The sequence below is a fragment of the Hoplias malabaricus genome, chromosome 11 (assembly GCF_029633855.1).
Source record: "Hoplias malabaricus isolate fHopMal1 chromosome 11, fHopMal1.hap1, whole genome shotgun sequence".
Lineage (NCBI taxonomy): Eukaryota > Metazoa > Chordata > Actinopteri > Characiformes > Erythrinidae > Hoplias > Hoplias malabaricus.
The window spans coordinates 39051186-39122656 of NC_089810.1; the positions used below are offsets into that span (position 1 = coordinate 39051186).

Here is a 71471-nt window from a genome sequence, read left to right on the forward strand (position 1 = left end):
TATGCGTGAGTGTGTGAAGGTGTATAGAGGTGGCCCTGCCCAGACAAAGGGCACACGGGAAGGTTTTCCACTTGCCAGAGGCTATCTACACTCTCACAAGCTCATGTTACATTATGTAATTAGGTCCATGCGGTCACCACATGGTGCTGTGTGGACTGGGTGGCTTCCAGCAAGGTGTTTGTGCGAGTTTATGAGTGTGTACCAGGAATATAATCACGTCGTGGGTACCAGAACCTGTTTACACGCTCATGACATGTGTACTTCCTTGTGGGGACCACAACACAATTCCCACAATCATTTCATTTTGAGATAAAGACCTGTTTTAAGGTTACAGTAAGGACTAGGGCTGGTTACGGCTAGTGTAAGCATCAATTAAATGAACGTAACATTCCCATAATTCAAGAAAACAAACATTTATGGTGTGTAACGGGGCAGTTTTAGCTGTAAATAAAAAACGTGAGAAACAATATTAATTCAAAATATGCTGAAGCATTTAAAATAGGTGACCCAACCCTGGTGTGTGTGTGTGTGTGTGTTCACGGTGTTGTTAAGGCGTATGTGGGTGAGTAGGAGTGGAGCGGGTCTCATGGCGCTCACCTGTAATCCACCGTTCCCTGAAGAGAGCCGCTGAAAGGAATTTGGACGAAGCTGAGGAGTACAAATGACACGTTTTAGCTCCTTGCCCACCCCCTCCCGTTCTTCCTCTCTATCTGTGTAGTTCTCTGACGCAGTGATAATTGGGCATTGGGGTGAGAGCTACATATGGTCCCTGCGACTCAACCTCCCCCAGTCCAGCTTGAAAGCTCATTAAAAAAGCTGGTTGTTAATGAGCTATAGGGATCATAGAGCAGCCCAGTCATTAGATGGAGGTGGGGGGGATTCAAGATGCTGCCGTGGTGGTTTTGTCCCATTACAAAGAAGACAAGCCATTATCGTAACTCTCACCAGTGCTCTCTTGAAATACACACACACACACACACACACACAGTCGTTCCCACAATTCTGCTATTCAGCTTTAGTCTCGTCATAGCCCCCAATAATAATAACTTCCTTAACCTGCATTTAAGTGTGGAATCTTTCATAGGTCAGTTCATTTAATACAAATAATTAAATTATTCAAATAATTCAGTAACTACTAAGAAACTAAGCTGTAACTAAACTGTGGAATAAAAAAAGTGTAAGCACAAATATGGGTCATTAGAGGTCAAAAGATTATAGACATCAAAAGCTTGTGGAAAAAAAAATGTCCAAAACTTTTATTTTAGTCTCATTACTGATATATTTTGTTACATATATTTTACAGTGACAATAAACGTAATTTTATATGTAAATTAATACTACTGAAATAGTGTAGAGTTACATCTAATCCTATTTTAAAACACCTGCAAACATCTTGCAGATAAAAGTGTAATTTTGCGGAATAAAGATGAGCTTTAAAGGGTTCAATCAATGAAACTAAAACATCGTATGTCACAGAAATCCAAAGGTCTCAACACATTCCCTTCTGGATAAAGTCTAATCTTGTACGAAATTGTAATCCTTTTTAGTTCCAGCTACAAAGGTCAACCAACTGACTTTATCAGACTTAAACGTTCCCTGTCCATCACTTGAAACCTTAATATAGTCGATAGAGTATATTCTCCTCACAGACAGTCACCCGGAGGAAACCCACGCAGACACAGGGAGAACACACCACACTCCTCACAGACAGTTACCCGGAGGAAACCCACACAGACACTGAGAGAACACACCACACTCCTCACAGACAGTCACCCGGAGGAAACCCACACAGTCACTGAGAGAACACACCACACTCCTCACAGACAGTCACCCGGAGGAAACCCACACAGACACTGAGAGAACACACCACACTCCTCACAGACAGTCACCCGGAGGAAACCCACACAGACACAGGGAGAACACACCACACTCCTCACAGACAGTCACCCGGAGGAAACCCACAAAGACACAGGGAGAACACACACTCCTCACAGATGGTCACCCGGAGGAAACCCACGCAGACACAGAGAGAACACACCACACTCCTCACAGACAGTCACCCGGAGGAAACCCACGCAGACACAGAGAGAACACACCACACTCCTCACAGACAGTCACCCGGAGGAAACCCACGCAGACACAGAGAGAACACACCACACTCCTCACAGACAGTCACCCGGAGGAAACCCACGCAGACACAGAGAGAACACACCACACTCCTCACAGACAGTCACCCGGAGGAAACCCACGCAGACACAGGGAGAACACACCACAGTCCTCACAGACAGTCACCCGGAGGAAACCCACGCAGACACAGAGAGAACACACCACACTCCTCACAGACAGTCACCCGGAGGAAACCCACGCAGACACAGAGAGAACACACCACACTCCTCACAGACAGTCACCTGGAGGAAACCCACGCAGACACAGGGAGAACACACCACACTCCTCACAGACGGTCACCCGGAGGAAACCCACGCAGACACAGAGAGAACACACCACACTCCTCACAGACAGTCACCCGGAGGAAACCCACGCAGACACAGAGAGAACACACCACAGTCCTCACAGACAGTCACCCGGAGGAAACCCACGCAGACACAGAGAGAACACACCACTCTCCTCACAGACAGTCACCCGGAGGAAACCCACGCAGACACAGGGAGAACACACCACACTCCTCACAGATGGTCACCCGAAGGAAACCCACGCAGACACAGAGAGAACACACCACACTCCTCACAGACAGTCACCTGGAGGAAACCCACGCTGACACAGGGAGAACACACCACACTCCTCACAGCTAAAATGAATCATAATAAAAAAATCAACAACAATATTTATTAGAAACCTGGTTATGACTTTATAAGGAGTATAATTGCAGAGTATTGTCCATCATTGTTAACACCTAAAAAGTAAACAACAGAGCTTTGCAATGGTGATGTGTTATCATTGCGACAGTCACACAGACATAGTAATGTGTGTGTGTGTGTGTGTGTGTGTGTGTGTCCGATATAGCAGTACTGCTGTGGTTTTTATTTATATATGACACTGTCACTGACACTTCAGAAATGGTCCAAAGAAACTCTGTGGTCAGAAACTGACCATTGGTGAAGGTTAAGAGATGAGTAATACACCACTCTCTGTATTTCTGTGCACATTGAAGCCACTTTCACTTTACTGCCATTTTCCTGACATCCCTTCGAGTGGATTTATGTGAAAAGAAAATAAATCGTATTCCATAGTGTCTTCTATCATTTACCTGTTATAATTAAACAGGCTGTTATTGTTAATGTACATTTTAATTCTGATTGTCTAGCCCATACAAACACAGTGCATGTTTTAACATCCTTATAATATGACCAGGACTAACCTGCTCTACACTGATAAATATAAATATAGGTTTTGTGACATCACCTGGTGAACGGGGCGGCACGGTGGCGCAGCAGGTAGTGTCGCAGTCACAGCTCCAGGGACCTGGTTGTGGGTTCGAGTCCTGCTCCGGGTGACTGTCTGTGAGGAGTGTGGTGTGTTCTCCCTGTGTCTGCGTGGGTTTCCTCCGGGTGACTGTCTGTGAGGAGTGTGATGTGTTCTCCCTGTGTCTGCGTGGGTTTCCTCCAGGTGACTGTCTGTGAGGAGTGTGGTGTGTTCTCCCTGTGTCTGTGTGGGTTTCCTCCGGGTGACTGTCTGTGAGGAGTGTGGTGTGTTCTCCCAGTGTCTGCGTTTCCTCCGGTTTTCTCCCACGCTCCAAAAACACACGTTGGTAGGTGGATTGACAACTCAAAAGTGTCTGTAGGTGTGAGTGTGTGTGTTACTCTGTGAAGGACTGGCGCCCCCTTCAGGGTGTATTCCCTTGCCCAATGATTCCAGGTAGGCTCTGGACCCACCGTGACCCTGAACTGGATAAGGGTTACAGATAATGAATGCATGAATGTTATTTAAGGAATTGGAAGTTAATGGTATGTATTGAAACTGTAGCAAAATTTACAAAAACAAAAATTCTAAAAATATTGCTTAAACATCACTTATTCACTGCTCAGTTTACTCCCACCATTTCTATTAATGCGAGTAGTGAATGGAACTCAGTCAAATCAATATTTGTGTGCAATTAAAAGCTCATAACAAGCTCAACCAGCAGGCACAGCTTTTATTGGTTCAATATGTAGACATTCAGTTACAAACTGTGCCAATCTGTGACGATCATATGACAGGTACAGACCAGTGTGTGTACACTACATCGTCAAATGTTTGTGGAAACCTACTTATCCAATTTGTTTATTCCGTTTAGTTTCTGAAACCACTTCATCCTGTTCAGTGCGGCACTGGGTCCAGAGCCTCATCACAACAGGACTGTTCTACTGCTCCATGGCCTCGAAGGGCTTTATACCCCTCTAGCTCATGTGCACCTGCTTCAACGGGTGCCATATCATTTCTTGCTTTGCTGTGGAGAACCCGCGTGCGCTCTGTTGAATACCCGCGTCTATAATAGGTGCACGTTAACGTTGAGTTAGTCCAATTCACTAATTATAACAGGCGCCTGCATATGTTTAAATATGTAGTTTATATAAACGACTGACGTTACAGTTTGTAAAAGAGTGCTTAATTTTTGACATGGTGAATTTTAAGTCAGGTAGTCATGGCGACCACAGACTGGACTTACAGGCAATGTTTTTATTTTTATAAATTTACATTCTGAATAAATACTAAAAGATTATGCTAGATGCCAGCTGCCTGTAAGGATTTAGAATTTGCACCACTAAAATTTTTAAATATTTATCGTTAAAAATACGACAGAAGATAGACACTTTGCCTTTTTGAATTTTTTTTGGGGGCTTAGTTTAGTTTCAGCAGAGATGGCACAGAGCAATGATTACACCAGAGCCCAGACCTCATCATCACTGGATGTGCTTGGTTTTACCTCCAGGTTCCAGGATAAAATGAAAACTACAATAAAAACAAATGTCAGACTCGGATTGGAAATTTGAACAAAAATTTTTAATTTTGACGGGACATTAAGTGATTAAATTAAATTCCACTGCATTGCACTGAAATATCACTATGAACTCATTTTGCCAGCTGCCTGTAAGGATTTAGAATTTGCACGACTAAAATTCTTTAAATATTCATAGTTAAAAATACGACAGAAGATAGACACTTTGCCTTTTTGAAATTTTTTTGGGGGGCTTCCCAGTAAACAAGGAACGTCCCTGGACATTCAACATAGGTCTAAAAGTAGTCTGTCCGTCAATGGACGTCCAAAATCCAACTTAGTTAAGTGGTGACCAATCGATAACGTCAGTGGACGTCCAAAATGCGTTTTATACAAGTAATTTATTTCAGGACCAATTAATAACGTCGATGGACGTCCAAAATACGTCTAATAGTCGTCTTTTCAATGTCTGTGTTTGGACGTCTTTTCATCTTTCATTTTCAACCTTAAGAGAACGTTGATTAGACGGCAGTCATTACGTTATTTCAACGTTGAATCAACGGCTAAATGTTTACAGTGTTAGCTTAGTTTCAGCAATGATTACACGAGAGCCCAGACCTCATCATCACTGGATGTGCTTGGTTTTACCTCCAGGTTCTCTAGGATAGAATTAAAACTGCAATAAAAACAAATGTCAGACTCGGATTGGAAATTCAAACAAAAATTTTAATTTTGACGCGACATTAAGTGATGACATCAAATTCCACTGAAATATCAATATGAACTCATTTTGACTGGGACAGTGGTGATCAGATGTATTCTCAGGGAATGAACATTGAGTCAGAGCATGACTCAAAAGCAGCAGGGAGAGGAGCAGCTCGCCAATGCAAACACAGATGAATTCTTGATGTGTTCTCAAACAAGTAGTGACAGGCTCCATTCCACTGCGGAGACACATACAAACACACAGAGTGCATGCGTGCGTGCGCACACACACACACACACCTGTGACTTTAAGTATTTTTTATTATTATTATTAAACACCTGAACAGGCAGAAATAACAAAATTATGGCAGGTTTACAGAACCATAGAGGCGTAGGATTACCAGGTAAACGCTAGGGAAAAAAACACATGACGGTTATAAGTGAACTCAACACAGATTAAGACAACAGCAAAGCCCATTGTGGATAGGGCCGAGGTGAAAGGGGAGGAGCTATATACAGTGTGCTGGTCCCTGAAGAAATGGACACCTTGTGCCCAACAGCTTTTTCACATTTGTCTATGATAAACAGCCTCTATTTTGAAAAAACAAATAAAATAAAACAGTAGTACAACAGTTCCCTGATAGATTACAGACATCAATAATTATAGAAAATAAAATAACAGATTTTGCATTTACATTTAACGGGACCCATTTCAAATTTGCGTACACACACGCGGTAGGTCTACACATCAACAGGACAGTGCTGTAGTTCCCCACCGGTCGCTCGTCTAAAAGGAAGCCATTTCATTTACACAACCATAGAACATGCAGTACCTTCAAGAACTCAAAAACACAGCAGAACGTTTGAGGACGCAGCGTGTGAAGAGAATCAACCTTTAAACAGCACAGACTTGTCGAGCACAAACAAAAGCAAACACCCGTTTCCTTTTAAATGACAGAGTTCTGTTGTATGCACTGGAGAGCAGCTAGAAAACAACAACAGCATGTGACCAAAAGTTACTCACAATGAACAGCGAATGTTTAAGCACTGGCTGAAAATACAAAATGTACAAAAAGACATTGCCATGCAGCTCAGTGAACACAGAAGACTGTTAACTCCACTTATTTATTTATGTTAAATATTGCCTGCATGATTAAATAGATGTAAACAAGGTCCCCAAGTGGTCCGTTGTTAAACGCTCCGTTTTACAGAACCTTAGAGAGTAAGACTTGTTCTGTGAGAGTTAAAGGAACACAAAAAAATGTTTATATATTTTTTTTAAACCCAGATTTTCTGCTACTTTCCCCACTGTCAACATAAAACAACAATTAAGCCACTGTCTGTTAAGGGTAGTAAATAAAACACTCCTGGTTCCCATCACCACCGCTGTAATCGTCCATGCTTCTTATTCGTACTAAATCAACCATTTTACGTAAAAAATGTTACAACGCAGAGATATAGAAAAATAGCAGAGCTCTCCTTTAAACGTCCGCAGCCACACACCCACACTGTATATCGTTTATAAACATATCAAATAAGCGCAAGAAATGCAGGTCCTGTTTTCAGGACGCCAGTTAAGCCTATTGCTAGGTTTAGAGGTGGAAAAAAAAAATAAATAATAAGAATCCAGCTGAGAGGATATCATTGATCTCAAAAGTCACGTGACCCTGTCAGAGAGAGAGAGTGAGCACTACTTTTTTGGCTGAGTTTATTACGTGATCCAAAGAGAACTCCACAGATTATGACCCTCAAAGGGTATGAAGCAGTCCAGTGTCGGTGATCGTGTTCGTCCCTTGTCGATGATGTTCAGGGCGGTTGCCTGGCATCCACATTCGTCTCTAAGAGCCGTCTCCTCAGGCACATAAGCCGTCAGTGCCTCGGCAGAACGGTGTGATGAGATCAGTTTTCAGAGAGAACTCTCGCAGTAGTTTGTGCAGGCACTTGTTTATTTTCAGCACGTCACGGCCATTGATGCTGTCTGTCTTTTTCCCCAGAAATTGATTGAGTGGTTTCACCCTTACAGTGATTGTCTTAGGCAGTGGTTGGAGCTATGCTCAACTTTGCCTTGCTCACAGAGTCCTCAGGAGTGGGTGATGCAGCGCTATCGACCCTCATTTCGGACTCTTCCTCTTTCAGAGTTTCAAACATGTCCGTGTTAGCCTCTGTGGGGGTTTGCACCAAAGCAGATTGATCGTCTTCCAGTTTGACTGTAAGGTTACTGTAGTCGACTGAGGAGCTGTAAACTCCAGCAGAGGCCTGTGCGACGCCGTGTGCTTTTTTCAAGTGCTTCTCCAGGGTAGCGTACACAGTGAAGGGCACGGAGCACAGCTGACACTGGAACGGTGCTCTGGAGCCTCGAGCGCCGTGTGTTTTCATGTGGCGGGTGAGCTTGCTGCTCTGGGCGCAGGCGTAGCTGCATAAGCCACAGCGGTAAGGCCTTTCTCCAGTGTGGCTCCTTCTGTGCACTGTCAGGTTGCTACTGTTGCGAAACCTCTTTCCACAAAACTCGCAGGCTTCTTCTCTTTTCTTCCTCCCTGCTCCGTTGCTGACCGGCCTTCTTTCGTGGTCTTGCTGCCACTCCTGGACCTCTGCTTCCACCTCTGCTTCTCTTTCGTTCTCTCGTTCTGGGCGTTTTGGTGTGCAGTTCCCGCTGGCGATGCCGCTCTCTCCACTGCCACCAGTTTCTCCGCTCTCCACAGAACCCTCTGAAGGGCTGGAATAAGGTGAAGTTTGTTGGGGCTCACTCTGCGGTTCATCGTCGTGTCCAGCTTCCGTCTGGGGCTGAAAGAACCTCAGCAGACCACGGCCTGCGGTTCCGGACTGAGAGGACAGCAGCATTAGACCCGTACCTGCTACAGTGTGCTTGCTGAGATCGAGTTCTGCTCCATGGCTCCCCAAACTGACCGCAGAACCGTCTACAGCAACCTGCTGAGACAAGGTCTGTAAGCTTTTGACCTGGTCTGCGGAGGAGGCTTGCCGGTGGCTCCTCATGTGCCGCGCCAGCTCGCCGCTGTGAGAAAAGGTGAGCTGGCACATGCCGCAGTGGTAAGGCCTCTCGCAGGCATGTGTGCGACGGTGCGCGGACAGACTGCGGCTCGACTGGAAACTTTGACTGCAGACCTCGCAGGAGTAGGCCCCTGAGAGAGAGAGAGAGGGCGTGGAGTGAGGGAAAGGCGAAGCCGCAGGAGGAGACGGCGACGGGGAGGGGACGACCCCTCCGTTACCACAGCTGACCTCGGCTAGCCTCTGCAGACACATGGAGAAGTTCAGAGCCTGAAGGTCCTGCCCCACTGGAGGGGGAGCGGAGGGGTGGTGGGGGCGAGGTAAACGTTTAGAGGTGGTGTTGAAGGCGGAGGCCAGAGTGGCTCCCAAGTGACGAGGGTCCATTGTGGCTGCTGGTTTTGAAGTCTCGAGGGCATGAGGGCCGTCCACTTGATAGAGGCTCATGGAGTGTGTGTGCTGGGCGTGCTGGAGGAGAGCCCATGCGGTAGGTAACACACACTCACACACCCGGCAGGTAAAATTGGATGGCTCATCTGCAGGAGAGAGAGAGAGAGAGAGAGAGAGAGAAAGAGAGAGGAGATAGAAGAGAGAGAGAAAGAGAGAGAGAAAGAGAGAGGAGAGAGAAGAGAGAGAGAAAGAGAGAGAGAGAGAGAGAGAGAGAGAGAGAGAGAGAGAGAGAAAGAGAGAGACCAGATTACAATCGAAGATAAATGCATGGTAGGGTTGGGATCTGGACTAAGGTTAGGAACAATTGAAAGGTTTGGAGAAGGAGCTGCTCCAAACACGTGATCAGGGTTAGTGTTAAAAACAACACAACAGCAGCAGTGGGTAAGAGGGGGGCCCTTGTGTTTGAATACAATCAAATCCTCATTTTCACACACACACACACACTGACAACCACACACACAGGTAACATAGAAGAAAAATGACAAAGCGAAATGCAAAGCAGAGGCCACCCGAACAGGCATGGCTGGTCCAGTAAGGAAATATCATCCCTCAGTGCCTAAGGTCATTTGTGAGAACTCACAGAGATAACCAGCGAGAGACAGTTCTCAGGATCGTAGCAGCGTGAAAATGAAAGGCCCATAATTCACAGAACGTCTCATCAGGACGAAAACAGGTTCGACGGCAAACGCTAAACTAGGCCACTCTGCAAAAGCTTGTGGATCTGCGCAGTGCAGAGTAGTGTGTGTTTAACAGAAAATCAGCTGCACACACTTTATCAATCACACGCTGAAAGAGCAGCATGGGCTTCCTGCCTGAGTCAACTCACCGAGGTGTGTTCGAGGCAAAAGTAAAGACACGGACAAAGACAGAAGCCGCAGCGCAAACAGTGAGGACCGAAGACATTTTTCAAAAATATGGCTAGTTTGTCTCTCTTTTTTTTTTTCCGAGAGCCACTCACCAATTAAGTGGCAAATTGCTAATTAGCGGAACGGGGGAAAACGAAGGCTTTATGCAAATGACGCCTGAGTCAGCCTCCTTGATAAATGGGGCCTCTCTGCATAAATCAAAATAGGAAAGAGGATCCCAAAAAACTGAAGGGAGAAGGCATTTCATTTCATTTTTTTTTTCTCTCTGCCAAAGGGCTCAGGGGCTGAATGGTATAAGCCTCTTTCATGTCTCCTCAAGTCAAAATCCTTCTGTATTTTATTGGGAGAAGGGGGTGGGGGTGAAGGAATAGAAGATTAAAAAGTGTCTCTGCCTTTTCCCCTCCGTCTAAGGCTCGAGGCGTGGAGAGGAGCACATCTTAAAGGAGAAGACGTGCCTTTGAGCCTCTGGGAACGAGGTTAAAAGGAGGAGTGAGAGGGAAATAAGTTGAACTTGGGAACAAAGCGCAAAAGGGAAGAAGCCCTACATGTCACGAAAACAACGACCGTAAAAATCATCATCATCAACGTCGTCATCGTCTTCTTTAGGAGGTGCATCTTCAGCTATCCCCCCTTCTGCCTCCAAATCTATCCCTCGGGTGCAGGAGGCTGGTGGGGTGCAGGGGGGTGCTTTTGTCTCGGGGTTCTGGAGTGAAACACAATACTCAGCCCATCTCACTGTGTGTGTGTGTGTGTGTGTGTGTGTGTGTGTGTACGTGTCTACCCTCTCTCTCCCTCACTCCCCCCCTCTTTCTTTCTTCCTCTTCCCCCTCACTCTTTTTTTTTTTGTAAGGATTCCCATTTGGCCCAGGGTAGCACTTGCATATTAAGCAGAAGCAATAACTGCTAATTAAAAATGCAGATTGGCTGGGAGCTCTAACGAGCAGCAGGCAGAATCTTCTCTCCCTAGGGAGCAGAGAAAAAGAGAAGGAGAGAAGAGGGGAGAAAGAGAGAGAGAGGGGGAGAGAGAGAGAGAGGAAAAGGCAAGGATAATGAAGAGCACAAATATGAAGGAGAAATGAGGAGATACGGTACCAATGTGTGGTGAGTGATAGTGCAATGCATCATACAGAGAGAGAGAGAGACAGAAAGAGAAAGAGAGAGACAGAGAGACAGAAAGAGAGAGACAGAGAGACAGAAAGAGAGAGAGAGAGACAGAGACAGAAAGAGAGAGAGAGAGAAAGAGAGGAGAGACATGAGAGAATAAGAGAGGGAGAGACAGAAAGAGAAAGAGACAGGAGACACAGAAAGAGAGAGAGACAGAAAGAGACCGAGAGAAGGTGAGAGAGAAAGAAAGAGAGGGAAAGAGAGAGAAAGAGCGCGAAAGAGAGAAATCAAACACTCACACTTGACCAAAGGCCACTGAACTGCTGTGGGGTAACTGACTTTTCACAGAGTGACTCAAAGTAAAAAAGCAAATGAGGCGAGTCCTGTCCCTCACCCATCCGCTCCCTCACACCGTCATACGCTCGCTCTCATGAGCACCGTCCCTGACTCTCGCCAAGTTAAACTGACTCAAGTCTGAACTCTACATCCTCTGCTAATACTGTCCTGTGCACTATGGGTTTAACAGAAGGCTGCAACATGCAAATGAGACTTCTAACCAAGCGCTTGGTGACGATTACAGTGCGGTGTCCACATCCTGTCCGACCTCATGCTCCAGTTAGGTCTTCGTGAAATCAAAGGAATCCAAAACTGCTCAGACACCGGTGTTCGGACAGAGCATTAAGACACAGAGCAGAGAAGCCTCAAAAGAACCTCAACATGATGCAAGGCTTGGATTTATATCTGTATTCAAGTCAAGAACCAGGCAGGAACTTGCATTATTTTGAGTCTGTAGGCAGATGAACAAAAGACACTGCATTAGTTTTAAATACAGTGTGATGGACGTTTGCATTTGCATTGTACTCTTTGTAAACCTTACTACCACCACCACTACCACTACTACTACTACAATTACTCATTTCTGTGATATGGTTTAGTATCATAAACATCATCTCACACACACACACGGTACGTTCTTATTAAACCAAAAGACGAAGGCCTGAACCCCTGAGAGCAGAGAGATGTGGACAGAAGAAAGACGAGTGTTTGTCCCTTGAGCTCCACACAAAGGAAGGAAGTGCAAACATGTGCGTGTCAGAGTGTACATGTGCGTGTGCAGAAGATAATGATCAGTCATAACCACCCCGGCCCTCTATGAATAATAAACTGTCATATTTGCTTGGCTTAACCCTTAGTGAAGTGTTAAAGTAGATCTGGGTTCTGGCGGGCTTCGGGCGGCTGGTTCTGGGACACAGAGAGTTGGGAGGAAGCGCTGGGGTCACAGTTCAGTCGTTCAGACAAATAAAGACAGTGGCCCCTGACAGATTACTGTAACAGAGCAGACAAAAAAAAAAAAAAAAACAGAGCCTTTGTCTCTTACTGGCGTGGCATTGCACCCTCAACGTCTCGGGACCCTTCAGTTATGAAACACACTGATTTCACGCACCTGCTTTTGACTCCAGGCTTTTACTGCACCTATTCCCCTGGCGGTGTACATGACGGACGGATATTTATATTAATATTTATATTAAATGAGCAGGGCCGAGACCAATGTACTCGCCCCAACGTCGGTATATTTACGTACAAATAAAAAACAGAAGACTTGGTTAACTGTAAATGTGGATTAAAAAGTTATTTGAAAGCTCTTGCATCACATAAAACCACCTGAACAGTGTGAACTACATCCAAATTAAACCAATCGTTACAGACCTTCTCTCCACCAAGTTGCTGTTTGTTTGAGTTTGAGTAGAAGTCAGTTTGTGTTCTACATTTGGATCAACTGCGATTATATTATAATTTCGTCCGCATTTTTACGTTCAGTTCAATTAAAAACCCTGTGTGTTAGAACAGATTCACAAAGACCCGTGAGTGTGGGAAGCTTCTATATTGTAGTAGGAGTCATCTCCACGCTCATCCACTGTCTGCCACACAGTATCATCTGTTATACAGTATCACAACATTGTCTTTGGAATAGTGATTAGTTTTGTAACAAATATACAGTGCTTTATTTAAATTTTGGTGGATTCTGGGGATCGCTCGATAAATCGAGGTGTTGCGCTGCAAAGTAGAAGGCTGCAGATCAAACGCCACAGAGTGATTTACCCCTTGAACACTGTAATGGAGAGGAAACCATTAATGACGGTGGGAGATAAGGCCTTATTAGCAGCAGTCGTCTAATGACATTTGCTTATCATAAAAACACCAATGTGCAAATTACTGTAAAAGCTAAACCCGGGGGAGAGATTGATCTAATTTCTGTGATCGAGTACCCAGAATACAGTTGTTTCAAATGTGATAACCGCCATTCGTTCATTTACAGTAACCACTTCATACAGAATGTGTCCAGAGCCGGGAAGCGTCGGGATTAAAGACGGGGAACGCACCATCACAGGGCATCACTTACTCAACCAGTTACTTGTACGCCCAAAACTGGGGATGACTGTGCCTTGCTAATCCCTCTACCTCTTTTTGGGGTTGTGTTAAGAAAACCGGAGTTCCTAGAAGTACACGGGACACTAAGGATCGTGGCAGTGCCACCGTGACATCAGTGATGAATTCAGGTTTGATAGAAAACTGGACAGGACTCATTTAAATTGTCAAAATATATTTCGTTCACTTTTACTGCTAGAACCAAATATTACGTGGAATTAAAAAGCTGTTACAGCAGACTACGGGAGGGCAAGTTCCTCACTTTCTCCACTGTGGGTTTCCCAGAGAGAGAGAGAGAGAGAGAGTGACATAGCTCTGTGATTGGAGTGCGTGACTCATACAGGACAGAAGGAAACAAATTTACCAGAAGGTGCAAAACCTGTTGCCCAACATCTGGCTATTGGCAAAAGAGGAAAATTCAAACGATTCAGCTTCCTTAGATTCCGGCATATTTTAGATTTTTTTTCCCCCTCAATGAAAACTATATTTCAAATATTTCAAATACAGTGATCCCTCGTTTTTGGCGGGGGATGCGTTCCAAGAACACCCACGAAAAAAGATATTTTTTTATGTATTTAACGAGTATTTGGACTTTTAAAACCCTCCCTGTGCTGATAACAACCCACCCTTTGCATTAAACAGTCTTCTATAATGTTTTTCAGCTGGAACTACATGTGATATCCTCCCTGTTTCTTTAATAGAGAAATTCCTAAGCTGTAGCGCAGCAGGTAGTGTCGCAGTCACACCGCTCCAGGGACCTGGAGGTTGTGGGTTCGATTCCCGCTCTGGGTGACTGTCTGTGAGGAGTGTGGTGTGTTCTCTCTGTGTCTGCGTGGGTTTCCTCCGGGTGCTCCGGTTTCCTCCCACAGTCCAAAAACACATGTTGGTAGGTGGATTGGCGACTCAAAAGTGTCCGTAGGTGTGAGTGAACCTGTGAGTGTGTGTTGCCCTGTGAAGGACTGGCGCCCCCTCCAGGGTGTATTCCTACCTTGCACCCAATGATTCCAGGTAGGCTCTGGAACCACTGCGACCCTGAACTGGATAAGGGTTACAGACAATGAATGAATGAATGAATGATTTATCGTAAGTAAATTTCACTCGGATGTGCACATGAACAATACATGTACTGTACGTAAGAAATACTTACGATTTTCCCTCAATATCCACGATATAGCGGCCATAAGCCCCCTTGAAAAACCCGCGAAGTAACGAATCCGCGAAAGATGAACCACGACATTAAGAAATGGGGGAAACGGATGTTTGGATCGGACTGATATTTATTAATAATGTTTCTCTGTGAATATATTATACTCAAGAAGAGCAGAACATTTAAGTGACGCTGGGGTACTCTATGTAACTGCTATTTATTAATTTAACTGCACTGATGCTTGATCGAATGTCCATATTCACACTTCACATGTCAGATATCAGCACGATTACCATATCACTGCATCCTAATGATTGCCAAAAGTGGATCAAATGAGAAACTAAAACTGCAGGATATAAGCCCTTTAAAGTCCAGGCGAGTGTTCGGAGAGTTCAGAGAGCTGAGGTGAAGTCCAGGTTCTCCGAGCACTGCCTGAGAGTGTGGCGTGGGATGGGGTGAGGGTGTTTGTGTGTGTGCACAGCGCTCTGGGAGTTGAGCTGTTGCGTGGCCTGAATGTACTGTGTTTACCTGGACATCACACCTCAGAGAATAAACCAAGGAGCTGCTCAGGTGTGTCTTTCTCATCACCCCCAGGGTGTAAGGGCGTGTGTGTGTGTGTGTGTGTGTGTGTGTGTGTGAGGCTGTAACTGAACTGAGTATCCCTTCCACACAATTAGTGCCAACGTCTCTAACTCACAAAAGGCCTCAGTGCCGCAGCAACGGCGGCCTAATGAGACAGACTGGGGGCAAGTTGATTAAACGAGTGGATGACAATAAAAGAATGACACTAATTAGCACCCAGTGCCTTCTCACCTGCTCGATTAGCCTCCGCCTTCACACCTGGCTCTTCCTCCCACTGCCTGTCCGTCATCCTCCTCAGCTCCACGTATCCCGCCTCCACCTGGCTGTCTGGGCCACGTCTAAGCGTGCGATTGGCCGGGGACTGAGGGGTGTGGCTTAGGAGGCCCGCTCTCACACTGCTGCATCCTCCCTGTTTGTGTTGGATAAATGTGAGGATGTCAGCCAGGGGAAAAGCCTGACCACATTGACCGCAGGTCAACAGGTCACTGCCTCCGACTGTGGGTGGAGTTACATGGTCAGGAGGTGGGGAGGCGTCGGAGGTCACACTGGCCTCTGGGGCATCTGGAGAGAGAGAGAGAAAATGAGCCTTTTATGAGGGCATGTTTACGAAAACAATACTTAGGCTATTCGCTGTCTGAAGAAAACTGGGATACATCTCCAAGGAACATTCTGGATCGTTTCGCTGCCAGACCGGTAGAACTTTTAACTTTTAAATAAAAATTAATGGTACTGTGTAGACAGACACTGGTAGCACTTTAAATGTTTGGCTAAATAAAGACCCTTCTCAGTTCCCTCTTCTTAAAACAGTCGTGCATGTGCCCTGTAACATTGTAAACGTACATCGTATATGTATCAACTCCGTGACCAGTTTCTAGCACCACCAGCTCGTACTGGTGTTTAGTTCACCAAAACACACCAAGACGAATACACGGGTCCACCTTGTTTTAGGCTGTAGAGCTGTAGAACAATGCTCTGTGCAGAGATGGTGCACCATTTAATAATACTGGGATGCAACGGAGATTCAACACTGTTCATCCAACATCAGGACCTGACCTCACTGGCCGAATACATCCAAATCCTCAGAGTAACACTGAACACTTAGAGTGAAGCCTTCCAAGAAGAGAAGGGATGGGGTTGGTGGGCTCTTAACTCTCGATTAATAATTTATATTAAACACTAAAGTCAAGAAAACGAAAAAAAACCAAATAATTTCCAACACGCACTTGTTAAGCAAACATCTGACTGCCTTCTGAGAACTATTCACCGCTGTCACTTCACACGTCCCTGTCCCCTGAAGCTCCGAGTGACCAACCCAACCGGCTTTCAAACTGCTCTCAACTGGCCTGTTTTCTTGTTTGTCTCTTCCTTTGATGAAGCGTTACTTTCGCTTCTCTGCAGGCGCTCTGCACTCTGGCTCATCCGCCACCTTCAGCCAGCCACGGTTCTGGTCAGCAGACACTGACCACTTCCTGTGTCTCTCTGCCACTCGTCCTGCTTCACACAGGAAGTGCTCAGCTTGGCTGCTGCATTCACCGGCGACGCACTCGCCAACCACTCCAGCGCACTGATACAGCAGCAGGCCCAACGCTCGTCACCTCTCACTCACACCCTCTCACGCAGCCCTCGCTTTTCACCAAAAGGTGGCTTTCGCACCACAATAAATACATAAATAAATAAATAAAGTGAACGAATGAATTAATTAAACAATGCTGTGAACTCAAACTGTGGCAGATTAGAATCAGAAGAAGTCAGTTCAGTCAAAAACAAGCATGTGCAAAAACAACAAAAAGAACAAACACAGCAGGAGCTGGAACATTATTCTGATATTTTGCCCTAGCTTTTTTTGTTTGTTTTTTCCCCACCAAATTAGAGGAAGGGGCAATATTTAGATAACATTTTGACCATAAACTCACAGCCTCAAAGTTGATGTGATGCTCCACTGACAGCGCCTCTGTCATTGCTACTCTGTGGTCAGCGATGCAGAAACTGCACTATGTAACTTTTGGAGCTTTTGATTTCATTAAAGTGCTGTAAAAAATAACACCACCATGAGCCAAAAACCCAAGTCTTACTTAGTGTTTCTTTAACAACACACAATACATCCCTTTTCTTGTTAATTTTCTGGTCTCATCGACTCTTTCATCTACAGACGATGCAGCCTTAGTCACTATTATTAAGCTTTTTTTCTGCATTTGCAAATACCATACGTGACTGACCCCCTCAGCCTTGTTGTGGATGCACAGCTGAAAGAATTCAGCACTTTCAGTCACTTTACAAGATAACGGTTCACTAGAAACGCCCTAGAAAGTCTCAGACCAATTTTACCAGCATCACTTAGTAAGATAAACGCTTTTATCTACAGTACTTGTAGTGTTTAACTAGCATACAAACGTTACCTGAAGTGTGTATCCACCACCCAGATAAAACACCACAAAAATCAGAGGCCCCCCCTTTTTTTTTTTTTTTTTTTTAAAAACAGAAGCTGTCAGGCAGATGTTTAACTCCTGCCCTTTGGGCTGCCTGCTGTGGTCAGGGCTCCTGAAGCCTGGACTGGATCACCTGCCCGGGCAGCTGCATGTCCGGACAGTGCCCAGAGAAGTGAGCGCTCTCTCAGAAAAATGCCACCTTTCCTGTTTGTGCTGCACAGACAGGCACAAGGTGCGGCTGTGGCCTCTGAAAACCACCTCAGCGAGGCTGCCCTCACTTTAGGGGAAAGACAGAGAAAAGAGAAAAACATCAGCCCATTTCCTGACTATGAGAAAAACTTCATCTGAATCATCTGAAGAGACCTACAGCAGGGCTGTCCCACATGTGGCTCGTGAAGATATCGTGTGGCGCCCTCCAAGAACGCAGGGCTGATAAATGTGGGGTACCCTTTGCATAAAAATTTCTGGCCTTTTCAGTTTGATTGTGATGTCACAGCAATTAAATGTTTGGTTGCTTCTGATTGGTCAAACACATTTCAAGTCAGTCTAGGAGTTGTTATGTACTTGTATTTAATTGCATTTAATCACCCAACTGTAACTTGCTGATGATGATTTAGACCACAATAAAATCTGCAGTTTAAATAAAGCACTCTTGAAAACTGTGGTTACGGTATAAAAACAGAAAGTTAACATATTCCCATTCCCTTATCCAAAAGATATGATTTTAAAAGTTTATAAGTGTCCGAGTTTATTCCAACACCATCAAAAATCAACCAGTTTATCGTTTCATTTTGGTTGATTAAGAAATGTATTTTTTACAGTAATAATAATAATCATAAATTAATAATTGGTGTACTATTTAAACACGTTTAATATAACGTTAAAACAAAGTTGATTTTTAAACTTTGGTCTATAATTTACCAATCTTTCTTTAAATAGTCCAAACTGACATAGTGTACTTTCTTAATTAGGGCCTTAATTTTGATTGCTTGTGCGCCCTATTTAGCAGCAAACTGCCATTTGGGGTTCACCACCTCCCCTTCTTGTGGTGCTTCAAATTTCCCTTTTTACCCCCCCCCTTCTTTTTTGTTTGACAAGCCGTAGCTGTCTATTGGGGTCTTTCCGCCAGTTAAAGGTAGAATACACACATTTCTCTGCATCTTAGAACATACAGTAGCACAAAAGGAATGGCCACCACAACACTGTTTAAAAAAAAAAAAGACAGACAGATGAGGGGAAGATTCAATAAGGAAGTAGGCAAAGCTAACACGCTGTGCTGGGTATTATTTCCCACTGAGGGAAAGTGACCGACGTAAACTGACAAAATGAATAATAAAAACAACAACAACAAACAAACAAACAAACAAAAAAACAACAATAACAACAAAAACAACCTACAATGCTAGTCACAGAAGTAAAGAAGACACCCCCACACCAACTCAGCACGTGTAAGCAGTATCTGTTGACTTCACAATTAGCTCATTTTCCCTAATTTCCTCTCACTTTTCACAACCTGTCAAGTTACTGCTAACACACATATGTACAGAAATGTCTCATCCAAGACCCTGCTCACTGTCTAGAAAAACACCGAGGACAATAAACCACACTGAAGCCCGGGTTTCATAGTTGAGAAGCTGTTGGTTTTTTTCAGGTTACCTTGGATGACGCTCAGGTGTTGTGGTCTGCTGCCGAGTTTGCGCCTGGACATGCTGAGCTTTGCGCCTTTTAATGTGGTGTATCCGCCGTTTTGGGTCACTTTTACAGCTCTGAAGAACCGAAGGCTAAGCTTAAAAGTCACACCGTGTCATAAGACACACAGAAATAAGTCTCAACCGCCTGCTTTCTCCTCCTCCTCCGAGGGTTATTGCTCTCTGTCCAGCAGTCAGTCAGTTGTTCAAGTTCACACTAGCGCCGCTGTAGTGTTGAGGGGCGGGGGCAAGCGCGAGTGGGCGTGGCCTCTAATTCATATGCACCACAAGCCACGCCCACTCGTCGCCCTCAAATTGATGTGGAGTCTCATTGATTCCGAACGGTTATCGGTTCCTCTCCAAATACCGTCCCAAAACACGGCATATGTGAACATTAATGCATCTGAGCGTTCGTTTTAAACAAGAAAGCGACGTTTTGTGTTTGTTCTGACTCGCACTCGGCTGCAGAGACGCCAGTAAATTGTTGCTGGCTGAAGGATGTGGGTAAGGAGGAAGTGGGTTTATCGAGGTCGCCTCTCACAGGTGTTTGTGCTGTCCGCCGTTTGATTTCGAAACCAAACTCTTTTCTTGGCCCCTTTTTCTTTTCTGTACTTTTACATTTGGAACTGTAAAAAAATACAGTTGCTGTGCTGAAGTCTTCACATCCAAACAAACATTTCACATAAATTACTATAACCCCAGGCTGAACTGCGCCATCTGGTGGGAAAGATTAAGCAAAAGCCAGCAGTTGTACACTTTTGATGAACTTCTGAGATCTGTGTTATATTTGAGCTTAGATTAAGAGTTTCCCAGGGACACTGACATTTGGTCAAACGTTAGGCAATGCTCTACTCTAAGGGACTGTGTCCAAAAGTAGTCACACACCCTTCTATGTTAGCACAAAACACATTTTTCATGAAGGTGCATCCAGCAGAATAGATGGTTCTACAAAAGAGCAGGCTTTCTTCACCAATGGGCTGCGAAGCACACGCTGGTGGCTCTGGGGTTTGGGTTGTAATGGGATGGTGCTGTGTATTTATGTCCCAAAAATCAATGACAACTGTTGACTCAATGTTTTCAAATTGTGAGAAATATATTTATGACAACAGCAGGTGCACTTATCTAAAACAACCCATGAAAGGGCCTTCTTTTCTACCCAAGGAAGGCATTCTAGCTAGTACCAAGAACTTAGAAATCAAAATAATCATCCTGGCTTTGCAACAGCGGTGCATCTATGAAGAGAAAATACAAAAAAACATCCTGTGGGTTTTCCTGTTTTCTAGAGATACCACATTGCACTTTAACATGGAAATAGTTGAAAAACCCTACTCTAGGTTGTCCAGTACGAGCCTTAGACAAGTCAGGCGTCAGCTACACACTGTCCCCTCGAACTGGGCTGTGAAGTTCTCCTGCCTTCAATCAAATTCTCACAGCAATGCTCAGAAATCTAGCCTTCCTAGAAGAACAGAGGCTGTTACTGGAGCAAAGGCAATCAAATCTCTGTTAATATTCTAGCAATAAAACATTAAATAAGCGAAGGTCCACCAACTTTGGCACATAGTTTCCTCCTTTAAAAAATGAGCCCATCTCCAGACGTTCTTTATTTGTTCATTGTGTTTTATTTGGGAGTACAGCGGTCTACTTTGGGTAAAGCACAAGCCAAACATCACTGCTGGCAGTTAGACGGGTATTTACATTGTGAGTGACTGGATGCGTTTCCTTATGCGGCTGAAGGTGTTGTATTTCATGAATTGTCCACACATTTATTTACAAAGTTAGGGTTGATTTTCTATTCACACTGCCAAAGTAGCTTCGCTTCTTGTAGTTCCAGATCATGAGGAAAGAGATGTCAGAAAAGAGAGAAATCAAGTGAATTATATAATTCATCCCATATACACGTAACCTCTCTAAAGAAGGCAGTTCAGACATTCAAGAAGGGGTATCTGTCACATCAGGAGAATATCTCTAAAACTGGTGTACCTCCTAGTATGTGCCAAAAAAGTAACAGCAGCAGGAATACACTGTATTTCCAATGAAATAAACAATATAATTAGTGCCAACCAAATGGCAGTCTAACCTTTTAAGTGGGGCACAAGTCAGGTTAAGAAAACACAAAGGAAAAAATAAAACCCCAAATTATTTTCCGTAATTACACCCCCGCTCTAATTCTTCAGAACCATTCAAACATCCGTATATTCTTCCCACCCCTTCTGCACTGAGTAGCCACAAGATTAAAACCACTAACTTGTGAAAGGAATGACGTCATCTCGTTACAGTGACACTTCAAGGCATGGTATATATTAGGCAGCAAATGAACAGTCACTTCTTGAAGTTGTTGTGTTGGAAAGAGGAAAAATGGGCCTGCCACTTTGACAAGGGCCTATTGTGATAGTTATGTTTTGGTCAGAGCATCTCCAAAATGGGCTATTCCTTGTATGCACCTAGCAAAGGTACTGATGGTGAGCTGGCAAGGTGTTCATGGGGACCCAAACCATCACTGACGCATGAGGGAGTAATGGGTTTGGATAAGGCCACGCAGCCCCACATACAGCTGTGATGCACTGTGCTTTCTGACATCTTCAGCAATACGTGCCACAGCAGCTCTATGTGGGATCTGACCAGAGAGGCTAGCCTTCACTCTGCCTGTGCATCAGTAAACCTTGTCCTAGCCCTTGTCAAAACCGGCTCAGCTCCATTTCTCATGCTTTAAACACAGTGATTCAAGAACAGACTGTTCTTAGAACTGCCTAACAGAGTAAGACAGGGAAAGTAGTAGAAATAGCTGCCAATGTATCGAGATGGTTATTCACTTGGTTTTATGTTGTGACTGATCAGTATATAGATGCCTTATATCTCTCTGTTCTGCTACTTCCAAATATACTTGACTCTCATAGTGACAGGTGTTTCGTTCAGTAACGATAACGTGGACTCCGCGATCTGGAGCGGGACCTCCTGCAGAAACACAACAACAAAGTGAGAGTTCAGTTACAGAGTTTTTAAAAACCTCTTCATTGAAGTGAAACCTTTTTCACCTACCTTCTTGATGAGCTGTAATCTCGACCTGTTGGGAGCACAAGGTTTAGGATTAGTTCCTGTTTCATTTTAATACATTTTTATTCCATTTACTACCACTACTCTAGGCTTTAATTCCATTTCAAATTCAGATTCAGATTCAGAAATACTTTACTGATCCCAGAGGGAAATAGCAGTTGTTACAGTTGCAATCGTTTACGTAAAAGAATAAACACTCTAATAATAATTTAAAATAAAACAGAGAAATCTGCAATGTGTACACATTTAAGTTCTTAAGAATATACAGTTAAGTGGCAGTGGCTGATAATAAATATAAAATATACTGTATAAATTATCGCAGCTCTGAATTATTGCACCCATTAAGAAAAATGAATTACACTATTATTATTATTGCACATATGAACAGTATAATTTGGCATTGAGTATTGCACGGATGAACCCTGGCGTCACACATTGAGGGAGGAGTTATAGAGTTTAATGACCACAGGTAGGAATGACCGCCTGTGGCGCTTTGTGGTATATTTTGTTGGAATGAGTCTTGCACTGGATGTGCTCTTGTGTTTCATTTACTTCTACTCTCTACAACTTTTTTGCCAAAGTGTTTTTTTTCCCAGATTTCTTCCTGACTGTGACTGTGTCTCATATCTGCCTGCATCACTGGATGGAGGCTACATTACAGTATATAACAGTATTTACTATATAGGAAAGTACACTTTTCCAGAATTGCTTACTGTATTTGGCATTGGGGGAAGGTGAATGGCTTTGTCTTCTGTACTGCCTTTCCCATTCGTCTCTCTCTTTCTCCCGCCGCTCTCGCTCCCTATGCCACAAAATAATAAATGAGCCTACCTGTGGCACCTTACTGTACCGGGGCATTACACATTTGCAAATGAAAACAGTCTATAATCTAAGGCTTTTACTACTGTTTAACAATTTATTAATGCATGGCTTGCTTTCTTTTAAATATATCCCATAAGCCTTTACAGAAATACTTTTTAAAAAGTCAGCTGTTTCTTACAATAACAAAGAGATGAAACAATATTCAAATATGACAAATGTTTGTCAGGAAAGTGTCCAATAACCTGCTGCTGATTCAGAGCGGATATTTTACTGTTCTTGAATAATTGTGATAGCGTTCCTTACTTCATGCGTATTTTGCGTGCCATTGCTCTTAGCACTCCTTCTCGTTCCTGAAGAGGATTTAGAAAACAGATTTCACATGATAACACATCAATAACTGTTACCCTTATCTCAGTAAAAACATAACACTCACACGTTTACTCACCTGTCGCTTGTGCTCCTGCTGCTGGATTTTGACCTGTGCTGCCTTCTTATCCGCCTTGGCTGTAGAGGAAGGGGAATTGTTAAATTTTCTTAATTATTCCAATTTTCTCTTGATTTTGTTGCAGTACAACTTGTATGTATGACTCACATTGTTTGTTGAGGGCTTTCTGCATGCGAAGCTTGAGCTTTTCTTGGGGGGTCATCTTGGGCTGCAATGGACATACATTATTAGACCCAATGTCATGAAATAACTGAACGGAAGAAGGTCAGGAAGGTGGTGATAATGATAGTCGAAACACACTTTTCTTGTGGCACTTTTCCACTGCATGGTACCTACTCGACTCGGCTCGGCATGCCTTTTCAGCCCTGGTCTCTGGATGCTTTTCCATTAGCACAGCTCCACTGTCTATAATGGGAACTGCCTGTCTTTAAAACCACAAAGGCAGCAGTAAAATTAAGCGCAGTTTACTCATCGTGCATTTGTGCCCAAACACAGCTCCGTGCCCCAGTTCTCAAAAAGCTATAGTTTGTTGCACATCTACCTTTCGTCTGAGTTTTTCACCTGACACCGATCCAAGGAGCGTTTGAACTTTGGCGTAATTTTATAAGCTGCCGTTGTGGGTCGGATGGAACCAAAAAATGACCACTGCTGTAAAACTGGAGATTTTACACATGGTTATTTAGTGCAGGAGTTCAATCAGTGCAATGGGAGGTTTACGCATCACATTTAGTCCAATACTTGGATCACTTCGAACCAGGAGGAAGCAGGGAACTGGTTCCAGGAAGACCTCAGAGACCTGAGTTGCACAGTGGAAAGCCAAGCCAAGTAGATACCATGCAGTGGAAAAATGCCATTAGTAAGTACTTTTTAGCCTATATATGTTATAATTATTACACTGTAACAGTGCCAGAGGATTTCACATGATAGTGCTGGCCATTCACTGTGCCTCCTGTACCTGCGTGGTAGGTTTATGGGCCAGTTTAGACAGGCCTCTCTCACAGCCATAAGTGTTGGATGAAACACCAATGTTTCCATGTCTCTCATGTTTAAACGTTTCAGGGCATAGGTAACAAAATGGTTTCCATCACCCCGCCTTGCTGTAAGACCTTTCAAAGCAAGGACACACTGTGTGTACTACTCATGCAGGTAAATGTGTGAGGTGCTGTCCTGCCTGTCCCAGCATGCCCCACTGCTGTGGCCAAAGCACTGAAGTTCACTCATATTCCTGCTTATGAACTCTGTCTCTCTCCACTCACTCTTAACAGTCATTACATTTTCATCTTCATGCTATTCCACCCAGAAGAAACCATTGGTAAACATGTTTATAAAGTGTCACACAAACTCAGTATTGTTCAAAAGGGAACAGCAACACAAACAGAAAATATGCTCCCTGTAGCTCTTCAAGCTTTCGCATTCTCACACACTTTCACGAATCATAAACGAGGCTTCGACAGGTTCAAAAAATGGAACTTTGGTGAAGACCACTTCGTTCAGGAAACAGAGGGCACTGTGGTCGGTTGGCGCATGGGCAGAGCTGATTACCATAGCACAGCTAATCAAAGGACATTTCAAATGAGATCGGAGGCTCTCAGTGTAGCTGGGATTGAATGAGGTGGGTGGAGTCTCAGACTTATTGACAACTGCGTCAGCCTGTCAGGAGTGAGGGAGACGAAGCCTTTAGCAACAAAACCAGCTATATCAAATTCTTACTGACTTTGGCAGCTCCCGTCTCTTTACCACCCGGAGTGTCTGGCCTGAAAAAGAAGGAAACTAAATGGTATTATGATATTTAAAAAAAAAATAAATAAAAGAAAAACGTTTTCATTTTAATTTCTTAAACCTAAAATGAACTATTTTTGTGGGTTATTTTTAAGTCATTAAGACAGTATTCAATGCAGTGTATAATGTTAGATACACAATGGTGGCGTGTATGGATTCCATTAATTGATAGGGGAATCTACGATCATGGTTTTTCCTAATATACTCATGACAGTGAGTGTTCCTGGACTCACTTTCTCAGCTTGTCAGAAAGGGCATTGGCGGCGGGCTGTGTTGACCGAGAAGAAAGGGAGGGGCTGCGGCTTGTAGGAAGGGACTGGGAGGGGCTTGGACTGCTGCTGGCCCCGCCCCTTCTGTAACCAGAACTTCGTCCACCCCGGCGACCGCGGTCAACTGACCGGGAACGAGTTCGAGACCTAAGGAAAGAGAGCAGCAGTTGCATGAGGAACAACACTGGACAACTTCATTTCTGTGATTTAACTTCACAGAATTTGTACAAAATAACCTTTGCCTAAACGACAGAACAAACATCGGGACCTGAAACACGTTTTTAACTGATTACATCTGGAATAAGCCTTTTTTATTATTATTAATATATGTTTGATGATTAGAGAAAAAGATAATTGTTAGTCTATAACTGCATCTTGATAAACCACTGTTCTACTCGGTACGTTTGTGTTGTGTTCCGTATATCGTTACCTGGTTCGTCTGCGTCCTGTATAGTGCCTCCCCCTGTCCCTGTCCCTGTCTCGGTCAGTTGAGCGAGAACGTGTGTAATCATAGCGTCTCCTTGAGCTGCCGCCGCCTCCACGCTGTCGTGATCTGGAGTCAGACCGGCGACGCGAACGTGAGTGAGAACGCGAGCGGCGTCCATCTCTGTCTCTGCCCCCTCGATCTCGTCTTCCCCGTCGAGACCGAGATGAAGAACGAGAGGAACGCCGTGAGGAAGAGCGCGAAGAATAAGAAGAACAGCTGGAGGAAGACCGTCTCCTTCTGGACAGAGACAAAAACACCAACACACACAATGTCATTAGGGGCAGACGTGCAGAAAGAGCCTGAAAACACTTACTGCATGCCACATTATTTCCTATGACCTGGTCTAGTGGATATTATTTACAGCTGGTCTTGGGGGAGGGGAAAAAGTGTATAATACCAATGGTGATTCGCTCTTTTACCTGAGTAAGCTGCATCTGAAGCATACTGTCAATTAAATCCAACAATAAATGTGCGACAGTAGCATTGTCTATTCTTAAAAGCTCAATTTAAATGAAGTGCGTAAAATAAAATTAGACCAAATCAAAGCTTAGTGTTTGTAAGTGTCTGTACGAGCATTTAATAAGTAAAACCAATATCGTGCCACGGCTTATCATACGCCAGAGGTCAAATGCTGAGAGGAGTAAGTGATCATATGATACTGATGTGGTAAACACAAAGGTCAAAAATGCTAGAGTATCCATTTAATGTGAAGCTGTTCAAATCTGTGCGATATCTAAAAGCTCATCTCTAGCTTCCTCCAAGCCGCAGAGGTCGGTTTATCCTCGCTTCACTTAAGCTCTGAACCTTGAGGGAACTGCTGCTTTTGCTGCATTTGTGCGATAACTCAGCAAGTCCTCAGTTAACAGGTAAAACGGGACTACACACCCTGAATATCTCACCCAAAGAACAACCAATCTCTTATTAAATCTCCTATATGTAACATACTGCACTACATATATGAACGACAACAGAAAACACCCAAACGATAAGCCAGGAGGGAAGTATTAAGTGGAAGTTACCGACCGGGAGCCCCTGCTATGACCTGCAGGGTTGGAAGTGGTGTGGCTTGACTGTGCTGCAGGTGGGGCTTGTGATGGAACGGTGGCCTCCTCGTCACTACCGCCAAAGCTGGTGATGAAGGTGATTTTATCGTTTCCTGGGGATCGTGAGCGGGACCGCGACTCTGAACTCGACTCAGACTGGGGACTGACACAGCAACAGTGACCAAGAAGATGAATCGACGGAGAAGAGGATAGAGAAAAAGAAAAACAAGATTCAAAATATTTTTCTGACTTTCAATAGCCAACTGATATTTCTTTCATATGATATACACCAGCCCTCTGTTAATTTGGCTCTCAATAAAGTGGAATTTGCTTTTTAATAATACATGATGCCTCTTGATAATAAGCAAATAATACAGTAATTACTAAAGCAGTCCTAAGTAGTGCACTTCTGGCAACCGCCTAGATACAACAGAGGAACAGGCCAATGGTCACAAGCACTCACCGTTTGTAGGGGTCATAGGTTGGACTGTCTCTTCTGGCGTAACTGAAATGTATTAAGCAACAAATATGAGCACAGCATTTCAAAGCACGTGGAGATGTGTTATGTTTCTTTGATACTGGCGATTCAGCAGTGGTGGTGGAGCATTACCTGGGCGGACTGATCTGTCTGCCTTTCATATATTTCTCCCGGAACTCTCTCCTCTGCCTGCGGGAGCGCCGGCCCTGAAACACAAACATATGAAGACGAGACCTTACCACCACCCAATGGTCACATGTCAACCACATATCAACATAAAACACCAAGAGGGCCTCAACAGTGACACTAGCAGACTTCTCACCGAGTACATAGCCTTCTCGGCCTCTAGCGCTTTGGCATGTTTTATGGCCTCCACTTCCTCCTTGTCCTTTCTCAACATCCTGCCACAAAGATGTGTCGGTTATTCGGCAAGCCACATATGCTCCATTGCAATTATATAGCCATCATCAATAACAGACTTCACATGCCCAAGAATCCACATCTTCTATTATTGCTTTAGTGTTGAAGCGAGAACATTTGGAAAACGCAATGCTATTTTCGATTACTGCTGATCAAACTCACCACACAAAATCTCCCTCCGCCATTCCATAAGGTGTGGCCATCTTGTTCACTTCTATCACCTGCTCTGGAGTCAGCTCATCAACATCCACCTCAACATCTAGAGAACAATCAGAAATGTCAGCATAAGAAGTCGAGAAAGGCATAAAATGAGAGAAGGAGAGAGACATACTAAAATCTAGCTGGTTTATCTTAGAGTTAGACGTTATCATGGAGCTGTGTTAGATTGGGCCACAGCCAGAAGAAATCAAATAGCAAGTGCATCTTTATTTAAATGCAACAGAAAGACATAGAAACAGGTTGATTTGGATACAATAAAGCACTAAAGCTAGCGTCTTTTTAAAGTGGGACAGCAGACAAAAACACAATCTGGCCATTAATCTTGTGTTCTTTTGATTTATTATGTCTGTTTATGAGAGAATATACATATGTATTTTTTTTAGTAATCCCTGTTAGAAATCTCATTTAGCATTTAAAGTCACATTCCCTACTAAAAACAGCTAAAAACAATGTGAAACAGCTGAGAGATTTCACAGCAGAGAACCCACAAAAACACACTAGTGAGCAATGAGCGCACAATGCAACAATAGAAGTGTTTTTGGGCTCAAGGGACAAATTATGTGCATTTTTTCTTTCACCAAAACCGTTCACACAAGTTCTACGTCATGACAACTTTCTAGAAGCTAACGTGGTGTGTGGGGTGTGTGTGTCTTATTTCTAACAGCTTCTGTTACGTTATATAATGCAGCTCGAATCAAATATAAACACACTAGAGACTTACCAATATCAGGGATGACCTCGTCTTCTTCAGACTCGCTGTTCTCAGAGTTATCTTTGTCTCCTTTCTCCGACGTTACGTCCGATTCCGTCACTGTGCTGTCCTCATACGTGTACCCGATCTGAGCCTTCTTTTCAGCAAGTCTTAGAGAAACAAGGTGATGTTCAGAAGGACATGGTCATACAAGATATTTCAAAGCTACATTTACACTGCAGTGAATCAATTTTCATTTCAGCTTCCACTGGTTTTTATAGACATTTTTGTGCAAGGGATTGTGGAAGTAGAAGCAGAGTAAAGGTGGTGAGGAGAGTGATAAAAATTAGACTTTCTCAGTTTCACTGTGTAAAGAAGAGAGGGGCAGTGAACGAGAATTTAAAGTAATTTAAGTTAAAGGACTGATTTAGCTCTAACACAGGGTTTCCGAGTTAATTACATAAATACGACACATGATTTTGGGCTTACTTTTTCTTCTCGTCCTCGTTTGGTTTTTGTAAGCCACCATACAGCTCGTCCACATAGATCTGGTACAAACACTGCTCCTCAGAAACTAAAATACAACAGCAAATTACTTCCCACAGAATTCTGTTCTCTTGGACATCTGTAATATTGCGTTATACAGGGTGAGTCAAAGGTCACAGGAGACACTTATTTCTATGATAAGCTACATGACCACCTTCCCATTGGAAGAACTTGCCCTGATCCAAGATGGCGGCCATGTTACAGACACTGCCTAAAACATCGCCCTCATCACCTTGCTGGAGTATTCAGATAAAAGGGTGTCCTGCCATTTTGACTCGCACTGTATTTGTATGTTACTCTGTTATTTGGCTTCACTTACTGTTTGCAAAATCATTCTGCACTAGACCTCTGTAACGTTCATAATTGCACTTCCTCTCCTCAGACTCCTGCTCAGGGGTACTGCAACAGAAACACTACTTTCAGCACGTTTTATTCACAATAAATGACTGGAATTACAGTACACATTCACAAAAAGGCATTTACGATATGAGAGAGTAGCAAATGCTATGTAGAGAAACAGAGCTGTGGCTTATGTATAGAATATTTAAAAGAAATAATGCAAATACATTAGCTTGAGTGAAACTGGATGAAGAGATTTACCTGTTGTTTAGGAGGGAAGGTGTGAACGTGGGGATGTAGTCTAAGTGCGCCCTCACATCAAACCTGTCGATCATATTGTTGGTGTCACCTTGCCAGGGCATCCTGTAAGGAAAGACAAAGCATTCTGCACTGACACACACATTATATATTTTTCTCTCCTCATTTAATTAAAAAATAATAATAATTAAAAAAGACAGCATGTACAGCTTACATATTGACCGGACTCTCAGCCGCCAGAGCGACGGCCGAATCTAGGTGGATTTTATAAGCACGGCCATGAACCTGAAGGAACTGGGCTGGGTCCTTTTTCTACACACAGCAAAAGATAAGCATGCATGAGAAGGAAAACACAGCACTTGTTTCGTAATCACAATCTGGGTACAGTGAGCTACATTTATAACAAGAAACAAAGGGTTGACTCAGCATTAGCATTTTACATGATTTTTTTTAATAAAGGCATTAAACTAGATGTTGGAACACTGCTGCTACAAGTCAGAAACTGATTTTAGATCTTATATGATGTGAGATTAAAGTGTGTCCACAAATAAGTATAGGTTCATTCATTCATTCATTATCTGTAACCCTTATCCAGTTCAGGGTCACGGTGGGTCCAGAGCCTACCTGGAATCATTGGGTGCAACCCTGGAGGGGGCGCCAGTCCTTTACAGGGCAACACAGACACACACACATTCACTTGCACCTACGGACACTTTTGTCTGAGTGTGGACACAGGGAGAACACACCACACTCCTCACAGACAGTCACCTGGAGGAAACCCACGCAGACACAGGGAGAACACACCACACTCCTCACAGACAGTCACCTGGAGGAAACCCACGCAGACACAGGGAGAACACACCACATTCCTCACAGACAGTCACCCGGAGGAAACCCACGCAGACACAGGGAGAACACACCACACTCCTCACAGACAGTCACCCGGAGGAAACCCACGCAGACACAGGGAGAACACACCACACTCTTCACAGACAGTCACCCGGAGGAAACCCACGCAGACACAGAGAGAACACACCACACTCCTCACAGACAGTCACCTGGAGCGGGAATCGAACCCACAACCTCCAAGCCCCTGGAGCTGTGTGACTGCGACACTACCTGCTGCGCTACCGTACCGCCCTAAGTATAGGTTAAATAGCTAAATTCATTAATTATAAAAGGCGCCTACAAGTTTTGGATGTCTGCATAAATTTGGCAGATAGACTTCTTTAACTTTATATTCATGTCTGAGGTTTGGACACGGTACGAAGGACACCGTCGCAATCTTTACTTACGATTTTCTCATAGTATTCCCGCCGTCGTTCCCCACGGCGCTTGTAGTCCACCATCATACCGCGCAACTTGCGCTCATGTTTGCGGGCCTCCTGCCACATGACAGCTCCGCTGGGGGTGGGGGCGCGTCGGGGCACGGCTGCTGCTTCAGGAGAGAGTGAGACTCTTTAAGCATTTAATACAAAAATAATAACCGTATTATCTGAACGAGCGAGTAGTGACACATTAGGACGTGGGCGTACAGAAAAGTACACATTTCTTTACAGTCATGGAGATAGACACAAAGGATCACAAAGTCTTCAGTGCCAAATTAGACCTTTTATTATCCACAACCACCAAAAAGAACCTACTCTTCATATCAACGCGACCTGAATGATTTTTACTTCCAAATATGACTCTGCAGGTGCCCCAGTCTTCGCAAAATCATTGTCTTTGTTTTTATGTGAGAAATGTCATTCCTAAACATCTTTTTAAAGCCTTTCAAAGCGTTTTTCTGTATTGTTAGCACAAATAAGCTTATTGTAGAGACCCATTCACTTTTTTTCCTCTGGTATTCTCCCTCTACCGCACTCTTATTCCCAACGTGCACACACTTTCACTTATTTAAACTTGGAGTTTATGAATTATACCTTAGGCTATTAGAATTACTGCTTTCATTTTCTTGAAAATCAAGTTCTCCCTTTATCAGTTTTAATATCATGAAAGTGTGTTAGCCTCAACTACAATAAAACAGGGGAATCAACATACTGTGAGACATAACATAGTAACAGATGAAACAGATGTTAGAACACGAGAAACACTCAAATGTGCATATTTTAAAACAGTGACCCAAGAGGAAAATCAATTAAGGCTTTAGCTATTAATGGGTGTCAAAATGGAGATGTTAATCAAACTTAGCTGTTATCAGACTGCACATATTCTAACGGCATTAAAACAGTCCTCCAACGCCGTAAGAAGCTGTAGTGTTTGTAAACACTAACGAGGCCATAATCTAATATTCATTACCCAATATTTTTAATGCTAGGGGAAGTTTTGATACCACTACTAGGAAGCAGCTGACGCCAATATCCCACTGTCTAGCAGTCATTTAGGTTCATTTACACATTAAAGTCTGTCTTAATATTAATTTAAAGAGTCAGTAACGCAATAATAATAAAGATTAAAGTGGGAATTCTAACAGTATGCATATGGCATTCCCAAAAGCTATCGCAGCCAAGTTACAGGAATAGATTTAACCAACGTGTTCATGTAATAGCTTAAAAAGACAAGAATATTACGACCGCACACAGTATACAGTCATTCATAGAGTCGAGGCTACGCAAATAAGTTTAATCAACAATAAACCGTAACGACGTTGCTAATGGCTAACGTTAGCCTGTTTACGTTAATGCTAAAATTAAATCCTCCAGTTAATGCGCAGGTTAAAAGTCACTACGTCGTTTCCGTAGACAGTCCTGGGAACATTCTGTGCAATAAGATTTACCTGTTTTGTTTACAACAAACACACTCGGGGTTTATTACTGTTTTGCCTGAATCTGTGAGAGAGCTCAGGCGTGGGACCACGGCGCCACAGTTGCTAGCTTTGCTAACGGGCTAACTGCACAGTTACTCCCCCTACAGACAACACGGGGTGGTTCGCACCGAACAACAAACGTCGCGTCTCAAATCGCTGCCTACTCCCTACATAGTGCACTAAGTTGGTATAGTAGGGTGGATATCATCTGTTAAGCTAACCTTAGGTTTGTTTGTTAATACTGAATGAAGCTGCATTTCAGGGTGAAGGGTATAAAATACCTGCAAAATATAGTGTCTTTCTGCTGAAGAGAATCAACTGGTAAAGGCTGAAATATTAATTGAACAGCGAGTAGATAAACCTGTCAGGCCGTGCAGGCCCAAAATAAAAGACTGGGCAAACTGAATAAACTTAGTGCTGATCTGTACAGGGCTGAAATTTAATAAATGTGACATAAGATATATCAATGAAACTGGACATTGGAATGGCAAATCACAATTAGACCACAATAAACACTGTCTTGGCTTACGAAGAAAGTTCTGGGAAATAAAGGGTTTCAGGAGTAATGCTGATTTGGCACTATCACTGCTTAAAATGTTAGTGGTTTGATTACTATATACATACAGATGAATAGCTAGAATAATACTGTTGCACAAACTGTAGGTGTTAAGTTGTTTTTAGCTGTATAGTTAATATTACCCGGTTAATTCATTCATTATCTGTAAGCGCTTATCCAGTTCAGGGTCGCGGCGGGTCCAGAGCCTACCTAGAATCATTGGGCGCAAGGCAGGAATACACCCTTGAAGGGGCGCCAGGGCAACACACACTCACACATTCACACCTACGGACACTTTTGAGTCGCCAATCCACCTACCAACGTGTATTTTTGGACTGTGGGAGGAAACCGGAGCACCCGGAGGAAACCCACGCAGAAACAGGGAGAACACACCACACTCCTCACAGACAGTCACCCGGAGGAAACCCACGCAGACACAGGGAGAACACACCACACTCCTCACAGACACCTGGAGTGGGAATTGAACCCACAACCTCCAGGTCCCTGGAGCTGTGTTACTGCAACACTACCTGCTACGCCTACGTGCCACCCCACCCGGTTAATTAACTAATATAAAGTTTTTTCTATGTGGTTTTACCAAACAGGCTGGCCACTCCTTTGGTGGTTGTTGGCCTGTATATCTACAACATAGCGTCTCCAACATTGGTTCTTAGTGGGGCCTCGGTAGAATACCAAACACTGCATTGTCCTCTATTACATTTTTTGGTCTTGTCTCACAGAGCCCAAGCAATGCTTAGTCTACAAATGTATGGCCTGGGCATGACTTTTCAGCACCTCTGTCCAGACAGAAATTTCTTATAGTGAGATACTGAACAAATGTTGAAAGAGGATCTAAGGCTACTCCTGTCACTTTGGTTCTCTGAAACATTTCAAAATGTTCATCCGCCCATTTCATGTAATTACATATTTCCACCAGAGATGTCACCATATCCTCATATTCTCAGGGCTTACACCATGCCCCCAGGATTTTCCCATTGACAGTCTGTATTTTCGACCCAGTGATCCTGCTGTTAATGGGAAAACACATTGATGTGACGCCATGAGGACAGCAGAAATAACACCAGACCTGTTTATCAAATAATATATATCCGTTTGTCTGCTGTTACTGAGCTTAAACAATCTGCCAATTGCAAACACATATTCAGATATCAACTTTACGATAATAATAATTATAATAACAACTTCACTTTAATTCAATATTGTCTATCTATCTATCATTACACTTATATAGCCTTTCTAGACACCCAAGGACGCTTTACAATCCACACTTCTCAGAACACTCAATCTACACACTGGCAAGAAGCGGCAGCCAAACCTGCACAGTGTCCTCTCGACCAGGAACGACAATCCACCTGGAGGACTGCATCAGGCACTAGGATTTCACCCAGGACACAGCGCCAATCCATATCTGGGCACACACTCATTCACTCACACATACAGACATTCATTCACATACACACTCATTCACCAGGACATTTTATTAGAGAAGCCAGTTCACCTACCCTCCATGTTTTTGAACTGTGGGAGGAAACTGGAGCCCCCGGAGGAAACCCACGCAGACACAGGGAGAACATGGAAACTCCACCCAGATGGAACTTAAACCCAAGATCCCAGCGCTGAGAGGTGAACGTGCTCACCACTAAGCCACCGTGCCGCCCATTGTGTCTTGTTATTTACTTAATCCATCAAATAAATACAAGTGAGGTTTGAAAAACTCTTGTAAAATGGACTGTCTGGCTGAAGGATGGAGGACAAGGGCATCAGTAAAGATTTGAGATTCACCCCTAGTGTCTCGGATCACTTCTCTTCACATGGCAGACTAGAAACGACTCAGGCTAACACTGTACTCAACACCAGTAAGAGTCATTGGATGATACTCCTTAACACTACTGTACGTTGCGCTGGAAAAGAGCATCTAAATGCCATAAATATATGTAAGTAGAGCTATGGTTTCTACACCCAAACAATACACGTTATGTCTAATATGTTGTCTCCCAGTATGTGTAATATTCTTCTTAAGGAGAATTCCCATGGGGGTATTTTAGGGCAGAAAATAGACAGAAATATCAGTACATCCAAATCATCAGTGTCTAAAAAAGAAATGGAGATACAAGGTTTTGTTCTTACTGCAAGGAACTTCACCACCAAATCCCTTCCAGCTGGAAGCTGCATGTCCTTGTGCAAATTCATGGTCAGCATCTAAACCATTAAAATGGACATATTATTTCAGTGAAGCAAATCCTATTTTATGGCCTTGTCCATTCAATCGGCTCATTATGTTCACTGTCTGCAGGCTTGTTTTTGTTGGCACTCTTTCAGTTCTAATGCAGGACTGAGCAGGACCCTAAACAGGACTTTAATGAGCTCCTGCTGGAGGCTGTAGCTGTGTTTATTCTGAAGGGTGGGTATCCAGTCATGTGGCGTCCTGCTGTAAAGTCCCTCTGCGTCACTGTGGTCACTCAGGGACATTTTCTAGGCCACAACTCTCTCACCTCAGCCCCTGTTCTCAGTAATCCCTCACTCGGGGAATGACAGGGCCCCACTGGGCCTGCAGGGCAGTATCCAAGTCTAAAGCTCCAGAGTCAAGCTGGGCTCAAACCTGTACTTTTGGGATGAGTTGTTACTAGATCTAATCACCCAACACGAGTTCATGACCTCACGGTTGTATTTTCTAAGTATAGGTCATGTTCGAGAGAATGAGGTCCACTGGGCTGTAATGAAGCAGACAGACACAAAGAGTTATTCTGTCAGGAGGTCTGGACCCAGGGGAGAAGACCTGAAGGTTTCCCAGGGCTGAATGTCAGGAATCTGCTTCTGAGAAAAGGCATAGAATTTGCATGTGGAGGGTTGGGGCAAAAATACAAAAAGCCATGAACCTCTCAGAGGGAAAGAGGGAGTGAACATGGAAAGGGAAAACAACAGAGAAACACTTAATACATCGGTTTTTCAATTCATAATCTCTTTATTATTGCTGACATTTTTATTCAACATTTGTAATGTTATGACTACACAAGGAAATGTTGAAACTAGCCCTGACTGTAATTATTGAAGCATAAGAGAATCAAACAAACTGCTGTAATCAAAACTCAAATTTGAACTTTAAAATGTACTTTAAAAGCAAATAAAAAGAATAAAACATGTGCAATTTTGGTAAATATTCAAGAAAGAAATAAACAATGATACACACTTATTCCACTTTCTGATACAGAGACCAGGCTCAATGTCTGGAATCAAACTGTGTGCTGAAAGTTCAAATCTGTATAAAAATAAAGATAATTTATTCAAATGCTTCAAGTAGAGATCAGGAATTCAACGCTAGGATGTTCCCATTTCACACTCTCAACAATACTGCCCCCTGCTGCTCACTCACTACAGGTTTTTAGACCTTATGTAGATCTTGTGATTGCATCCGGAAGGGAATCCGACGTAAAAAACTGTGCCAGATCGATGGTACGGATCGTGGTTGATCCGCCGTAGCGCCCCCTGTTGGGAGGGAGCACCCGAAAGAATACAACTAAGATGTAGATTTTATGTAAACACCCTAGAATTAGCCTGACCACTTGTTTAAAGTGTTACACTTATTGGAGACACGTCCAATTGCACATACCCAAATAGAATGGCAAATGGAATGTTCTGGAACAGCTGTCACCATGCTTAATGCTAATGCCCTGTATTGCTAACATGAGTGTGCAGTTCTCCAGCACTAGGCTGCGGAGCATTGGAACTGCATTCTCTAGAATGAAGGAATACTAATTCCTTCTCAATATTTAACTCAATATTTAGATTTCTCAGAAATATTAAAAATGATTTTCTGCAAAAATGTTGCTTGAGGATTTGAGGCACAAACTCAGGCTTTTATCAAAAACACACACATCACTTTTATTGATTAACACAGCTGTGTCTTTAACTGATATTGCACAATGCCACACAAGTACGGAGTTGGGTGTTTCAATACCAACGATTCCAAGTGAAAGGTGGAGCAGGTAGGAGTCCATCTGCGCTGTAGACCGGACACGATTTAAAAGCACACGGCCAGTCACGCCAAGCATAACGTAAACCCCACACATTATCCATGGGACACAAACCCGTAAATATTAAAATATAATGACTGCCCTGTTTTATCATTGGAGCAGGAAGCCATTTAGAACCCGTATCACATGGTTTCTTTTCTTTAGAGCAGCAGATCTACAACACAGAGAAACAACAATCAGCCGATTCATAAAAACTGCATCTTTTCAGGCAGCGTCTTTATGTTGTGAAACACATGATAATACTGACACCTAGTGTCCTAGATGTAGAAGAGATTCAGGACCCAAATATTTAAAATATTTTAAACATGGCTGCCCCCCTATTTGGGGATCTGCTCTGTGGAGCATAAACTGGTTAATTTAGGACATTTTTAACCCTTCATGACATTGAAGCAGCACCCTGTAGTGTAATATATGTACCAATATAAAAACATTGGACCTTTTCATAAATAGATATGCTAGGCACTTTTAACACACACACACACACACACACACACACACACAGTAGATTAATCAAGTCAGCTGTGGCTCACCTCAAAGATATCATATGAAATGGTGACTTTGACCAATTGGTTAAAGGTGATGTTTAGGAAGGTTTCGTTGATGTTCTGAACACTGCTGGGATAAGGTCCTTGGAAGGACACTCCCTTCTCTTCATAGGCTACAGCTCGGGCTCCTAGCACCAGTCTGAAAGCCACTTCTTGTTTGTCCCTAGGGTGAATGCTGCAGATGCACACAATTTTAACACAATGTTAAACAACTAACTATAATCTGCTTTTATCAGCTCCTACTCTACATTTATTTCAGCTTCCGTTCTTTTCAGAGACTTGCCTTCCTTCACAGTTCAAAGAAATCTGCGGGAATGTTCCTTTCCACTCTAAACTTCAGTCGGCCGAGCGTTCTGCTTTTTAAAAATATAAGTAATCATTAACATATTAAAATTACATTGAGGCCTGTGCTCTGCTGCGGCCGGTCCATTATTCTGTCAACACCAGCAGCTTTTTTTGTATGAATTAGCAAATTTGTGTCTTATTTCTGTGTCAGCTTCTCAGCAACGGCTCATTGACCCTCATCTTCTAGACACTTTTTAATTTTGATTCCCCCACATTTTATTTTTGTTTTTACAGCTTCCTAATGCAAGTGGATGATCTTCGATGTTTATAATCTATTTTTCACTGGAAGATACGTTAAAAAAGGATATTAATGGCAGTAATAAGGACCATCTCTATGCTTAAATGGTTCCATATTCAGTTAATGTTGTTTTTTCCTACTGCTGTATATAGCCCCCCCCCCTTACAGCTCAACCACCACCGAGTGTACACAGGCTATCCAGCCTATTCTATCCTAACCCTAACTCTGACTCTGGCTCCACATTAGTCCGTACCTGCCCCAGGGTGAGTCCCTATCTGGTAGGTCCATAGCAACGGCCATGAAGGTTTTCTTCATGCGCTCATTAGGAACGAAGCCATAATCTGCCGTCTGGTGCCAGCGGATCTCTGGGAATCCATCCACTTTGGATTTCTGATACGTACACAACTGCAGATACCAGAGCAAGCATTAAACGTCATCTGGGACACAAAAAACTAATAATTTAATAATAAAAATAACAACTTTTATAACTTATTTGTATGTTTTTTGCTTGTTTATAGTGATTTTATCCTTGTGTCTCTTCTTTAAAGAAGAAACAAATACATTTACATTTATGGAGTACTGTGCACGGCACCTGAACAAATCCAAAAGGGAAATCCCAAGCAGTTTGCCCCACTGAACCTTCATGAAACGCCAGCCTCCAGTCGTCAATAAGAGCAGGGAAAGTGCAGGAGTATTTTGCCTGGTGGTACTGAGCGTTTGCTTCACCTGAGAAAGAGCAATACAATCTGAGTCCAACAGTACATCACAACACCATACATTTGTTCTATTACATAGAAATGGTTGTGTATTACCTTGGTAAAATATGGCTCCTTTGATGGTCATGTTGAGTAAAGGGTGGATCATGGCATTCCATAACACTGAATTATTCCACACGCTTCTTTTGAAACATCCAGTGAAATTTCCAGTGAATCCAAACAGAAACAGAGAGGAAATAAAATTACTCAGTCACTGTAGAAGCCATTCTTTTAATGGCTTTAACCCTAAATGTCCCGACCAACAGAACTGGCTCTAGATTAACAACTAATCTGTGTGTCAGGCAAAAAAGTCCACAACCTGGCTTCAGGTAAAGGATTCATTTATTAGTTTTTATCTCCACTCATTCTCCATTTTATCATCCACTGACCACAATTACAGACTGTTGTCCATCTGTTGCTCTGCATACTTTTCACCCTGCTCTTCAAATGGATCAGACACAGCAGAGCTGCTTGAGTTTTTAAAACCATCAGTGCCACCAACCAAAAACAACACTGTCCTATGGGGAGTCCTGTGTCCACTGATGAAATACTAGAACAATGAAAACTCCAGCAGCGCTGTTGTGTCTGATCCAGTCGTACCAACCTAACACACCACCGCGTCAGTGCCACTGCAGCGCAGAGAACGTCCCACCACCCAAAACGTACCTGGATCCTGATCAGTGTGCAGAGAAACAGATGGACTACAGTTTGTAATTGTAGAGCTACAAAGTGCTCATGTATAGCCAGTGGGGCTGATAAAAATTGATAGTGAATGTAGATACAAAGGTGGTTGTTCCTAATCCAGTGACTGTTCAGCGTGGCATGCAATAATCAATTAAAGAACGTTAAAAGAGAGAGAGAAAAAATAAAAGGAACTGCATTTCATGACAAGAACACTTTGTTAAGCATGGGATAGATCCATCATGCTTGCTGCCAATGACATTCTTGCACAGGTGCCAATGAAAATATTGCACATGATAATGATGCAAAGCATACAACAAAATCCACCATGAACCACCAGAAGAGACACAAACCAAAGCTTTTAGAACAGATTTTACAGTACCCTCACAACCAAGGATTATCTCAAAATTAGAAGAGTGGGGAAAAAAGTCATTGCAAACTGATTTCTGTTAATTACTGACTGTCCAAATTTTTGACGTTTTAATTGTTTTTATGCAATGAATGACAGAGCAAACGTACATAAGGATCTACTGTGTTTACTACTTCTACAGTTTAATAAAACAACATCTAACGTGCCATTTGGCCAAGCGTGCCCAACCTTTTGTATACTATTATAGCTTTGGATCTCTCTCGTTAACTGAGACATGTTCAGCAGTCTGCAGTTTCACTAAATCCCCTTACAAACCTTAGACAAATTATGTGTGGGTGTGCTTTACCTACTGACAGATGCCCCGAGTCCACACACGTGCAGCGCTCTGGGAGAAGACCAGGCCTCTACAGGGGTCCCACCCCAGGATGACTCCACTAAACCTATAGGGTACTGTAGGGTCTTGTACAGGTAGCGTCCAAACAACCAGCACACAGCGGAGAAGTGAGTGAACGGCTTTCCCCCAAGGATCTCTAGAATTATAGATTAATAAAATACAAACAAAAGAAACGTGTACAGACGGATGATGAATGATATGATGGTGGAATTATGGAGTGTTAGAAAATCATGATTTATCATAGCTTTGTTAAGTATAAATTCTATTCTACTTTTTAGACAATATTTTTTGTCTTATATAAAAGTACATAGGCTTTTTTCTGATGTAAATAAAACTGAATGATGTAACAGTAATTTATTATTGAAATCACAACTGTTCAATGTTTTCACTCAAACAGTAGAAAGTCAAAGAATCCCTTTTACGCAGAGTGCGTCCCCAGAATGTCAGCAGCTACTGACTAAGGGCAACAGAGAATGTTGATTATTTGCTGAACGTATCTGTGTGTTGATACCTGGCATCGGACGAGACCAGGGAACGTCCACCCTGGTGAGATCCGTCAGCTCCTTCCCACTCTGCTCCAGTGCAGCCTGAAAGACCCTCACGTCTGTAAACTTTAAAGCATCCTCCAGTTCATCTGAGGCATTAAACACCTGCAAAAAGACAGAGAGAGGCAGAGTGGATTACTGTGAGTATGACACAGAAATCAGAGGGTGGCACGGTGGGGCAGCAGGTAGTGTCGCAGTCACACAGCTCCAGGGACCTGGAGGTTGTGGGTTCTAGTCCTGCTCCGGGTGACTGTCTGTGAGGAGTGTGGTGTGTTCTCTCTGTGTCTGCGTGGGTTTCCTCCGGGTGACTGTCTGTGAGGAGTGTGGTGTGTTCTTTCTGTGTCTGCGTGGGTTTCCTCCGGGTGACTGTCTGTGAGGAGTGTGGTGTGTTCTTTCTGTGTCTGCGTGGGTTTTCTCCGGGTGACTGTCTGTGAGGAGTGTGGTGTGTTCTCCCTGTGTCTGCGTGGGTTTCCTCCGGGTGACTGTCTGTGAGGAGTGTGGTGTGTTCTCTCTGTGTCTGCGTGGGTTTCCTCCGGGTGACTGTCTGTGAGGAGTGTGGTGTGTTCTCTCTGTGTCTGCGTGGGTTTCCTCCGGTTGACTGTCTGTGAGGAGTGTGGTGTGTTCTCTCTGTGTCTGCGTGGGTTTCCTCCGGGTGACTGTCTGTGAGGAGTGTGGTGTGTTCTCCCTGTGTCTGCGTGGGTTTCCTCCGGGTGACTGTCTGTGAGGAGTGTGGTGTGTTCTCTCTGTGTCTGCGTGGGTTTCCTCCGGGTGACTGTCTGTGAGGAGTGTCGTGTGTTCTCTCTGTGTCATGCAGTTATGTGATTACTTTGAGGTACATCAAAACAAAATTAACTTAAACTGAAAGAGGACACATAATTTAACCCTTACTAGTTTAAACATCTACTTGTTACCTGTGAGAGGGTGAAAGCCATGTTGCTCTGACCACCACACAACCACACGTCTCCAAACATAATGTCAGAGAACATAATACTAGCCCCATAACTTCCTTTCTCAACAGCACTTAGGTTGTAGGGGCCACCGGCCGGCACTGGCCCCAGAGTCATCTTCCAAATACCTGTCAAAAGACTCAGAGTTAGGAATCAAGTAAATGGTATTACGTATACATGAAAGAGAGTGTTTTATACGCATCTGATTCACATGTGAACTGTGAACAGTTAACTGCAAGCAATGTGATTCAAATATTAAGGTATGAATCACGGGATAATAACTGATACTTCGATACTGTTCAAAAAACGCACACAAAAACAGAATTACGTTTCTGAGCCAAATCTGTAGAATTATGAAAAATTATTAAGGTAACACTACAATGTACAGGTAATGTCTGAATAATTTGTACTCACCATTGATTACAGGAGTAGAGTTCACTTGTTTACTGTTAGGTCCTAAGAGTAATATCTCCACCTCAGCTCCCTTTTGAGAGTAACCCCAAACAACTGCTCTCTCTGGAGCTCTCTGTAGCACCATGTGGTTCCCGTAATAGGACGCAAAAGCAAACCCATTACCTGGAACCAAAAAAAAACGTATATTATAAGAGTAGAAATGGCATACTATTTTTTTAAATTCAGCATCAATAAGCTTTATTTAGAATTGTATTTTACTGCACGGTGGCGCAGCAGGTAGTGTCGCAGTCACACAACTCCAGGGACCTGTAGGTTGTGGGTTCTAGTCCTGCTCCAGGTGACTGTCTGTGAGGAGTGTGGTGTGTTCTCTCTGTGTCTGCGTGGGTTTCCTCCGGGTGACTGTCTGTGAGGAGTGTGGTGTGTTCTCCCTGTGTCTGCGTGGGTTTCCTCCGGGTGACTGTCTGTAAGGAGTGTGGTGTGTTCTCTCTGTGTCTGCGTGGGTTTCCTCCGGGTGACTGTCTGTAAGGAGTGTGGTGTGTTCTCTCTGTGTCTGCGTGGGTTTCCTCCGGGTGACTGTCTGTGAGGAGTGTGGTGTGTTCTCCCTGTGTCTGCGTGGGTTTCCTCCGGGTGCTCCGGTTTCCTCACACAGTCCAAAAACACACGTTGGTAGGTGGATTGGCGACTCAGAAGTGTCCGTAGGTGTGAGTGAATGTGTGTGTGTGTCTGTGTTGCCCTGTGAAGGACTCGCGCCCCCTCCAGGGTGTATTCCCGCCTTGCGCCCAATGATTCCAGGTAGGTTCTGGACCCCCGCGACCCTGAGCTGGATAAGCGCTTACAGATAATGAATGAATGAATAAAGCACTTAAGAAGAGAAGATAAAAATTCCTTACGTAATTTATTGATTCATGGATTCATTTATTTTTTTGAAACTGCTTCACAGTATCCAGGGTCAACACAAAATTATTGGGCAGGAGATCAGTCATCACACTCTCATTCATTCACACAATCACCATGTACAAATTTGAATAGCCAATCCACCTACAAACAGGTGTTTCTGGACTGTGGGAGTAAACAGGGACAGAACCATGTAAAACAACTCAAAGTCCCCACTGACATTGACCCAGGGCAGGGATTAAACCCACAACCCCAGGACCCTGGAGTTGTTTGAATACAATACTTCCTGTAATGCCACCATAGCACAATAGCCTATAAACACAGGTGGGAAATGTGATATATGAAGATAACCATGATAATTAATGCTATTTAATATGATTCTCTCCATGGGCTACAATCACAGATACTGTCAATGTATTTTGTACAACTGTATGTTTAATTAAAACAAAAAGTAGATCTGTTAATCTGTGTTTAGTGAAAAAACACAATGGAAAAGAAACAAAATGTTAAAGGCTAAGCAGCAGCTCTATGAAAGTGTTAAACAAATAAACACAGTGGAATTTGAGTTCCTAACTTGTGTTTATTGATAGTCAGAAAACATGTTATTTCTTACTAACTCAAGGAATAAGGTTTAAAAGACCGTTGGGCCCCCCCCCCCCACTCTAATAGGCGTCTTGCCTGTGACGTAGCTAGCTTATTGCTAGGCTATTGTCATGAATAATGTTGGTTATTTAGCTAGATCCTGTCATAACAGTCAGTCATAACGGTGTTTTACCGCGGCGTTGTTCAGCTGTTGTCCACCAGTGACGTCACGGTCACGTTCGAGAATTTCCGTAGCGAGCTCGGCTTTTTCCGGCAATTTAATAAAATTGTCAGTTTTAAAGCAAATTAAGCAGCTATTTTCATTTTAATTCATACTTATATCTGTCAGTGACTACAATAATGTGGAATATTCATGGAGCTCCATTAAGTGGTGCTTAGCCTTTAAGAAATGTTGAAACCTGTATTTTAGCGTTTATTATTAAATGACTGTAAAGACATGACTTTTATTTTGTAACATTTAAAACAACACAGCAGACGCTTGCATTATATGCTCAGATGGCCTCCTTTAACTAGTAAATTTAGCTGTTTTAAGGTACATCCAATGAAGGTTTATATGGCTATAATACACACAAGGAATATTCCAACGTCCAGTAAAGCCTTCCCAGAAAAGCAGAAACTATTACAGCAGCAAATTACTTAAATTTAATATGCTACGGGTTTAGGTATGAGTTTAGTTTAAAAACTACATTTTTAAACGCTGGAAACAAACAAAACATCACAAACAACAGTTAAAACAGAAACACTAAAATCCCTCGTTCAATGCCAATGTCAGTAAGTCTGAATGGGCTTGTAAACCTGGAACTGCTATAGTTTATCTTACCAGATCCTGGTGAAATAAAGCTGAAAATAAACAGTATAAAGACGTTCAGTCTCATTCCTGTCGCCACACACAGACATTCAGGAAACACAGCGCGGCTGCTTCAAACATCACATGGGGATCACGTGACGAGAAGGCGGAACCATAACAGTAAACAGGTTTAGCTCCGTTCAGTCAGCAACTTTTTTTTGCATTTCTACCGTATTTCCATTTCAAAATAAAAGACAGGCATCCTTGTGTCGTCTTATGAATAAAAAAAACTTTAATGATTTTTTTTACTATATAATCATATATATATATATATATATATATATATATATATATATATATATATACACACACACACACACCCCACACACACAAGTACATTAAAACAGTTATAACTATAACTATATATAACTGAATCTACATTGCATTTGCAGGCTATATAATGACAAAACATGAATGTTGTACATCCGATCATTTGATAAGAAATTCCCTGAAAGCATTTGTTCTACAAAGTTGTCCACGTAAGAATAAACAGACTGTGGTTTTGTGGGTTTGTGTTGATACAATGTATAGTTTAGGCGTTATTCCATTAAAACTATGTCCATCCTTTTTTAATGTGAACGAATTACACCATATGGTGCGTCACGCCTATAATGTGAGAGACTCCTACATGAGCAGTGACGCTTGTTTTATATAAAACTGCATGTTTTCAGAAAGAGGAGGGTCTGAAGAATTCATTTCACTATGGGTTTGTGTTGACACAATGTATAGTTTAGGCAGTATTCCATTAAAACTATGTCCATTACTCATATATGTGAATGAATTACACCATATGGTGTGTCATACGTATACTGTTTGAGATTCTTACATAGTGATGCTTGTTTCATACAAAATTATGAAATGCTTTAGAACAATTAATGAATAATTACACATTTAAAGGTATTAAACCCCAGAATCTTTTATTGTGAAAAATCTACTTCCGGTTGCCGTGGGAATCCGATCGCTAGTTTTGCTGTCTTCACGTTGCTAACAGGATTTTAGTTCAGTAAAATGTGACAGGAAAATGGCTCCAGGTTTCACCAAAATGAAGCCGTCTTCTTGTTGGATTCGGTACCCTTTTAGACAACGTTGATGTGACGTCTTTTTATTGGTTGGATTCTGGTTGCGACGTCACGTGACCTAAACCCATTTTCAACATTAAAAACGTATGCGAGATTTTGGTTGTGAATATGACGTCGACATAACTTTAAAATTACAATACCAGATATTGTCATTGTGAGCTTTTCTCAGTGATACGCATATAAGAATGAGATTTGTCTAGTCAATTATTTAATCTACATTTTCATGTCCACTGTCTATTTTCAGATTGGAGAAGAATACTCCCTTACCTTTCAAGAACAAATGACTTTGATGGAAGTCAAATGTTACTCAATGACATTCCTAAAGGAGTAATATGTAATATTTTAACTGCAATAAAATCATAAAATGATCAGGTTTGTCACCACAGATTAAGAAAACATGCTAGCTTGAAGCAATGGCATCTCTGATAGCAATGCTGCAGCTAGTAAATATACTGAATAAATTCTGTTTGAGGGGTGTCCTTTCTGGAGTTTGTGTTTTGGCCTGTGATCCCACCCACTTCCCATTTCCCAGTACAGTGTCCACACCCCAGGTTGCCAGGTATGATCCACAACCGCAGACAAATACAGCATGCTGTGCCCATGGAAGCCTTGGTGTCCTTCTTAAAATCTCCATGACCTGAGACCAAGTGTACATATTGGTGATGTATTTGATAGAGACAGCTCAGAACCCACAACAAATTCTGGCTCATTGGCTCATTTTCTCCCCAACAGGAAAAAAAAAACAATGCCTACCTCATAAAATAACATTTTAGGTTGAAGGGAAAACTCAAACAGCAAGGTATCATCATCCTATTCCAATGAAACATTTAAAGTGGAAGTGGTAGTTCAATATGAACCTGGTAAATGCAGGGAAATTGGTTGTGACTTTTTTTTTTGGCTTTTTTGCTCACTAGCAGCATAGGGAGATATTTTTGTGAAATTATTTTACACTTTTCTATGTCAATAAGTAGAATATAGAAATTTTTTTAGTTGCGAAGATCCAAATGTTTTAACCTGTCTCGTGCTTGTTTGTGTAGGTTAATTTTTCCTTAATCTGGCAACCCTGCATGGGTGGTGCCTACTGTGTTTAATACTTGCTGTTATATTTATAAACGTATTAAAGATTGCTCCATTACACACATTGCAAAAGCTACTATGGAATTTCTTAATTAATTAATTTGTACAAACCGGATTCCAAAAAAGTTTGGACACTAAACAAATTGTGAATAAAAACTGAATGCAATGATGTGGAGACGGCAAATGTCAATATTTTATTCATAATAGAACATAGATGACAGATCAAAAGTTTAATCTGAGGAAATGTAACATTTAAAGGAAAAATATGTTGATTCAAAATTTCACAGTGTCAACAAATCCCCAAAAATGTTCGGACAAGTAGCAATAAGTGGCTGGAAAAAGGAAATTGAGCATATAACGAACAGCTGGAAGACCAATTAACACTAATTAGGTCAATTGACAACATGATTGAGTATAAAAATAGCTTCTCAGAGTGTCAGTGTCCCTCTGAAGCCAAGATGGTAAGAGGATCACCAATTCCACCATTGTTGCGCAGAAAAATAGTGCAGCGATACCAGAATGGTGTTACCCAGCGTAAAATAGCAAAGACTTTTAAGTTATCATCATCAACCGTGCATAACACCATCAAAAGATTCAGAGAATCTGGAAAAATTGCTGTGCGTAAGGGTCAAGACCATAAAACTCAGGGTACACGTGATCTCCGGGCCCTTAAACGTCACTGCACCTTAAACAAGTAACGCCACTGTCAAGGAGATAACAGAATGGGCTCAGGAATACTTCCAGAAAGCATTGTCAGTGAACACAATCCACCGTGCCATCCGCCGTTGCCAGCTGAAACTCTACAGTGCAAAGAGGAAGCCATTTCTAAGCAAGCTCCACAAGCTCAGACGTTTGCACTGGGCCAGGGGTCTTTTAAAATGGAGTGTGGCAAAATGGAAGACTGTTCTGTGGTCAGATGAGTCACGATTTGAAGTTCTTTATGGAACACTGGGACGCCATGTCATCCGGACCAGAGAGGACAAGGATAACCCAAGTTGTTATCAACGCTCTGTTCAGAAGCCTGCATCACTGATGGTATGGGGTTGCATGAGTGCTTGTGGCATGGGCAGCTTGCATGTCTGGAAAGGCACCATTAATGCAGAGAACTATGTTCAGGTTCTAGAACAACATATGCTCCCATCTAGACGTCATCTCTTTCAGGGAAGACCCTGCATTTTTCAACAAGATAATGCCAGACCACATTCTGCAGCAATCACAACATCATGACTACGTAGAAGAAGGATCCGGGGACTGAAATGACAGCCTGCAGTCCAGATCTTTCACCTGTAGAGAACATTTGGCACATCATAAAGACGAAGGTGTGACAAAGAAGTCCCAAGACGATTGAACAGTTAGAGGCCTGTATTAGACATGAATGGGAGAGCATTCCTATTTCTAAACTTGAGAAACTGGTCTCCTCTGTCCCCCTCTGTTGACGCCATGAAATTTTGAAACAACATATTTTTCCCTTAAAATTGCATATATAATAAGTCACCATCTAATTCACAGTTATTAATACAGGGTCTGTACTATAGATGTGTGAATCTAAAATAGAAGTAGTTATAACAGTTAAAACAATGACTGTTCTGTAGGAAATGGATGTTTTTTGCTGTAGCAGCATAATTCTGAAACTCAGCACAGCCCAGTGACTTAGCGGAAATAAAGCTTCCCCAGTGTACAACACAGCATTAAGTCTGCAATATATTTATAAGGAAATTAAACTGAATTATTCATTATATTTGTGAAATAATATCAAATAATTTACAATGTTTTCTGATCTTCCTCACTGAGGAACAGAGAATGATGAATGGTGGTCCTGCTGAGAGTTTCTCACTGTGTGGTGTGTGTGTGGAACATGTTTTAAATAAAAGAGGAGAAATTAGATCAGCAATTTAGATCAAATTCTTTGAGTTGTTAATTTACAGAGTCACACAGCATTTTCCACTAGTAAAGAATTTTGAATTCGAAGTATAAATATATCCATTTACATGCAAAAAAAAAAAAAAGATGCCTCCGTTTTGCTACAGTGCTTTAGCTTAAGTGCTTTACAATGAATAGCGAATGTATCAAAGCATTTTCAACAAGAATTTATACACGAGAAAGTGGTTGAGATGTAAACATTAGTTGGTAACATCAAAATTGAGATTAAAGGCAACACTGACGATTCTAGGCAACTGCTGGTCTTTCTGATTGGTTTACGTTCAGAAGCTCAGCGTCTTTTAAAATGGAATGTTTGATGGGGAAAATTACTGTTGTTTTTATGTGGTTTAACTTGTAAGTTTTTATTCACTGTTTAAATTACCACAGAAAGTCGTTTGTAACTCCAATTGTTTAGATTTGTAGCACTTTCGGTTTGTGTTTACTTTCATGCAGATAGCACTCTCCGCAATTTAGAGTCAGTTCCATCTACATCAAAAAATAAAATGCCACCTTGGTTCATGCTTTTTATAGTTTGGAGGTCTCTCCATTGTCTAAGCACCTGGGCTCTGGACCCATCATAACCTTGATCAGGATGAAGTGGTTAATAAAGGTGAAAGAATGAATTAATAAGTGGACCTTAGAACTGAAGAAAGTGTAGCATATGGACCATTAAAGAAAAAAAAGAACCTGGGGATGGCAATCTTGTTTCACAAGAAATTCATGAAAATTTGTGCAACACACTATGACTGTGTTATAAAAACCTCAGAGAGACCCACGGAATGCAGAAGGAGCTTCTACCTGACTACAGTGTAAGTATGATCATTTCTATGGATTTTTCCTTTTCAATAATATCTTGTATTTCTTGTACTTTTGCACGACTCAGGTCATTGCTAAGACAGTTGCTTAATACAGGGGAAAATCTCAAGACATACTAAGCTAAATTTTGTTACTAGTGGACTGGCACCCTACCCAGGGTATCCCAGATATAAAACAAAAATAATCTCTATGGACATTAACTCCTTAGATTGTCAATTGCCACTTGCTACAAACCCACTCATAACAAAAACACATTTTTCATACATCACCCAGGACCCAGACTCACTTTACCTTAAACGCAAATGAGAAACTCTCTATGTCCTCACCAATAACACTGTCATTCTGTAAATCACATCAAATGCATGATGTGAAGGAACTTTCTAGATTTTATAAAGTGCTTGTCACACACATCACCATGGGCTCTTATGGGTTAACAGAAAGCAAGACCACCAGAATCAGCACAGTCTATTTTAATTTAAACATTTTAAAGTGAACTACAGTGTTACTTTAATCACAGTAACCCCACCTGTCATCCACCTGTTTCACTATAGGTCAGCGATCATGGCACAACACGCACCTGCAATTATACTCTGCATCATCCTTGTCCTCACTGTACACACAGCGCCTGGAGTGAGGGGTCTAAAGCCGGGCAGTTGTCTAAACTGTCAAAAGGTAACTTGATTTAAACTGAAATTCTCTTTCAAATTTATAACAAGAAAAAAAAAATGAAAAGACAAAAAATGTGTTGTGTTGAGCCTGAGAATAATATGTGGGCTCACATTTATGGATATTAATGTTTCAAAGAACTTACTTCACACTAAAATTTAGATGAACATATTTTAAAAGTATAATTCTTTATTAAAACAGATATTACAGATATACTACAGCACACTGTTAATAGAATATTTCATATACATCTATTAAAGCTGAAAATATCATTTTGTAAATTGTATTTTTTTTTCACCCAGATTGTCATGAATGAATATCCAAAGTCCATCGATGATGAATTTAAAGGCTGCAAATCAAAAATATATCAGGGGATTAAATCTGGAAACCTGGAGAAGGAGCTGCAGAACAATTTCAACTTTAGGTCGACCTGGGAAAAAGCCAAATATGAACTTTATTTAGACCACAAAAAGAACTATCAATTAACTAATGATGACCTGAGAAAGATAGCTGTTCGTGCGTACACATTGAACATTTACGGTGAACTTAATAACAAAATGCGTAATGGTCTGTGTGACTACAGGACCAAGTTTGGTCTGATCTCTTTGCAGTTTCTGATCACAGATGCCATACAAGCCCTCAACCCTCAGGGCAAATGTGAAACCACATACCGTTTCTCCAAAGACCGCTTTGAAATTAAAGGTAAATTTGTGCGTTTTGGCAGTTTTACTTCTTCCACACGCAACCCCAAACTGAGTGGCTTTGGAAGAGAAACTTGTTTTGTCATTAGAACCTGCCACGGTGCAAATATAGCCCCCATGTCAGCGTATGCAGGAGAAAGTGAAGTGCTAATACCTCCTTATGAAAGGTTTATAAAGAAGCCACTACCTCTGTCTTTTCTGAAATTCTACAAGGCCCTGAAAGATTGTGGAACTATTCTCAGACTGGAAAGTGTGGGAAAAGTGAGTAAGATGAAGTGTGATTTAGTCAAATTTAAGCCAAAACACCACGTCTGCAACCTCTAGTAGCTAATTAACATTAATATCATTACAATCCAGTGCAGACTCTATGCAACAGCTTAGGCTCAGGAAGCCACCATGTTTGGGTTTTTCTGTAATATTTTCATTGAAAAAGTGATAAAAAAAATAAATAAATGCATGTCTTGAATTCCTTTTGGTCTCTTTGCTGCTGTCTTTTTTGCTACTCTCTTTTAGCATCTTTTTAGAATCTTGAAGAAGGTTTTGGGGAACTCACCAACAGTAATACAGTCTTTAATATGGTCTAATGTCCATAAACGTGAAGGATGTGATGTATTTCTGCCGTGTTGTACAGTGGGGAACTTTGTTGAGCTGGGCCGAGTCTCATGAGGATGCTGCCACACCCAAAGCCATCCATTTCTTCATGAACAGAGAAGAGTTTTAATTTTATAACTGTTTACCACTAATGCACCGTATGAGTCCTGCTCCTCTGTAAACCCCAGTGTAAACCTGTTTCTCTCACTGTTATTAATCCAGGATCTTTAACAGAAAACTGTAAACTAGTGGTAAACACTTATAACAATCAAAACAATGATCCTATTCTGGAGGAAATGGACAGTGATGGTGTGGCAGCATCTCTCCGAGACTCAGCTCAGCTCAGTGACTCGGTGGAAATATAACTTCCCCAGTGTACAACACAGTATTAATTCCAGTGCTCTTCTATGGAAATAAAACACTATATTAGACCATTCTAAGCTGATTATGTTTGTGAAATATGTGCACATTAGTTCATATTTTCTTCTCCAGTGAGGAAAACAGCGTAAAGGACTGCACTCCCTCTGAGAGTGACTCACTGTGTGGTGCGTTTGTGTTGAACAGAGTTATGTGATGAATACAGTTTTAACCAAATCAACATTAACAACATTAGCTTTCATTTTCTAATTTACAGAGTTGCTTAGCAGTAATGACTAGCAAAGTATGTTGATTTAAACATGTTGTCCTCCATTTTGATTCACCCTCATGGAGCTCAGTTGCTGTTCTGTGACATATCAAGGCTTTAGAAATGTGGATTTCTCCTTAATTCAGTGGCTGAGGTTTAAACCAACAGAAGGATTGAGATTAACAAGTGAAATGAGGATTTTATTTCACTAGTGGACCTCAAGAATGAATAAAATGTAGAATACGGGCCTTTAACAAAACACAACAACAACCTGATGATGGCGCTCGTGTATCACAGAAAGATTCCTTAAGCCACCACTATATGTCGCTGTTTCTACAGTTTCAGTGTTAGTCTGACCAGTCTGTCTCCATCTCTACTGTAGTTCTGAGAGGATTTGGACTGTTAGAGTATAGAGAGCTGTAAAAGGAAGACTTTAGTACATTAGTGTTAATGGTATTTACTGCACTGCACATTAGTTATTCCACAGTATTCTGTACATTGTATTATTCAGCACTGTGGCTGTATCCACACATCAGTTATTTATTACTAGACCTTCAGTATTTAATTATATCTTCATAACTCTGTAGGATCCTCCTGCTGCAGTGTTTGAATTTCATTCAATGTTTGGATGATTCAAATGGTCAGAAAATAGAAGTAGGAGTAAAAACATTTCATGGACCATCTTACCTTTATGTAAGTTCACCTTCTTAGCTACAAACTATCACAAACTAGACTCTACACATATAACAGTGTTAATGTATGTTAGCGATGACCAGAGGTTAATGTTCTGTTGTTAACAGAAAGCAGAAAGACCACTAGAAATTCAAACCATAACTTTTGTTTTATTTTTATCATTGTTTTTATTTTACGTTTCCTCCTCCAACATAATGAATGAATATCCAAAGTCCATCGATGATGAATTTAAAGGCTGCAAATCAAAAATATATTGATTTTCGTTGATAGTTCGTTTTGTGGTCTAAATGAAGTCCAGATTTGGCTTTTTTCCAGGCCGTCTTAAAGTTGATATTGCTATGCAGCTCCTGCTCCAGGTTTCCAGATTTAATCCACTGATACATATGTGGTTTGCAGCCTTTAAATTAATCCTCATGGATTTTGGATATTCAAACCCAGCGCTGCTGCTTCAAGCATCACATGGGGATCACGTGATGAGAAAGGTGGAACCATAACAGTAAACAGGTTTAGCTCCATTCAGTCAGCTTTTTTTTTGCATTTTTACCGTATTTCCATTTCAAAATAAAAGACAGGCATCCTTGTGTCGTCTTATGCATAAAAAACTTTAATGATTCTTTTTGAACCTGAAAATCTTTATAAAATTTTACTATATAATCATACACACACACACACACACACACACACACACACAAAAGTACATTAAAGCAGTTCACTATACATAACAGAATCTGCATTGCATTTGCAGCTATATAATGACAAAACATGAATGTACATCAGATCATTTGATAAGAAATTCCCTGAAAGCATTTGTTCTACAAAGTTGTCCACGTAAGAATAAACAGACTGTGGTTTTGTGGGTTTGTGTTGATACAATGTATAGTTTAGGCAGTATTACATTAAAACTATGCCCATCCTTTTTTAATGTGAATGAATTACACCATACGGTGCGTCACGCCTATAATGTGAGAGACTCCTACATATGCAGTGACGCTTGTTTTATATAAAACTGCATGTTTTCAGAAAGAGGAGGGTCTGAAGAATTCATTTCACTATGGGTTTGTGTTGACACAATGTACAGTTTAGGCAGTATTCCATTAAAATTATGTCCATCACTCATATATGTGAATGAATTACACCATATGGTGTGTCATACGTATACTGTGTGAGATTCTTACATAATGATGCTTGTTTCATAAAAAATTATGAAATGCTTTAGAACAATTAATGAATAATTACACATTTAAAGGTACTAAACCCCAGAGTTGTTTATTGTGAAAAATCTACTTCCGGTTGCCGTGAGAATCTGTAGTGGAAATAGTATGCACACGTTGCAGTGACATTAGCACTACATAGCGGAGTCAATGATAATTAACTTTTAGTTTATTAATAATTAATTATTTAATTAATTTTGCTAAGCTCCATGTTTGGGAGCCATTAACTAATATGTAGTGTCCTTACCTGTCTTAATTTTAGCTTAGACATGTAGGTCATCTTCACATATTATACAGCAGAATTAGCTAGAATTAACTATTATTAATGAATTATGCTCATTGACCTGCCGTGGGTTCTTGACTCTGAAATGGAATCTGAACTAGAATCACATGAGGGAACAGGGAGATGAATATATGAGGGAATTTCTCTATGATAATTATTACCCTAAGTTCTAAGAAAGGCTATTGTTTATCCCAGCAAACTTTCAGTACCAACCCATGAGCCATGAAAGACATGAGACCATGTGACCTTACGTATCCGGAGATGGACAGGGAGCATGTCGCTGATGGTGCCTTCCGGCATGTCTTCCTGGAGGATTGCAGCTGCGGGCCTTGTAGGTTGCAGCCACGGATGTTTCTTTTCTCCCGAGGCTTTCAGACGCAGTCATCGGGGCTGGTGGCATTCTGAAGGTCTCTGTGGGGATTCTTTGTCGTCGCTGAACTGCCGCCTTGTGAGAGAAAGTCCAAGCAGGTCTCTCCTTGGGCCTCATCTCAGAAGGTCATTCTGAGTGTGTGTGCGGCCATCCTCTTTGTGGCGTTGTTGTCCTTTTGAAGGTCAGAGGTCTAAAGTTTCCTTCAGGTTCTGGGTGTGGCGCTGAAATTTTGCTAGGGTTAAACTACAGCTTTTCTTAATCTGTAGTTTCTATCTGCACCACACTTTAAAGGCCCAAGACTGTTTAAAAAAGTCTGACGCCTGGAGAGTCATATCAAAAACTCAGGTCATTTTACTCTTTAGCCTTGAAAAAGGCTAAAAGAGATAACGCCTCAAGTGTCTGGAGCCTTGCAGTGAAGAGTCGAACAGTGGAGAAAAAGGGGAAGAAGCCTGTGTCATTTGGCGCCACAGGGTTTTAACCAGAGTTTAGAAAACCTGCCTCGAATACCTGATTCGTCCTCAGTGAGGGAGAATTGGAGCTTTTCTTGCTCCTGATTGGCTGTTTCCTGTACCTTGGTAGTGACATCACATAGAATTTATGACACTTGACAAGACAAAGACTTGACCATCCCTGGTGAGTGAATATCCCAAGATTCTGAATCATACTTTGCAATATAAAAGATTATGTTAACACAAAGTAATATCATTCAGACAACCATGTTCTACACAATTATTAAGCAACTACACACATAGTATGTAGCTACCTTGGTTCTACATAAATTCATATAAACAAAAATGACTTTAAACACATGCAAATTAATCCCACCCATTTTGATTGTCCAAATGGAATAAATTTCAAACAGTTGTGCACATATGTAACTTCAAATTGTTTTAAACCAATGGGAATTATGTTTTAATTAAAGTTAAACTGATTCTCAGGAGTGTCTCTCTGCATCCTGCTTTTGAGAAGAGTTCCATGATCCCCCAAGACCCGGTGATAAACTTTCCTTGAAAGGACCTATAGTGTCAGTTTTATGACTCTCTGACACAGACAGCCAAGTACCAATTTGGGGTCAGTTCTGAAGCGAGCTAAAATTTGGGTATATCAAATACTCTCGGAAAGTCAAAATTTCTTATTAGAAATTAATACACATTCATCATATCCACTAAACATCCCCCCTTTCAGGTCATGCTTTCTTTCTAGAGCTGATAATGCAGAGATGAATGTGAACAGCAAGGTCAGGAATCATTCATTCATACACTCAGGGTTGATACCTTTCTGGGATTATTTAATACGGGAATAAACCTTTATTGGTCTTGATCCAATATGCTTGTATGAGTGTTCACCTTAATTTAAAAGTGTCTGTTAATTAGGAAATATTATTTTTATCAAATGAAATTTTCAGGGGTAGTTATTCATGCCAAAAAAATCTTTGCCTTAGTGATAATTACTGGATAAACAGGGTGCTCCTCTATAGTTAAGCTAACTAAGAACTCTGATTTAACATGACTAGTGGGCATAGGCCTGTTAGGCATTGAATGTGAGCGTTATCACCTTAGATTGCTGAAGAAACAGAGAAAAATACATATTCCAGAGAAAAAAACATTTTTAAAACAGTACTGTGTGCTGACTGCGTCACCCTCCTTTTGAATCATTTGTCGTGGCTTAATGAATTAGCTGTGCATAGCGACGGAGGGCGATACATGAGTTAGAATGGAATACAATGCAAAAGTAGAAATTAGAATTTTTATTTCTAGATTGATATACCATGGATTACTTTATCAGGCGGACGCAACGTAAGTACAGATAAAAGTTTTTTTTTATATATATATATTCGGTTGTGGAAGCTGACGATTAATACCATTAAAGGTGTTCTGGGTGTCTGCTGCTCTTTTATGACTTAACAAGGGTGTTGTTGTTCCCTACAAGTCTCATGGTGATTTGGTGAGGTTCCATCTGGTTGTGAGGAACCCATTTGAAGTCAGCATTTTGCTGATCTTTATTCACATTCCTGAACAGAGGATGAATGGTGGGGGAAAGATTTAGGGCCTTGTGTGGGTCTGACTCATGTGGCAGGAACTTATGAGCTTGTTTCTCACTTTTCATGGACTTTTGGGTCAGTTTAACTGAGTTGTACTTTTTCAACTTGTCCCCCCTTTTCAGCCTCTCACAGAACACATTTTGGCCATAACCATTTTTACATCCCCTTTTTGCTCTTTTCCAGCCTTTGTTGGTTGGCTGCAAATGTGACTCTGAGGAGTTTTGCAAGCTGCATTTATCCTGTTGTGTGTTGTATGTATTTTGCTGGACTATGTGATGTTTCACTTTAATCCCTTTTTGTACTGCACTTGGGAATTGAATGTAATCAAAATCACATGACAGGTTTTTGTGGTTAGCCTGGTTTCAAATTCAAGTTCAAGTTGAACTTCAAGAAATTTATTGTCATTTCAGCAGTATACAGTGTTTACAGTACACCAGGGGTCTCAAACCAAATCCATGGAGGGCCGCGTGGGTGCAGGTGTTCTTTCCAAACATGCAAAAGCCCCACACTACTGAAAGTCAAGATCTATTGATTAGATCCAATGATTAAAAACAGATTCTGCATGGTTGGAAAGAAAACCTGGACCCACACGGCCCTCCGTGGATCTGGTTTGACACCCCTGCAGTACACAGTGAAATGAAATAGCATTCCTCCAGGACCAAGGTGCTACATAAGACAATGCACAACATTAAAGTACAACTAGTGCAAAGCTAGTGCAAACATAAAACAGTGCACACCCATTGAAGTGCAAAAGACATAAAACATAAAACAGTACACAACATTAAAGTGCAACTAGTACAAATCTAGTGCAACATAAAACAGTGCATACACATTAAAGTGCAAAAGATATGGCTAAGAAAATACAAAACAATGTCCCTACAGTACAATACAATACAATGCAATACAAGACAAGGCAAAACCATAAGTACGGAGGGGGTGAGGGAGAGGGACACTGCAATTTAAAATGTATTTGTGCTGTAAACGGTAACTGGATGTAAACATGATGTAAACCTGATGTGTGTAAACAGTACACTCATTTTCAGTCCAACAGACCAGTGTTTGCGCGAAGAAGTGTGTGTGTGTGTGTGTGCTTCCTCAGTCCAGTCTCAGTCTCTAGGTGTTCAGGAGTCTGATAGCATGTGGGAAGAAGTTGTTACGGAGTCTGGATGTGAGGGCTCGAATGCTTCGATACCTTTTTCCAGACGGCAGTAGGTTGAGAAGTGTGTGTGATCTCCCACAATGCTGAGTGCTTTGCAGGTGCAGCGAGTGGTGTAGATGTCTGTAATGGAGGGAAGAGACACACTGATAATCTTCTCAGCTGTCCTCACGATCCGCTGGAAGGACTTGTGATCTGCCACAGTGCAGTTTCCAAACCAGACAGTGATGCAGCTGGTCATGATGCTCTCGATGACTCCTCTGTAGAAAGTGGTGAGAATTGGAGGGGGGAGATGAGCCTTCTTCAGCCTTCACAGAAAGTAGAGGCGTTGCTGGGCTTTCTTTTTTATGTTGCTGGTGTTAGTGAACCAGGTGAGATCATCCGCTAGGTGAACACCAAGGAATTTGGTATTCCTGACAATCTCCACAGCAGAGTTGTTGATGTTCAGTGGTGAGTGCTCACCCCTTGTTTTTCTGAGGTCTACAACCATCTCTTTGGTTTTGTCCACGTTCAGAGACAGGTTGTTGACTTCACACCAGTCAGTTAGCCGCTGCACCTCCTCTCTGTGTGCTGACTCGTCGTTCTTACTGATGAGACCCACCACAGTCGTGTCATCAGCGAACTTGATGATATGATTTGAGCTGTACATCGCTGCACAGTCAGGGGTCAGCAATGAGAACAGCAGTGGACTGAGCACGCAGCCCTGGGGGGCTCCAGTGTTCAGTGTGATGGTGCTGGAGGTGTTCCTACCGATCCAGACTGACTGAGGTCTCCCAGTCAGGAAGTCCAGGATCCAGTTGCAGAGAGAAGTGTTAAGGCCCAGTATATTCAGCTTCCCGATCAGGTGCTGAGGAATGATGGTGTTGAATGCTGAGCTGAAGTCTATGAACAGCATTCGGGCATATGTGTCTTTCTTGTCCAGGTGGGTGAGTGCCAGGTGCAGCGTGGTGGATATGGCATCGTCCGTTGAACGGTAAGGACGATACATAAACTGTAGAGGGTCCAGTGTGGGGGTTTGTCAGGTCTTTTAATTTATCTCTTTCTGGAGGCCATTTGGGATCCAAATGGGTGTTAGCAAAAGGGACTGTTATTGTGTGGACAGTCATTTGTTCATCATGAGCTGAGATTCTCTGGCTCATGGCATCCTTTGTCATTGTTGGAGTGTGAAAGGTGTTAGTAGTCTCTGTGGACCTGGTGTTTAGGTGACAGGACTGAGCTTCAAGGTGATGTGAGCGTGAGATGGGCAGGGGTTTGTGAACCTGGGCCCAGTTCTTCAAACACTTGAAGTCAATCAGTGGCTCAAGCCTGTTGAGCAGGTCCTTGCCAGTAAGGAAGGGAATGTTTTCAATAGGAGACACATATACAGGGTGAACCAGACTTATGGGTCCTATCGTTATGAGCACTCTTGCCACGGACTGTATTTTGATACCAGTGTATGAATAAGGCACAATTGGAGGGAACAGTTTTGTGATTGTAATCTCTGTGGGGCGTGGTCTGCTGAAGCACACACTTCATTGAAGAGTGTGGATGACATCAGTGTGATGTCTGATGCAGTGTCCAAGAGAGCTTCTTGTACAAGCTTCTTTTCCAGGACTGTGGTCAGGTTTAATCTACGAGCACTCACTTTTTCTTTTAAATGGCCCAAGAATTGTGGTGCAGGTGGATCACCTTGAACAACCGTGACATTAAGAGGAGTCTGATTGTCACCCCCTTATTAAATTGGTCAGACGTGCAAGTCTGAATTGCAGGGGTCCTTGGGATATGCCCAGTTTCACCTGAGGTGTCTGAGAAGAGGTCAGCTGTCTGACGCTCCACTTTACACAGGTGCGAAAACACCTGTTCAGCGGTTACTGGAATTTCTGTGCTAATTCCAGATACTTCAGACTCATTCGCATCATCTGAGCTTTCACACTGGTGCCAGTTCTCATCCCTGTTCTCGTTAGTCGAGTTAGGACAGGGGCTTTTGTTTAGGGTGTTGTCAGGTGTGTGAGAGTTTTGGGACCATCCGTGGTCCAAAATATTTTCCTTGTGTGCTGGATTCTCACAATTGGAGTTCATCTTTGACTGCAGCAAGTTCTGCTCTTTTTGCATGCAGTGCCATTAAATGATCAGGCTCTTCGCGAGCATTTCTGATGTTCTCCATTTCTGGGCTTATCATTTTTGTTTTTACTGCTTCTAATTCTATGTCCTAGAAAGTGTGTTTGAGTTTTTCTATTGCTAGTGTAGTCATTTGGCTGGCTGCCTTTATTAAGGCCTCGCCTTTAGGTTTCTCCATTAAATGGAGGGCCATTAATTGTCAAATCAGATTTGCCATGTGAAAGGGCTCAGCATTGTGGATGATGGCTGTATATTCCGACACTGTGGCTCCTGTTGAGCTTGCTAATTACAAATACACCTCATTCAGGGGTCTTACCACTGATGCTTGGTGACTGGGTTGTGTGTCAGATTTAATGCTAATTAATGTCTAATTACTGCAGTTTTATTTTATTTCACCTCAACCAATATAGATTTTATAATCAGTAATTGGTTACTTCCACTTATGGAAGAATGAGTAAAGGATAGAAGCAGTACAACAAATATAACCTACAATTTACATGTGATTCGCGCGCAGTGATTACTTCACCCTCTCACGGGTGTGTCATACACTTTTCATTCAGGTGATTACACACTGACGGAGCACAGCTGATAATCCCACATTATTACTTCACAATTATAACTTCAGATCAAGACTATTAATCAGAGGCCCCACGTTGGGCGCCAAAATTAAATAATATATGTAGTGGAAATAGTATGCACATGTTGCGGTGGCATTAGCACTACATAGCGAAGTCAATGATAATTAATTATTATTTTATTAATAATTAATTATTTAATTCATTTTGCTAAGCTCCATGTTTGGGAGCCATTAATTAATATGTAGTGTCCTTACCTGTCGTAATTTTAGCTTAGACAAGTAGGTCATCTTCACATATTATACAGCAGAATTAGCTAGAATTAACTATTATTAATGAATTATGCTCATTGACCCGCCATGGGTTCTTGACTCTGAAATGGAATCTGAACTAGAAGTTATAATTCCATACAAGAAAGGTGCACACACAAACAAATAACCAAGGATTGATTTTATCACACAACTGGTTTATTAATTGTAATATCAAATAATGAATATTGATTAGACATTCATATAATGAAATGGATTACAGCGATATATGAGGGAACAGGGAGATTAATATATGAGGGAATTTCTCTATGATAATTATTACCCTAAGTTCTAAGAAAGGCTATTGTTTATCCCAGCAAACTTTTAGTACCAACCCACTAGCCATGAGAGACATGAGACCATGTTACCTTACGTATCCGGAGATGGACAGGGAGCATGTCACTGACGGTGCCTTCCGGCACGACTTCCTAGAGGATTGCAGCCACGGGCCTTGTAGGTTGCAGCCGTGGACGTTCCTTTTCTCCCGAGGCTTTCAGACGCAGCCATCGGGGCTGGTGGCGTTCTGAAGGTCTCTGTGGGGATTCTCCTTCGTTGCTGATCTGCCGCCCTGTGAAAGACAGTCCAAACAGGTCTCTCCTTGGGCCTCATCTCAGAAGGTCATTCTGAGGGTGGGTGCGGCCGTCCTCTTCGTGGCGTTGTCGTCCTTTTGAAGGTCAGAGGTCTAAGGTTTCCTTCAGGCTCTGGGTGTGACGTTGAAATTTCGCTAGGGTTAAACTACAGCTTTTCTTAATCTGCAGTTTTTATCTGGACCATGTTTTAAAGACCCAAGGCAGTTTAAGAAAGCCACGAGTTTGACGCCTGCAGAGTCATTTCAAGAACTCAGGTCATTTTACTCTTTAGCCTTGAAAAAGGCTAAAAGAGATAATGCCCCAAGTGTCTGGAGCCTTGAAGTGAAGAGTCGAACAGCGGAGTAAAAGCGGAAGAAGCCGGTGTCATTTGGCGCCACAGGGTTTTAACCAGAGTTTAGAAAACCCGCCTTGAATACCTGATTCGTCCTCAGTGAGGGAGAATTGGAGCTTTTCTTGCTCCTGATTGGCTGTTTCCTGTACCTTGGTAGTGACATCACATAGAATTTATGACACTTGACAAGACAAAGACTTGACCATCCCTGGTGAGTAAATATCCCAGGATTCTGAATCATACTTTGTAATATAAAAGACTATGTTAACACAAAGTAATATCATTCAGACAACCATGTTCTACATAATTATTAAGCAACTACACACATAGTATGTAGCTACCTTGGTTCTACATAAATTCATATAAATGTAGTGGAGTATGAGCCAAATATGAATATCGGACAATCAAGAAATGAAAAGTTTTGAATTAAAACTTTTCCAGTCTGCAGAAGACTTTTCGTCTGCAACATAGCAGCCCCCACACACACACCCAATCTAAGACATCAAAAGAACCCTTTTAAGTAACACATGGCCCCAACACCCCCCTTCTCTCTTTTAACTAACAGGAACACAGAAAAAAAAAGAGAGCTTTTACGGCCCGTTTTTATGACAATGGCACCTAAATGTCTAATCCTTATCTCGAGCCCACTAAACAGGGCCAACAAATGTTTAAACCAAAAGTGACCTCGAGTGAACCCCCGTGAATCACCAACCGAAGCATGGATCAACAGCGACACCAAATGGACACCGGCGAAACTACGCCTCGCTCGGAGTCGCTGCAAGACGATAGCGGAAAACAATCAAACCCTGATTATTTGTGTATTAAACAAATGTATTGATGTCACTTTCTGTATCCTCAGATGAATGCCTACCTCCTAATGAAATGTGTATATTGTGGACTGTTTCTATCATGAAGAGAAATCCTACCTCTGAATAGGATTAAACGAACTAATATTCTTCCCCAGCATAGCATCATAAATGGGACATAAAGATGAAACCTTATGTAACTGTTTGATATTAATAACCCAGTATACTCATTATTGTATGTTACTAATACGAATAGGAAATTTCGATACGGGAAATGTCTATCTTATTACTTATTGTTTAAAAGATCTTTGATCCAGCCTTCCCACTTCTCTGTCTCATGGAGTCAGTCACGTGAGCCTGAACTCGCGTCCAATCAGAAAGAGGACGCCTCCCATTAGGGCGTGACCGCGCCAGCCTTGAAAATAGCAGCTCGACTGCTCACATTGAGTTCGAAGTTCTGAAGAGTTGCGAGGACTTTATAGAAGTAACGGACCACGAAAGAAAGCTGGAAAGAGAGGACGCCGATGAGAAAACTTTGAACAACAAACACTCTCTCCTCCACGACGACGACAAAACAAAGGAAAAACTCAGAGACTTCATTTAAAGCTTACGAGAGACGTCTCGAAATTAGCTAAAAGTATGAAGTTTTACTAATACGTCGAGTAATTTGAATATCTTTCTTTTCTTTTAATCTTGTTTATGTTTTATTACCTATCGAAGTGTGATCTCACGAGTGATCAAAGCGGGTGAAACTTATTTGTGGCCAAAGTAAGGTATCAACCGTTTGAGTAATCGATAACAGATATATTAACGTTATAAGCTGATTCCTGAAGACATCAATCCTGGAAAGCTGAACAACGAGACTAGCTAATACTCTGAAAAAGCCTCTCCACTACGGTGGAAAACCAGCCACGCCTGTGAAAACCCGAAGAAGGGAAATCTCGATCGACGCAGCTCAGCTCGGAATCGAGAGTCTTCAAATCGACTGTAAAGAGATCCTCTACAAGCGGGCCTGCTTCTCACCACATGGGAACGACGAGAACACCCCGGGACACGGAGATTAAACAGCAGGACGCGACGGCTCGGTGAAACGGCTAACTAGTAAGCTAGTGTATTTAACACCTTTTCAGGAGCTGATGTCTAAATAAACCCTCTTTATAATTTACCATTTATTAACCTTAGTTAGCAACAATTTAATCACAAGACAGTAGTGCCTAGCTCACCTTTAAGCTCGAATCAGTTCCCCCTGCCGGACACCGTGAGATTACAAGGTTGGGCTATGTTAATTAAATATTTCTCTTTATTAATAAAGCTTTCATTATTTGAAATCACAGTGTTTGCAATTTGTTTATTAATTTCCTGAAAATCCTGACGGACTCATTTAGCATGATTATTATTCATTCTCAAACTAATTATTAATGTTTTATGTGCTTAAACCAATTATAAATCTTAATTAATTTCATTAAGTCAAATATCAGAGGTTGGAGGAGTTTGAATAAAGTCAAGGCTATAAAACAAATTATAAAATTATATATATGTATTTGTGGTGTACCTTACTACACTACATAAACAAAAATGATTTTAAACACATGTAAATTAATCCCACCCATTTTGATTGTCCAAATGGAATTAATTTCAAACAGTTATGCACATATGTAACTTCAAATTGTTTTAAACCAATGGGAATTATGTTTTAATTAAAGTTAAACTGATCCTCAGGAGTGTCTCTCTGCATCCTGCTTTTGAGAAGAGTTCCATGATCCCCCAAGACCCGGTCATAAACTTTCCTTGAAAGGACCTATAGTGTCAGTTTTATGACTCTCTGACACAGACAGCCAGGGCAATTTGGCGTCAGTTCTTTCTGAAAAGCTTATCTTCATATTCCAATCTTGCTTGGTGTGTCTCTGAATCGAGCTAAAGTTTGGGTATATCAAATACACTCGGAAAGTCACAATTTCTTATTAGAAATTAATACACATTCATTATATCCACTACATATCCCCCCTTTCAGATAATGCTTTCTTTCTAGAAGCTTTGAGCTGATAATGCAGAGATGAATGTGAACAGCAAGGTTAGGAATCATTCATTCATACATTCAGGGTTGATACCTTTCTGGGATCATTTAATATGGGAATAAACCTTTATTGGACTTGATCCAATATGCTGGTATGAGTGTTCACCTTACTTTAAAAGTGTCTGTTAACTAGGAAATATTATTTTTATCAAATTAAATTTTCAGGGGTAGTTATTCATGCAAATAGTTAAAAAATCTTTGCCTTAGTGATAATTACTGGATAAGTAGGATGTTCCTCTATAGTTAAGCTAACTAAGAACTCTGATTTAACTTGACTAGTGGGCATAGGCCTGTTAGGCATTGAATGTGAGCATTATCACCTTAGATTGCTGAAGAAACAAAGAAAAAATGGCTTAATGAATTAGCTGTGCATAGCGACGGATGGCGATACACGACTTAGAATGGAATACAATGCTTGAAGTAAAAATTAGAACTTTTATTTCTAGATTGTTATACCACGGATTACTTTATCAGGCGGATGCAACCTAAGTACCTAAGTATATATATTTTTTTATATATTCGGTTGTGAAAGCTGACGATTAATACCATTAAAGGTGTTCTGGGTGTCTGCTGCTCCTTTATGACTTAACAAGGGTGTTGTTGTTCCCTACAAGTCTCATGGTGATTTGGTGAGGTTCCATCTGGTTGTGAGGAACCCATTTGAAGTCAGCACTTTGCTGATCTTTATTCACATTCCTGAACAGAGGATGAATGGTGGGGGAAAGATTTAGGGCCTTGTGTGGGTCTGACTCATGTGGCAGGAACTTATGAGCTTGTTTCTCACTTTTCATGGACTTTGGAGTCAGTTTAACTGAGTTTTACTTTTTCAACTTGTCCCCCCTTTCAGCCTCTCACAGAACACATTTTGGCCATAACCATTTTTACATCCCCTTTTTGCTCTTTTCCAGCCTTTGTTGGTTGGCTGCAAATGCGGCTCTGAGGAGTTTTGCAAACTGCATATATCCTGTTGTGTGTTGTATGTATTTTGCTGGACTATGTGATGTTCCACTTTAATCCCTTTTTGTACTGCACTTGGGATTTGAATGGAATCAAAATCACATGGGATGTTTTTGTGGTTACCCTGGTTTGTCAGGTCTTTTAATTTATCTCTTTCTGGAGGCCATTCGGGATCCAAATGGGTGTTAGCAAAAGGGACTGTTATTGTGTGGACAGTCATTTGTTCATCATGAACTGAGATTCTCTGGCTCATGGCGTCATTGTTGGAGTGTGGAAGGTGTTAATAGTCTCTGTGGACCTGGCGTTTAGGTGACAGGACTGAGCTTCAAGGTGATGTGAGTGTGAGATGGGCAGGGGTTTGTGAACCTGGGCCCAGATCTTCAAACACTTGAAGTCAATCAGTGGCTCAAGCCTGTTGAGCAGGTCCTTGCCAGTAAGGAAGGGAATGTTTTCAATAGACACATATACAGGGTGAACCAGACTTATGGGTCCTATCATTATGAGCACTCTTGCCACAGACTGTATTTTGATACCAGTGTATGAATAAGGCACAATTGGAGGGAACAGTTTTGTGACTGTAATCTCCATGGGGCATGGTCTGTTGAAGCACACACTTCATCGAAGAGTGTGGATGACATCAGTGTGATGACTGATGCAGTGTCCAAGAGAGCTTCTTGTACAAGCTTCTTTTCCAGGACTGTGGTCAGGTTTAATCTACGAGCACCCCCATTTTCTGTTAAATGGCCCAGGAACTGTGGTACAGGTTGATCACCTTGAACAACCATGACATTAAGAGGAGTCTTATTTTCACCCCCTTTATTAAATTGGTCAGACGTGCAAGTCTGAATTGCAGGGGTCCTTGGGATATGCCCAGTTTCCCTGAGGTGTCTGAGAAGAGGTCAGCTGTCTGACGCTCCTCTTTACACAGGTGCGAAAACAACATTACTGGAATTTCTGTGCTAATTCCAGATACTTCAGACTCATTCGCATCATCTGAGCTTTCACACTGGTGCCAGTTCTCATCCCTGTTCTCGTTAGTCGAGTTAGGACAGGGGCTTTTGTCTAGGGTTTTGTCGCGTGTGTGAGAGTTTTGGGACCATCCGTGGTCCAAAATATTTTCCTTGTGTGCTGGATTCTCTTTTGGCGGGGAGTTTATTCTGAGGGTGCCCTGACATTAACTGATTAACACAGGGTTTTGAGTGATGTTGAATTTCACCTGACCAGTGAGGACTGGAGTGAGGAGAACTCCTATTGGATTGTAAAGGGATATTATTCTTCTGATTTTCTGTAAGCCTTCGAGATGGCGCGGGTCTTGGATACCATAATTCAGCCCTAGGGGCTTTGTCTAGCTCCATGGGGGAAGGCTGAAAGTAACAGCTAAAATTTATGTGGCATTTCTGGCCGTTGATTTAAAGTTTGTTGGTCTTTTAAAAAGCCTTTAAGTGCGAAGTCACGCAGCTGTTTGCTAGACAAAGTGCGTGGACATGCTGCAACCTCTAGATAATAACTAGTGTTGGGATGGAGATTTAGGACAAACAGTGTTTTGAAATCCAACTCTTCTTCCATTCCTGGTTCATTTCGGGGCCCAAAATAAGCTTGTCTAAGGCGATGATAGTACTGATGGCGTGACTCCTGCCTGTGTTGTTTAACTTGCAGTGCTGTCATCAGTCCTGCCTGTGACAGCTGATTGGAGAACTCCTTCTCCAAAGCTTCACAGAGCACATCATATTGTCTCCTGACATAGTTAGGTTGCCGTTCAATGAAACTGCTGACTTCCCTGCTGGATGTCATTCTGATCAGGTAGATTCTGTCATCTACCGTGGCTCCAGGGAACCTTTGCAAAAGAAATCTATATCTCTTAGGTACGAATAGATTTCATTTGAGCCATCTGGCTTTGGCCTGAAGTGCGTTATATGGTGTGCGATCCTGTACAGGTCCCTGTAGGAGGGAGTCTGGTATTGTGGTGAGGGCACATAGCTAAACTGAGAGAACCTATGTTCTGCTGTGTTTGGGAAGAATCTATTAGCCTCCAGTGGTGGAGCTGGTGTAGGGGCCATTGGTGCTGGGAAAGGTGACTCAGGAATACCTTTGGACTTTGGAATCTGCAGCTCCCTATAAATCTGAGTGGTTCTCTGTTGGTTGCTAAATAGCTGAGAGTGTACCTTCTCTAGCTCTGCTTTAGCAATGTTTAGCTTGCTTTCTGTCTCTGACTGCAGGTGCTCGAGACTATTGGAGTTAGCAAGTTCTGCTGTTTTTGCATGCAGTGCCATTAAATGATCAGGCTCTTTGCGAGCATTTCTGATGTTCTCCATTTCTGGGTTCATCATTTGTGTCTTTACTGCTTCTAATTCTATGTCCTGGAAAGTTTGTTTGAGTTGTTTGAGTTTTTCTATTGCTAGTGTAGCCATTTGGCTGGCTACCTTTATTAAGACCTTGCCTTTAGGTTTCTTCATTAAATGGAGAGCCATTAATTGTGACATCATATTTGCCATGTGAGAGGGCTCAGCGCTGTGGATCATGGCTGTATATTCTGACACTGTGGCTCCTGTTGAGCTTGCTAATTTCAAATACACCTCAGTCAGAGGTCTTACCACTGATGCTTGGTGACTGGGTTGTGTGTCAGATTTAATGCTAATTAATGTCTAATTACTGCAGTTTTATTTTATTTCACCTCAACCAATATAGATTTTATAATCAGTAATTGGTTACTTCCACTTATGGAAAAATGAGTAAAGGATAGAAGCAGTACAACAAATATAACCTACAATTTACATGTGAATTTGCTATACTCTATGAAAGACAATAGAGTTAATTAACTTGCACTTACACAAGTCATACATGAGTGCGCCAGAGAAACTTTAAATGCAGTAATGCAAGTCATGCGAAAGGGGGCACTATAAATTGACATCAGTTGCAATAGCACAAGTCATACACAAGGGTGCACCAGAGAAACTTTAAATGCAGTAGCGCAAGTCATATGAAAGGGGGCACCATAAATTGACTTCAGTTGCAACAGCAGAAATCAGCCACAGGGCTCCTGGCGTTTCCAGGGCTGGGTCAGTGGTGACACCTTTTTTACTTAACTCCTGCCCCTGGGGTAGGTTCGCTAGTTTTGCTGTTTTCACATTGCTAACAGGATCTTAGTTCAGTAAAATGTGACAGGAAAATGGCTCCAGGTTTCACCAAAATGAAGCTGTCTTCTTGTTGGATTCGGTGCCCTTTTAGATAACGTTGACGTAACGTCTTTTTTGGTTGGATTCTGGTTGTGACGTCATGTGAACTAATCATAACCATTTAAAACCAACAATTAAAAACATATGCAAGATTTTGGTTGTGAATATGACGTCAACATAACATTAAAATTACAATACCAGATATTGTTATTGTGCGCTTTTCTCAGTGTTACGCATATAAGAATTATATTCGTCTAGTAAATTATGTAAATTACATCTACATTTTCATGTCCACTTTAAGCTTAAGAGTGTTCAACACACTTTCTCAAATATGCACACCACTGCGTACCACCTCCATCTGGTGAAATGTAGTGATATATTGATCTGCATTTTTCAGTTCTCATCCAGTTCCTATTGGCAAGGTTAAAATTATTACAAATACAAAGTTATTCTGGTAACAATTCCACACCTAAACCCTTGTCATTATGTCAGTGCAGTGTATTTTCTGGATGGAAGCACCCCTGCTCATAGGCTATGAAATCACACATTTTCCAAAACAGGAAGTGGTTGTCCACTGATGCAATAAGTGTCTGGTTTCTGTCTGGATGCAGTAGGGTGTAACATACTGTCTATTTTACTCCGGTAAAGTCTAATATTCGCATATTCAGATTTCTTTCTTCAATAGCTCTCAAACGGTACATGCAAAAGAGTTAATACTTGAAGAGTATTGTTTTTGGGATCCAAGACAAGCAGCTACAACTCAGTTTATGTCAGAAATGTTTGCCATTTAAAAAACACGAAATATATTGTTTTCCATCTCCACGAGAGCTAAGGGACTGTTTACAAACTACACTACACAGTAAAAACGAAGGTGACGAACCACACACATGACACACTACATCTCTTACGTTGGTAAATTTAACCATTGCTGGCCCATAGTGATGAGTTTTGAGAATAAGTTTCAAGTTTCAATACTATTTGATCCTTTGATGATACTATTTCTAAACAAGTTGTATTTAATCAATTACAACCCACATGACATAGTGAGGGTGGCACGGTGGCGCAGCAGGTTAGTGTCACAGTCACACAGCTCCAGGGACCTAGAGGTTGTGGGTTCGATTCCCGCTCCGGGTGACTGTCTGTGAGGAGTTGGTGTGTTCTGCGTGGGTTTCCTCTGTGTGCTCTGGTTTCCTCCTCTGGAGTCCAAAAACGCACGTTGGTAGGTGGACTGGCGACTCAAGAGTGTGTGAGTGAATGCGTGTCTTTGTTGCTCTGTGAAGGACTGGCGCCCCATCCAGGGTGTATTCCTGCCTCGCACCCAATGATTCCAGGTAGGCTCTGAACCCACCGCCGCCCTGAACTGGATAAGCGCTTACAGATAATGAGTGAATGAATGAATGGCCCGTAGTGATGTGTTTTTGAGAATACATTCCAATAGCTTTTGAACCTTTGATAATATTGTTTCTAAACCACTACATTAGTCACTTGGAACGTTGTGTAAATATTGTCAGAAAGTCAAAATAAAACACTTTATAGGGCTGTCACAATGTTTTTGTGCAACATTACACTACCATTTAGCAACAGACTTACAACATTCCAGAAGGCCACTTTCCTGTATTCTGCAACATTCTGAGAACCTAAAATTGAATTACTCATTCATAGTCACAACGTAGACATAAAGTTACATCACAACATTACGCAAATACTGTTCTATATTTATCATAGTAACATTGTGTCAGTGCATTTTTCTGATCCACATCATCAATAATTTTATTCTGTTACAAATGGACATTACTGTGGCCAGAACAGAGACACTTAAAAAACTAGATATCATAATTTAATCTATTTCATCCATTTTGTTTTTATATTTCAGCATAATTACATCATAATGTACTTATGGCATAGTTTTGTTTCCAAAATTACAATGATGCAAAACATAACTACAAACATTACACAAAGATAATAAATATCAGAGAATCACAATAAAATTCACAATGCAGTTTAATCAAAAATAATTTTACAAAAAGAGGATGCACATTTATACACACACACACACACACACACACACGCACGCGCGCACACACACACACACACACACACACACAAACAACACATACTCTTTAAAACAGTTAAGCTCCATCCACTCACATTGAAGTTAAGAACA

The 71471-nt window shown here is 41.9% G+C and overlaps 4 protein-coding genes across 9 annotated transcripts; 1 reads left to right on the forward strand and 3 right to left on the reverse strand.

Annotated features, from left to right (window-relative positions):
- Nucleotides 1–5079: 5079 nt before the first annotated feature.
- On the reverse strand, nt 5080–19627 carry znf296 (zinc finger protein 296). Its single transcript, XM_066685694.1, has 3 exons — nt 19297–19627; nt 15446–15775; nt 5080–9174 (listed from the first exon to the last, which is right to left on the reverse strand). Exons 1-3 carry the CDS (start codon nt 19346–19348, stop codon nt 7670–7672), a joined length of 1887 nt encoding a protein of 628 aa, XP_066541791.1. The 5' UTR covers nt 19349–19627; the 3' UTR covers nt 5080–7669.
- Nucleotides 19628–20936: 1309 nt separating this feature from the next.
- Nucleotides 20937–33061, reverse strand: clasrp (CLK4-associating serine/arginine rich protein). 5 transcript variants are annotated; one of them, XM_066684893.1, is made up of 21 exons: nt 32952–33061; nt 31471–31613; nt 30390–30487; nt 30179–30280; nt 29898–29977; nt 29522–29606; nt 29063–29202; nt 28285–28381; nt 28025–28103; nt 27835–27908; nt 27688–27729; nt 27205–27387; nt 26125–26418; nt 25659–25841; nt 25361–25400; nt 23794–23854; nt 23647–23705; nt 23505–23551; nt 23093–23181; nt 22365–22389; nt 20937–22280 (listed from the first exon to the last, which is right to left on the reverse strand). In XM_066684893.1, the coding sequence occupies exons 2-21, from the start codon at nt 31567–31569 to the stop codon at nt 22238–22240; spliced, it is 1920 nt and encodes a 639-aa protein (XP_066540990.1). In that variant the 5' UTR covers nt 31570–31613; nt 32952–33061; the 3' UTR covers nt 20937–22237. The 5 variants fall into 5 exon arrangements, 3 of the variants coding, with proteins under 3 accessions (XP_066540990.1, XP_066540991.1, XP_066540993.1); XM_066684894.1 differs by having other exon boundaries at nt 31471–31610; nt 32952–33048; XM_066684896.1 differs by lacking the exon at nt 31471–31613 and having other exon boundaries at nt 32952–32994.
- Nucleotides 33062–36545: 3484 nt separating this feature from the next.
- siae (sialic acid acetylesterase) lies at nt 36546–45280 on the reverse strand. 2 transcript variants are annotated; one of them, XM_066685341.1, is made up of 10 exons: nt 45141–45280; nt 42824–42985; nt 42374–42537; nt 41429–41567; nt 40870–41053; nt 39530–39612; nt 39310–39443; nt 38971–39122; nt 38120–38309; nt 36546–37743 (listed from the first exon to the last, which is right to left on the reverse strand). In XM_066685341.1, the coding sequence occupies exons 1-10, from the start codon at nt 45193–45195 to the stop codon at nt 37507–37509; spliced, it is 1500 nt and encodes a 499-aa protein (XP_066541438.1). In that variant the 5' UTR covers nt 45196–45280; the 3' UTR covers nt 36546–37506. The 2 variants fall into 2 exon arrangements, with proteins under 2 accessions (XP_066541438.1, XP_066541437.1); XM_066685340.1 differs by having other exon boundaries at nt 36547–37743; nt 39530–39615.
- A 5340-nt stretch (nt 45281–50620) lies between these two features.
- On the forward strand, nt 50621–52147 carry LOC136709348 (NAD(P)(+)--arginine ADP-ribosyltransferase 2-like). The gene is made up of 3 exons (XM_066684492.1): nt 50621–50731; nt 51028–51687; nt 52058–52147. Exons 1-3 carry the CDS (start codon nt 50621–50623, stop codon nt 52145–52147), a joined length of 861 nt encoding a protein of 286 aa, XP_066540589.1.
- The last annotated feature ends 19324 nt before the right edge of the window (nt 52148–71471 follow it).

Excerpts from the sequence above, each read along its gene's own strand:
- znf296 (XM_066685694.1), bottom strand. The coding sequence starts at position 19,348 with ATGTCCAGGCGCAAACTCGGCAGCAGACCACAACACCTGAGCGTCATC. Across the intron at positions 15,776-19,296 it reads ACACCTGAGCGTCATCCAAG|ATGCCCCAGAGGCCAGTGTG; the intron begins GTAACCTGAAAA and ends CTCTCTCTCCAG. Across the intron at positions 9,175-15,445 it reads GGCGGAGGCTAATCGAGCAG|ATGAGCCATCCAATTTTACC; the intron begins GTGAGAAGGCAC and ends TCTCTCCTGCAG.
- clasrp (XM_066684893.1), bottom strand. The coding sequence starts at position 31,569 with ATGTGGCAGGAGGCCCGCAAACATGAGCGCAAGTTGCGCGGTATGATG. Across the intron at positions 25,401-25,658 it reads CTTTCTGACAAGCTGAGAAA|GCCAGACACTCCGGGTGGTA; the intron begins GTGAGTCCAGGA and ends CTTCTTTTTCAG. Across the intron at positions 23,706-23,793 it reads GAAAGCCCTCAACAAACAAT|CCAAGGCGGATAAGAAGGCA; the intron begins GTGAGTCATACA and ends CTTCCTCTACAG.
- siae (XM_066685340.1), bottom strand. The coding sequence starts at position 45,195 with ATGAGACTGAACGTCTTTATACTGTTTATTTTCAGCTTTATTTCACCA. Across the intron at positions 41,568-42,373 it reads TGGCTTTCACCCTCTCACAG|GTGTTTAATGCCTCAGATGA; the intron begins GTAACAAGTAGA and ends GTCTTTTTGCAG. Across the intron at positions 41,054-41,428 it reads CTGGTCTCGTCCGATGCCAG|AGATCCTTGGGGGAAAGCCG; the intron begins GTATCAACACAC and ends CTATAATTCTAG.
- LOC136709348 (XM_066684492.1), top strand. The coding sequence starts at position 50,621 with ATGGCACAACACGCACCTGCAATTATACTCTGCATCATCCTTGTCCTC. Across the intron at positions 50,732-51,027 it reads GTTGTCTAAACTGTCAAAAG|ATTGTCATGAATGAATATCC; the intron begins GTAACTTGATTT and ends TTTTTCACCCAG. Across the intron at positions 51,688-52,057 it reads GACTGGAAAGTGTGGGAAAA|TGGGGAACTTTGTTGAGCTG; the intron begins GTGAGTAAGATG and ends CGTGTTGTACAG.